This window comes from Ptychodera flava, unplaced genomic scaffold, assembly GCF_041260155.1.
Source record: "Ptychodera flava strain L36383 unplaced genomic scaffold, AS_Pfla_20210202 Scaffold_33__1_contigs__length_2856901_pilon, whole genome shotgun sequence".
NCBI classification, from domain to species: Eukaryota; Metazoa; Hemichordata; class Enteropneusta; family Ptychoderidae; genus Ptychodera; species Ptychodera flava.
This window is the reverse complement of record NW_027248355.1, coordinates 1,263,210-1,335,298: the sequence shown is the minus strand read 5'-3', so window position 1 is coordinate 1,335,298 and position 72,089 is coordinate 1,263,210. Positions and strand designations below refer to the sequence as shown.

The 72,089-nt window shown below is 37.8% G+C and overlaps 3 protein-coding genes and 1 long non-coding RNA gene across 4 annotated transcripts in view; 2 read left to right on the top strand and 2 right to left on the bottom strand.

Moving 5' to 3' along the window:
- LOC139127550 (serine-rich adhesin for platelets-like) overlaps window positions 1–5,403 on the bottom strand; it is a 17,256-nt gene extending 11,853 nt beyond the window's left edge. The window contains exon 1 of the mRNA XM_070693457.1: window positions 5,272–5,403. The gene's annotated coding sequence lies outside the window, so the exon portion shown is untranslated. The remainder of the gene's footprint in view (window positions 1–5,271) is intronic.
- Window positions 5,404–14,459: 9,056 nt separating this feature from the next.
- Window positions 14,460–41,159, bottom strand: LOC139127565 (uncharacterized). Its single transcript, XM_070693470.1, has 12 exons — window positions 40,796–41,159; window positions 40,003–40,114; window positions 38,704–38,809; window positions 35,663–35,820; window positions 27,165–27,264; window positions 22,644–22,794; window positions 21,692–21,900; window positions 19,445–20,330; window positions 18,338–18,572; window positions 17,686–17,867; window positions 16,234–16,454; window positions 14,460–15,789 (listed from the first exon to the last, which is right to left on the bottom strand). Exons 6-12 carry the CDS (start codon window positions 22,782–22,784, stop codon window positions 15,543–15,545), a joined length of 2,121 nt encoding a protein of 706 aa, XP_070549571.1. The 5' UTR covers window positions 22,785–22,794; window positions 27,165–27,264; window positions 35,663–35,820; window positions 38,704–38,809; window positions 40,003–40,114; window positions 40,796–41,159; the 3' UTR covers window positions 14,460–15,542.
- Window positions 41,160–41,190: 31 nt separating this feature from the next.
- Window positions 41,191–48,738, top strand: LOC139127566 (complex III assembly factor LYRM7-like). Its single transcript, XM_070693471.1, has 5 exons — window positions 41,191–41,320; window positions 44,612–44,684; window positions 45,320–45,390; window positions 45,612–45,693; window positions 46,782–48,738. Exons 1-5 carry the CDS (start codon window positions 41,309–41,311, stop codon window positions 46,871–46,873), a joined length of 330 nt encoding a protein of 109 aa, XP_070549572.1. The 5' UTR covers window positions 41,191–41,308; the 3' UTR covers window positions 46,874–48,738.
- A 12,852-nt stretch (window positions 48,739–61,590) lies between these two features.
- Window positions 61,591–70,697, top strand: LOC139127606 (uncharacterized). The gene is made up of 2 exons (XR_011551061.1): window positions 61,591–61,730; window positions 69,714–70,697. It is a non-coding gene; the product is annotated as an uncharacterized lncRNA (long non-coding RNA).
- The last annotated feature ends 1,392 nt before the right edge of the window (window positions 70,698–72,089 follow it).

Here is a 72,089-nt window from a genome sequence, read left to right as displayed (position 1 = left end):
TTGAACGAATCAAAGGAAAATTAGTATCATTAACATCATACTAAAGGTAAGGCTGCGTTTACAAATATTGGTAAGGGAGCTTGAGGAATATCGATTGAAATATTACAAGAAATATTACAAACATAAAATTCTGATACTTTTTAGTATTTTTGAAATTTGTCTTAACTCTAATCTCTTGTTTTAAATCTTAATATGTCGAAATAATAAGTTTTCATCCTATTAACATGATGTACATGTGTTATGTAATGCACTTAGTTTTGCTGTCAGTTGCATTTCATGTACATCGAAGTGTCAATATATCATAAGACTGCTGATACACAGGCTGTGTGAATAAGTTTAAGGCATATAATTTTAACATAATTTAACTAAAAAAAGATATTGAAACACGATTCGGTATTGAAAAACATCAAGTTTAATTACCTACTTATCATTCACATATTGCTGCCCTCTATTGACAATGTATTGATTGTAAAATGACAAATACACAGAGCCATAAACAGTCGAAGTAAACTGTACCATGACATTCAAGGACATGTAGATGTACTCTTTTGTGTACCATAGTCAGCACTATTTTGTGAACATTGTCCCTTTTGGGCCATTGTTTATTGATAATTGTCACTTCTCCTGGTCTCCCGTTTTTTACTCTCTGGCCTTATCTTGTGCACAAGTATGTATCATGAGAGTCATATGACTCAAACTCTTCTTCAATTACTTTAGAGTCAGAGCTACATATCTCTGTCACTGCTGGTGTGTAGTGAAAATGACACTGCCTTTAGGTAATAGCAGGGCAGGAGTTGTATTAACTTTTATAATATTTAGAATTTATCTGTTCAGCGCTCTTCTTCTATATAGTCCCTACAGCATATTGAACAGTTCAGTTTTCAGCTTGCCAACACAGCCTGTTTATGGGTGTTGTGCATTCGTATCGCTAACAGTTACATGGCTCTCAGTATGGTTTCTAGCTAAATAATCATCTATAGTGTATACATGCACAGGCTTTGTTGACAAACTGAATATTGTGTGTTTCAACATGCTGTTGGGAGACAGCAAGAAACTGTGTTTGATACATTGCACACTAATATTGAAAAACCCGAAAATTTTCAAATCCCCCTGAATTACCCCTACCATTAATTATGTGTGAATGCAGCCTACAAGAGAAAGGTCAACAAAAAGCTTAAAGAGAAGGATTGGAGTCAGATGACCTAGATCGGATTGCACGGCATTTTTTATTGCTATGACCTTTAAAGATGCTAAGATAAGAAGACACGTCAAAAGCTAATCGTTAGTATCGCATGTCATGACAACTCCCCCCGCCCAAGATAAACAATGCTGCCTGGTACTGTATGGTATATAACCTTTGGTCCGACCTCTCCGAACAAACAAAAAATAGCTAAAGGTTGAAAAATCTTTAGTTATAGTTTGCTATCACCCGGAATTCTCAGGTCAAGTGCAATACTTAGTCTAATGCGACCAGCAATATGTTGATCATATGATTTTTCATTCAGCCTGGCGTATCTAAATAGTAAAGGCTTGTTTCTCATACTGGGTCTCATTCAAAACGTGGCGACGCGTTTTTTTATTTTTGTTTACCTCATGAAATAGATGAGACAACCGACAGGAAAATCAAATCAGAAATGTTTAAATAAATGGTAATGTCGGTGTGATAACTTTTCAAAGTTCTACATTGTCCGTGTGTGATCCTACTATAAATAAATGTTACATTTTCTGCCATGTGTGACACGACACGCTCATATTTACATTTTTGTTAGAGTGAACATGAACAAATGGCTTACACAGCTAGTCTAGAAAGCGAGGATGAAAGACAAAATCTGTTCCCTTTTTGGACTGAGTATGTTTATGTGGGATCTCATATGAATACGGTATCAATGTGTGATATTTTTACCGGGTATTACATGATTTATATTACTTTTGCGACTACCACCTAATTTATCTAACCTCTCTGTCTACAACCATACGTTTCTATAACACCCACCTGACTCTTGACGAAGTACCAGCCGTTTGGAAAGTGTACGGCGTTTATAGTAGTTTCAAAACAACGTTTTACTCCCTTAGCCAATTCTGGAAGTATGATAACATTTATTGAATCGTTTGTTCGCAAATAGAATATTGGCGCAAGGCACGAAAATGTGACCATTTTGCTCGTTATCCTCTTCACCCCTTTTGAGTGCAATGACTTTTCCCGTAAGTTGAAAGCCGAATATTTTTGAGCTTCTTACAGTGTTCTCACCAGAAAAAAAATTTTGTGGGACATTTTGTCCCGCTGACCAAAAAAAAGCGGACAACGGATGATTTTAGTGAGACAATATATATGTTAAAAAAGTCAAACTGCAAATACGAACCTTATTCTATGCATGGAAAAAATAAAGGACTCAACAACTCATTCAACTTAACAACTTTTTTGTAAACATTCGGTGAACATATCAACTGATATTGAATATCAGTGCCTTTTAATGAAAAGTCTATGGGACTTTCGTTCTTTCCAGTGTGAAAGTCCATTTCGGGGCCCTCTACAATAACAGTAGTTGCTAGAGTGTCCAGCCGTTCAGCTCCCAGTTGATTCCTGTCATTAGTTACTTTTTTCGCACACTAAACCCCCTTTCACAACCAGCAGAAGGAACAGGCCAAGTCAGCATTTATTTAGATCAGGAAACATATCCCTATGATGTTTGTAAACAATCATCAACTTTTGACGTGAAATTTTGGTCGCCAGCCAAGGCTACAAATTTTGTCAATTGATTGAAGCATGGAAAAAAGACGTCCATGTTATCACGTATAAGTTCGCCTGGAATAATATATATACTTATCACATGCGCAAGCCAAGAATTGATAATTTTTTGCATAACAAGAGAACTTTCCTCCAACTATTCCACAGTTAAACCTCGGAACTACTTTTGGAATAATATTATCAATCGGCAGTGGGCCAGTTGTCGATCATTTCCAGTCGTTGGTACGAGTACTACTAGGTCGCATGGGCGAGGAACGGAGCAAATGCCTGATAACATCACACAACACTTATCTCCCGCGAAGTTTATACATGATTCCAAACATAGCAAAGACCTAAAAATTATCTCAGACAAAGTTGCGTTATTTTTCGAGAACAAAAATTCAATGAATCTCAACGGCGCGAACACAGTATAACGTCGTTCCCGTCAATACCCTGGTTGCCAAGCGGAAATCACAGTATAATGCTACCAGCTTCGAGTTCGTTGTTTTCGAAAAATGTTCATGTAATTCCTTAGGGATATACAAGCTTTACATTCTTGTGTTTTCGTAGTTCGGATTATTGTTGTCGTAGCCTATGAAAATATTTATCGTGCCCATGACGCCTCCAGCTTCCGCGAATTCCGTGGACATGTACCGGTATGCATGCAAGGCGAACACGTCCAGTGCGTCAGACTACCACAGTCTCGTGTGGTTCACGACGGCCGCTGTGTGGTATACGTAATGCATCCACACATCGGCCATCATGTATCGAATCACAAGTGACTGTGGCTTAAGTACGCCCTCTGACGGGTATTGCCTCCAGATTGCCTCGGTTTCAACCAGGAAGTGTAATTACTCGCGTCAATCATTTACGTCCATGGTGAAAAGTATTGGCTGTATGATACGGCCGGCCGGCCGTACGGCTGGCACCACGAAAGTTTATAATTTCAAAGGCGCGCCACTATTGGCGCGCACGCCCAAGAAATCCGCGACAAAACAGAAAAATACGCGAGAATGTCGCGGAATCGCGGCCTGGTGAGAACGCTGTTCTTACACAGGTATGGCCATATGGGTCATATTTGTACGGTGTTTTCAGCTTAAAGTCCATAACTCGTTGAATATCATATAGGGCAGAATTTGCGCGAAGTTGTAAACACCTTTGCGTCTAAAATATTTTGTTCAAATTTGAATTGTGTTATTTTCGTGCTCTCATTTCGGTATATACATTCAGTGGTGTAAAGCCCTTTCCGTAAAGTCTTTCAAATTTTTGTTTATGAATACAGTACATCACGTCCTCAATAGTGTCCTAAAAATGCCGTCAGCTTTTCTGTGGTATTTTGAAACTGGCAGGAAATTCTGAAGATATTCGTCCCTATACTGTGGGCATTCGAATGAACTTTTGCAACAAGGAAAACATCCAGCAAGATCACCTCATCAAATCTCCAGCAAAGAATCTTCTATGGCATATATTTAAAAGAGGGTGTCGGCTTAAACTCGTTTGTGAATGGATCTCTGATAGTTGCATATTTAACATTTGATAACAGCCAAATTTCATGTGGAAAATGTTTTGAATGTAGATTTTTCTGGTATTATAAATATTCTGAAAGCACAAAATGTGAAAGTAATTTTGCAATAGTTCTCGTTCTATTCCTGTTGCTGTGAAAACAGGTCGCTATTTACAGCTAAAAACTCAAGGAAGTCTTGAAATCCTATAAAATGTGGAACATGCAAATGGAAAATACGTCAAGATCTGTATTGCAAGTTAATTGTGACGATACCAAGGTACCTCTTAGCAATATAAATATTAGCAGAAGAATAATACCTCTGATCGATTGTCCTGTTTCAGTATAAAAATTTCACTTACATACATCTACAAGGGGTTTAAAGTCGTTAGTATGTGACATGAATACGACATAAACCCCTGGATCACAGCAAAGTATCGTAGGAATTCCCCTAACCTTAGTCGCGGTTGCTATGTGATAAAGGCTGCCCGATATTCCGCCCCTTTCAACTAGTCTGATACACTGTTTTTGTTCACAAAATTAACCCTAATTGTCTACATCTAAAGTAACATTACTGCATGTGTCAAACCTTGAAATTGTGTGCGCACTGGAGCACCTTTATTTGTATCCATCGATACAAGTATGAGCCAAGTCTTGTCCCTAGCGATGCCAGCTCTATAAATAGGTACAAGCCATTTTATAAACTGATCGACGCAGTCCACGCACACGGAAGAAAAATGCAGTTTCGTAAAACTATGTTCCTTTACACTAATTTGGTTGACGACAATCAAATGACGTAGAGTGCTTCTAAACATTCCAATAACATTCAATATACGATAAAGGGTGTTTTCGAATCCTATTTTAATGAGATTGACGACACTAAGTGCCGCAACTGTCTAATACGTCTGTATCTGTGTCTGATTCGAAGTATCGTATGGAATCTCCCTCATTCTAGTACGAAAAAAAATCCAATACAGATTACTAAGTTATACGTTTTTGGTTCTTTGCGAACTGTTACAAGGGCCAAGCAATGTCCCCAGCTTACCTTAACTACTCGCAATTCCGGAAATACTTATCGCAGCTTAAGAACGAATGTCTTCCGAGTCCCTTTCTTCTCTGCATTTATTGCGGTCTACGTGGTACTAGACTTCTTTTATTCTGTTACCCCTCTAATACCACTTCTTATACTACTATTGTTGGGGGTGTCAGCTTCTCTTCCTGTACTGACTTATGTGCGATAATTGTCCACTGCTATGGTTTCTGATTTTTTTTTCAAAAAAGCAATATAGTGTCTCTTACAGTTTTTCAGCTGGTAAACTGTCATGCTACGTTTTCTCCTTTTGTGTTATGAACTCTTAGAATTTTAAATCACAAAGTTCAAACTTCGACCATCATACACCCCTCAGTATGTCAACCTAGTAGTTTCGGTCGTTTGTTTGTTTGTTTGTTTGTATTTTAACCAGTTAAGATCTGAAATGTCTCTCTTCATGTGACATTAATGACCTTTTTCAATGGTGAAGCAATATTTCTTCCTCTTTATAGTTTATTAATTTTCAAATGAATAAACAGACATCCGCTTTTATCCAGGATTATAAAGCTATGTAAACCGAAAAATCCTTTCAAGGAATTTATAGACCTATTTGACTTGTATTGTTTACATTTTCTGTTTTAAAAGGAAAAACAATCCTGTTACGTAATTGAGTTCAAGTTCATATGTAAACATTCTTTAATACTTGAAAGTGATTTGTCAGTAGTTCTTTATGCAAGATTTATTAATGAGCGTTATTTCGATATGCAAATCCGGAGATAATAAGCAAGTATTATTATCAAATGAAAATATATGTGCCTCGGATTGCGCACAAGATAGTAAACTGAAACAATACTTTCTTAGTTTCTAGAATCACAATCTTCGGCCGATTATAGAGTTGTGTGATAATGAGTGACTCGTAGTTGCAATATATTATCGACTGCGGATCATGTTATTGTCATAAGGCGGTGTAGTGTTTTGGCATTAACTTTGTATTTGTAGATTAACGAAATCAAATGGTAAACAACACTAACAATAGATCCTGGTTTAACTGTTTAAGTGCTTTAATTAAAGACAATGGAATGGACTTTCTCCTTGATAAAAAGCTCCATCACTTAAACACCACAAAGTTATAACTGGATTAATGAAAACAAATTTAACAAACAATTATGAAGTCTTTTGGAAAAATTTGATCACTGATGAAAATAGTAAACTAAGAATGTATGCCAAAATAAAACGTAATTTTAGATTAGAACCCTACTTAACACAGTTACAAGGTGAGAAAAGAAAATTACTCACCAAACTTTGCATTAGCAATCATGATCTAGCAATTGAAAAAGGGAGACACACTGTTCCAAAAACCCCAATTACTGAAAGATACTGCAATCAGTGTAACACCCACAGTATTGAAGATTAAACACACTTTTTATTAGTCTGTCAGAAATACAAAGTCCAAAGGAAAGAACTTTTTCAGTAAAATAAATTTCCCAAACGACAATACTGAAAATCAGCTTATTTCTCTACTAACAAAACAGTAGTTATCTTTTAATAAACAACTTGCAGATTATATTTTTACTTTATATAAACAAAGAAATGCCTAGTTATATTTATTATTAGCTAATATTATTATACTGTAATACTTTATCTTTATTGAAGAAAATCTGAACTTAATTATTTTTGTATCACACTTTTATTGTCACAAATGTGATGTAAATCCTATATTAACAAGCAAGCAATAAAAATATTATTATTATTATTATTATTATTATTATTATTATTATTATTATTATTATTATATAGGGTTATTCACAAAATACGGCCCTGTATGGACGAGGGCTCAGTGAGTGACGTATTGGACGAGCCGAAGGCGAGTCCAATACGTCACTCACTGAACCCGAGTCCATACAGGGCCGTATTTTGTGTATAACCATACTATACACCTCCCTTTATTAATCGTCCGTATAAACTAATTCTATGGTAAATTGAGGGATGCGGAACACGCGATATGAGTGGAACACGCACGAATACTGCTCCGCGCCGTACAAGTCCCTTTCAATGGCACGAAGCCAATTAATTTTCAGTGCAGTACAAGCAAACTTCGCTGAATGTTTTATTAGTTTTTTAAAATAAAAATCAATTGCATTTAGACTCAGTTTTGTGTTTAGCGTGTTTCAAACCTTATGCTACGAATACATTTTGGTGGAAGTTGTTATTATGTCTATAACTCACCGTAAAATAGTTTGTTTACATCCGATAATCGCTAGGTCAAAGGTCAAACAGGCGCGTCTCCCGTATTCGGGACTCCGCGTACTATACAAAATACGGAAAGTTATTGGACGGTCAAACTCCCATAGGTTACGGCAGTAGGTGTATAATAATAATTATTATTATTAGGGGCCCAAGCCTACCGGCTGGGCCCCTATTGGTTTCGTAGGAATTCAACTTTCTTCTTCTACTTCTTCTTCTTCCGCTCTTTTTTTGTCGACCTAGAACTCAAAACACCGCTTACCGCAAACTTCTGAAACTTGCAGGGCTAATAGGTTCCTATGAGATCTCGTGCACCTGGGTATACAAATTTCGATTGGTCACGTGACCTGGCGGCCATATTGGATTTTCCAAAAATCTAAAATGGCTTCTCCAGAATACCTAGGGGTCTAGTCGATTTGAAATTTTTTGTATAGCAAGCATGGCCTAAGGTCTTAAAAATTTGCCAATAAAATCGCATGCGGTCACGTGACCTTGGCCGCCATATTGGATTTTTGAAAAATACCAATTTAATCTTTAAAAATCTTCTTCTCCAGAACCAAAACACCGATTCGACTAAATTTCACATGTAACATCTTAAGTGTGATCTCTTTCAAGTTTGCGAAAGGCGTTTTGATCGGTCACGTGGTTTGGCCGCAATATTGGATTTTGCGAAAATCGTGATTTAATCTTTAAAAATCTTCTTCTCCAGAACCAACACACTGATTCTACTGAAATTTGATATGTAACATCTTAAGTGTGATCTCTTTTAAGTTTGCGAAAGGCGTTTTGATCGGTCACGTGGTTTGGCCGCCATATTGGATTTTTGCGAAAATCATGATTTAATCTTTAAAAATCTTCTTCTCCACAACCAACACACCGATTCGACTAAAATTTGACATGTAACATCTTAAGTGTGATCTCTTTCAAGTTTGCGAAAGGCGTTTTGATCGGTCACGTGGTTTGGCCGCCATATTGGATTTTGTGAAAATCGTGATTAAATCTTTAAAAATCTTCTTCCCCAGAACTAACACACCGATTTGACTTAAATTTGACATGTAACATCTTAAGTGTGATCTCTTTCAAGTTTGCGAAAGGCGTTTTGATCGGTCACGTGGTTTGGCCGCCATATTGGATTTTTGCGAAAATCATGATTTAATCTTTAAAAATCTTCTTCTCCACAACCAACACACCGATTTGACTTAAATTTGACATGTAACATCTTAAGTGTGATCTCTTTCAAGTTTGCAAAAGGCGTTTTGATCGGTCACAAGTTTTGCCGCCATATTGGATTTTTGCGAAAATCATGATTTAATCTTTAAAAATCTTCTTCTCCACAACCAACACACCGATTTGACTTAAATTTGACATGTAACATCTTAAGTATGATCTCTTTCAAGTTTGCGAAAGGCGTTTTGATCGGTCACGTGGTTTGGCCGCCATATTGGATTTTTGCGAAAATCATGATTTAATCTTTAAAAATCTTCTTCTCCACAACCAACACACCGATTTGACTTAAATTTGACATGTAACATCTTAAGTGTGATCTCTTTCAAGTCTGCGAAAGGCGTTTTGATCGGTCACGTGGTTTGGCCGCCATATTGGATTTTGTGAAAATCGTGATTAAATCTTTAAAAATCTTCTTCTCCAGAACCAACACACCGATTGAGCTGAAATTTTATGTGTAACATCTTGAATGTGATCTCTTTCAAGTTTGCGAAAGGCATTTTGATCGGTCACATGGTTTTGCCGCCATATTGGATTTTCTTTAAAATATTAAATTCCAAGTGAAACGTACAGTAACTATTAGATGATGTTCAAAATCCTACTTTTGCAAGCTCGAATTTTGCACATAATATCATTAGTGCAAGATTTTTCAACCATGTTAACCGCTTGGGCCCCGCCAACGCTGCTTGCAGCTTTAATTATTATTATTATTAATGGGTGTATGCTCACGTTCTGAAGCTTGGTCATCCTCTGGGCATACACGTAATACCTAAAATTCCACTGCCAGCCCTTTTATCTGTGAATAGGATCCTATTGACGTACGAACATACTTTCTCTGGGCAGTAAAAAACTTAAAAGATGGAGAGCTAAACATGAAGTTAGTTTTTCAATTCGACATCTCGGTTTCGGTTATTTTTAGCACAGTCACTCGTGAGCTATTCAGCTCTGGGACTATTCGCCCCATGGACGTGTGTATATAGGCCTAAGCGAGAAAAAACCCTGTAGGCCTACACACGTCTATGGGGCGAATAGTCCCAGAGCTGAATAGCTCACGAGTGACTGTGTTTTTAGCCAACAAGGGCCTCGGAGAATTTATGTTTGTAGTATGCTTATTAGCACTCATTATCCGCTTAAGACGGTGTGTGACGGTGGTCATCGCTTTGATGAACGCATGCCAATTGTTGCATAGAGCGAAATCTGATCCCCGGATGTTTACATGGCAGCATGCCCGTATATCAATACACATTCTAAGGGAAGCCACTTATGAGCGTGATCGGATCGTCCAAGCGTGATCGCATAATTAGCCTATCGGTAACTAGCTGCAGTACAGTAGCTCGAGGTTTTGCCTGGGTATTCGGTCCCCCGTCGGACCCAAATACCCAGGCAAAACCTCGAGCTACTGTACTGCAGCTATAGAGGGACTGTGACCCAGGCAAAACATGGAGCTACTGTACTGCAGCTAAATCGGTAACGCACTATAATACTTGAAGTTGTTAGTCTAATCATGGAGGTAGCTACCTCCATGGTCTAATACTCTTAATCGAAAAAAATGGTGTCAAATAGGAACAAATAGTATTATTGAGGCAATGCTGTCGAGTGAATTCGTACTATTATTGTATTTACGTAGCACCATCACGATTGTCAATCGTCTGCTTTGTTCATTCGTTGCGATAAGTTGAACCACAGACTAATCAAGCCGCTTATCAAGATCCTGCAGAGAGTCAGGGAAAACCATACAAGGGTATTCCCATAAATGAATTGGTCAATGACCTACTAGGCCGATGATGTTGCATTTGATACAAATTGTCAGGCAAGTTCTCGCATGAGTCACACTTCAGAATAACTTTACTCTCGCGAAGGCAGGGGCAGGGCAGAGGTCGTACAGGGAGAAGCATTCCGTCTAGCAAACAAAGCAGAACAGACCAGACCCGCACGGTGGTATATCGTGCGTGATCTGTGGCGCATGGCCCAGTATTTGGGACGAAATTGATACCGGTAAAGACGCTGAACATCACTTTTAGAAAAGTTGTACCACAGTGGTTGTAATAAGCCCATTGGCAGATCGGGCTGGGTTAAAAAAAAAAAAAGTGAGTGCCGCACTACAAGTGCGGCGAGATGACCAGTACTTTCTGTGGATTGGCTGTGGTAGGGGAATTACAGTCAACTCGCAATTTTTCAAACCCGCCCAGAACCAACTCGCCCGATTTCAACTCGCCCGATTCCAACTCGCCTGATGCCAACTTGCCCGTTGTTTGAGATGTAGATTCCGTGTACGCCAGGCGTGTACGCTATTAAACCCGATGGCCCGAGGCCAGCTATTTTCATGCCGGGCCAGTAACTCGTGAAATACGGTCCTGCTGTTCCTAAAGACATGAGCCAGTACGCAGTAACTGTCCCTATACGTAAAGAAGCCGAACGAAATTTATTCAAGAGATTTGCAAAACGTGAAATTCGCAAATAAAAACTTTTCCGTGTTGGTACATATTTGTTGTTAGAAAAAAAAAAACGCTTTTATACGTACTAGGTACTCATAAAATTGCTAAATAATATCAGGCGAGTTGGCATCGGGCGAGTTGGAATTGAGCGAGTTGGTTTCGGGCGAGTTGGAATCGGGCGAGTTGGTTCTGGGCGAGTTGAAAAAGCGCGAGTTGACTGGTACCCGTGGTAGGGTTGCAATTAGCCCTGCGTACCGTGCTGCGTGTTCCCGGCGTTACACGGCCTCCCACCACAGGCTGTATAACTGGTTTAACGCCGGGAACACACAGCAACGTACGCAGGGCTAGGGTTGCAATTTGCCCTGCATGCGTACAATGCGTGTGTTCCCGGTGTTAAACGGTCTGGAAGCCGTTTATCACTGATAGAATGATAGGGCACACACAACATCGTTAAGTACTACAGGCCTCGAAATTAGCTGTAGTCCCCTGGTAGTCCTGCGTCAACAGACTTCAAACTTTTCTCTGGGGCTACCAATGTCCATGAAATGGTAGCCCACATGGACTACCAAAGCCTGGGACATGAAATTCAGTCAGTACTTGATGTGCCATGTCTGGTCTTTCACTTTGGATTAATTTTAGCTGGACACAGTAAGGCCAGACTTCACTTTGTTTTGCAAATTACAACGACGACCATGGATGCGGTGCAACTTTGCAACCAAGTTTCAAGATGACAGGCATAGAAAATGATGGCCAATGAAAACGTATTCTCATTGCATTTTGATCAAAATGTATCAATCACAAAGTCCTCCCAACTATAGAGAGCCAATTGTTTGTTTTAGCCCTGCTGAGAAGGTGGTAGTCATTGCCATGACGACTATCAAAATTGGCATGCAACTCTGAGAATGAAACAGGTTGTCAATACAATGATAGGTCACCAAACTTTTTAGTATCACTGGCGTCAATTATACCAGTTTCCTTTGGGTAATAAAGGTGTGCAAGTATTCATATCAAAGGACTTACAAAATCACTTCATTGGCAGAATCTTGAAAAATAGCGTTTTCTTCTCTCATTAATGAAAAAAATCCCTGCACTAAAATATGCATGGGCTACCAGCCATTGTCACTGGGCTACCAACTTCAGAAAATGGTAGCCCAAGTGGACTACCAGGGAAAAAAATTAAGTTCGAGCCCTGTCGTACAGGAGGCAATCCTGTCAGTGTATCCCGGTAGTGTATAAGAATAAGTCAGACAAACAGTCCGCCGCCAAGGGGATGCAAGATAAAACGCCCTATCTCTTTTTCGAAGGAATAACATTGAAAACAGCTTTAGAGGGTGACAATATCATCACTGACTAGGAAAATACGATTAATATATGGAAATGGTCCATCATAACAATTCAACATGATAACAGTTCATTCTCGTCAAAGAAAAGTTTGGCCATATATTATAGCGGGCATTGAGCAGGCAAATTTATTGACAGAAATGACAAGGAGTGACATACCGCGCCCTCTATAGTCTTAAAATGATATATAACTTCGCAACTTTTTAGTAGCCCTGAAAGACTTTTTGAAACTATATAATACAGCAAATGCATTTCTGTGCAATCCACAGCTCTTGTAAACAGAAACAAAAGCGATGTAGAAATGATTCCTTAACACCACTTTTGAAATAAATTGCTCTTTTGGCAGGATGGGTCACTTCATAACTGCTTTGGCATGAGTATAATATTCACAGATTATGTTTATAACAAATCACATATGTAATAAAAATCATGCAAACAATAATTGTCAATTTTGTAACCCTTGTGCAGTTATTATTTGTCCAAAACTAAGGCTGTTGAGAGTTGGTGATTAACATGTTCTCAAGGTAGCAATTCAATGAAGATCATAAATAAGCCAGTATTCTTTTTTACGGGGGGGGGGGGGGGGGGGGGGGGGGGGGGGGGGGGGAGGTGTCAGTGGAAGTTGAGCAACAAAAATGTAAAATGTAACCCCCATCCAAATCAAATTTCTAAAATTTAACCCCTCCCAAATTCATCATCTGTTAAATGTGACCACCCTCCACCCCCCGCAAATAGAATCATTGAGTTTTATTCATTAACCCTTTGCACCCTATGGCCCTGGATGAAAATATTGGGCTTTTTCAAAAGTGTTTGCAAGAAAAAGAGTGACCCACCCCAATTTTCATGCACGTAAAACAGCAACCCTCCCCTAGATGACAGAGTCCATAACAATAAAATCTTAATTGTCTTACAATTTCCCATTTGACCTTTGAACTTTCAAAGAATCCTTTTGAACTTTACAAATAATCACTTGGGTGAAATTCAAATTTGTTTTTTAGATCTGCTCTTTCAAACATAATATTCTCATCATGTACATTTATATCAATTGTCAAACATTTTAAATCACAGATTTAGCTAGTTTTGTATTGTGAAAAAATATTCTCTGTTTCCTCACAGACCACTATGTGTGAAATTCTGAAATCAAATTTCTTGCACACACATGAACTTGTAACCACCGTCGTCTAATCCAGTACACTAATATCAATAATCAAGGGAACATAAATACACAGATTTACGTAGTTTTGTATTGGAAAAATATTATTTATAGTGTCCTCATAGACCACCATGTATAGTGAATCAACATTTCAGTGAAATTCTAAAATTAAATTTCTTACACAAACATCCACTTGTTACCACCATACTCCAATCAAGTACATTAATATCAATAATCAACAGCCTGTAAATACACAGATTTAGCTAGGTTTGTATTTAAAAGAAATTATTCATAGGTTTTTCATAGACTGCAATGTATAGAGGATCAAGCAACATTGCTGTGAAATTTCAGAGTCAATTTTTTTTTCCATAACTCCATGCAAACCTTTGTAAAATTTGAACCCCCTCCTATCATTAATTGTAACATTTGACCCCCCAAAAAAGTTCCATAATAGTCAACCCCCTGATTTTCACCAACCAACCCCCAACCCCCTGTAAAAAAACGCTCCCTAATGCAGGATTTTAAACCAATGAACATTCCGCATTTATAGTGATTCATTAAGAGACTTTGCAGAAATGAATGCATTTATTCAGGAAATCAGACATTAGATGCAGGATCAATACTGAAAAATAAAGCAAGGATACCGCCTGTTTACACATTTCCAGCTAAGCAGCTACATCATGATTACAGCTCCATAATGACCACAGAATTTGTATTTCAACAATGATATATGAAAAGATTTGAGTTTAACTTATCATGTAATGATGACGGTATCAACAGATTTGAAATGCAAGAGATGATTATGATTCATTTTCATCAGAAATTTTATTTTAAAACTCCATGTACAAAATATCACCTAAAAAAATAGTGGTACAATGTATCTCCACAGTCATCTAGATGTGTATACAGGTAGATAAATGAAACATAACCTTTGTACAAAATAACTGTGAACACGATGACATGTACTTCTTGAAGAGGTTCAATTAACAAGCACTTTCAGTATTTACATTATTGGTCTCCTTTACATATATTTAAAAATGTAATGTACTTCATCATTATTGAGAAGTGCATGTGTAAAGTAATGTCAAACTCATTTGCATTTTCTTGAAAATTTCAGTTATTTGGTATTGGAATAGTTTATTGAAAATATCAGTCCAACACAGATCACAAAAATAATCTATATCACAATATGAGATACAAACTTATACCAGCTTTGAACAGCAATAATGCTAGAGGGGAAAAACTTTTCAGAAAAACTGGTGACAATGCAGGAAGTGTTTTGACATTGATCTGTGTCCAATGAATCAGTGTATAATGAAAAATGGTTGAGGAGAATGTCATCCTAAATGAGTAAATGTAATTATTGAAGTTGAAGACTCCTTATTCATATGTTGAAATTTCATGTCTGTGGACGGTTTCACTGCATTAGCCATGTTTCAATGACGTGAGAGTACGACACTTAATTGAGAGCCAAGGATGGATAAGACTTTCAGTTTGTATATTCATAAATCACAGGATGGCAATCTCTAATGACAGAAATAAAACAAGTTGGCAAGATGTTCTGTATAAGTGTGCTCTCAGGCAATATTTCACTCCAGACATCAGAGTTTGCCATATTACAACATCTAGGACGCTTGAGATTACACTAAAACAGACTCAAACATTTAGCAAATCTTGTTTGTTTGGAAAGTAAACCATTCCAGCCATTTAAAGATTGCTTATTTTATGAAAGTTTTCAAACTTATTTAAGAGGTATGTACAAGTTTTGTGATCACGAACAGATATCGGTATATTTACAGGCCATCATTGATAGCGACAAACAGAGCACAGTATTCATACACACAATTCGCAAATATTTACAAACTTGGCATAAAAGCAAAAATCTCAAATTATTTTGAAGATACAGGTTTCTTTTTCAGTTTCTCAATTCTCTTTGCATCAATCTCTTTTTGTCTTTCTTCCTCTCGTTGTTGTTTCTTCTCCAACTCCTTCTCGTTTTCTTTCTCCTCCTCCTCTAGTTTGTTCTGTAACTCTTTCCTCCACTGATCCTCCACGATTCTTTTCAGATCAAGAGATGTTCTCATGTTGTAGTTCACTTGGGGTTCATGCAGCGCCATCGACATCATGACCTCCTCCCTGCAATAGTACAATGAGAAATTAAAATGGTTTTAGGCAAGTCAATAATTGGTATGAATTATAGCTATAGCATAAAAGCATAAGTTTGTAATAATAGCAGTTATGATATTGAAGTGAAAATAACTTTTAAAATACTGAGTGATTTGGCTTGGAGAAAATTCCACTTCTTTTGAATATTACTTATATGACGAGAAATTCTAAATCACTTTGCGATGCAATAAAGGGAAAGCAACTCTATATGTACATCATCAATCTTGGTTGTTTGCATTTAGTAGTGTATGGTAGTGTGTATTTTTACTGTAAGTGTATTTTTTTGTTTCGCTGTTTTGTACAACTGAATAGCCATGGCCAAGTACTGTAATGCAGAGTAATTTTCACAAAAGTTGTAGTTATAACCTTTTTACACTGACATGACAAATCATTCAATTGTTTCAAATCCTTTACCTCAATGTAGGTCTCATTTTAGTTCTCCCTGTCGGTTTTACTGAAGGTATTGGTGACTTTCTTTGTTGTTTCCTAGTGGTCATTGGTTTGGGTGATTGTACTGGTGGTGGCAACGGTGGTAGGTAGATACTGGCCAAACCAGCTGCTAACTTGGCATTCAGGTTTTCAACAGGTGAGTCACTCTGGTTCTCTTTCCTCTTGGCTTCAAGTTCTGCTTCAACCTATTGCATGGTGAAACAACATTTGACGTCAAACTGAGTCAGATAACTGCTGAACCATGTACAGAGATTAAGATTGTACAAGCCTTGAAAGTGAAAGACGTATTGCTCAAACTTTTCTCCATAAAACTTTCAACTGTTCTCTGGCCAAGTCATGAATAAGAGTCAGGGGTCACCGTGTAAAGTTTGGTACTAGGAAAACAAACCTAACATTTACTGATATTTGAAATTCAAAATGGCTGCTATCCCTGTGTTAACTCTATAGGGAAAGATAAAATTTTCAATTTCAGAAAAACAAAGACAATGAAATTTTTTCCCACAACAAGACCTTTAAAATAAGAACCTAAACTAGGTAGATCAGAAAAGAATCGCCAAAATTTGAGAGTTGGAATGTCTGTCTCGAGGCACATTCTACCTTAAAAGAAACCAGCTACATCACTGGTACTGGCATGAAAGACTTGGACAAGACTGAACTTACACTGAACAATTCACAAATCAAGAATAATTATACCCGGTATGAAGTCCTCTTGTTTAAAGAAAGCTGTTTTAGATACTCCTAGGTAAACTGCATTTATTTTATGAGGAATATTGGGCCCAGTGGTTTTCAGATGAGTAGACGAGAGACAGTCATGAAACATATAAAATCATCTCCTTTTTTACGAATTCATGGTGTGTGTATTCTAGACTGACATCTGTCCTCCTGCAGTGAAACTAATGCTTGAAGCCAAAGGTAAATTTATATCTGCAATGATGATTACTCAGTATGTAATATTGATACCGGTATATCACAAATCAGTGTTCTCTCCACACATCCGAAAAATCACAAGGGTGGCCAATTTACATAACAATTCATAATTTACATAGTCTTGTGTTGTGATGATATATTCTTTTGTCAGGTTATTAACATACAATTAGATCATCCCCCAAAAAAGAGGGGTGGCCTAGCCCTAAAAATCCCCCTGTGGAGAGCCCTGCATAAAATGTACTCGATAATCTTAAAATTTCCCAATTCACTTGTACATTTTATATTCTCTCATATTCTCTACAGTTGGTGACTGTTTATGACTATAGCATATCAATGATTGGCCTAAAATCTTGGACAGTGAAAGGACAATGTTTGTAGAATGACACTCTTCTCAAGTGAACATGTATGCCAAGGCAGAAAATATCCAGTTGCATGTACATATGATCAACACTCACAGCTGACTGGGGTTCTTGAAATCTGATATCTTACCTGTCCAACTTTGAATGCTTCCAACACCCTGTCATCACGTTCTTTGGAATGACACCTCATCAGTGCATTCCACGCTACAGTACGTAAACCCTCACGACACTTGTCTCCCTGAACGCACCGACAAATTTTGACCAATCCCTGCACGGCTGCGTATCGTATCCTCCAGCTCCAATCACTCTGACCTGCAAATAGAATGGCAATGGTAATTCTATACACTTTTGCAATGAATGCCATGTTGGCTACTTCAGCAAACTATAATCATTATGGTTCCTGAACAATTATTGTCAGGATCATTCAAATTGTTCTAGGCAAGCATTTATTACAATAAATTATGTCTTTTGAGATTCAAAATTCAAAAAAATACTTTGTCATTTAGTTTTGTCTACAAGAAAACTGAAAATACAAATTTTTGCCATTTTTAATCTTGGAAAAATGTATATAATTCATATGCTTCAGTTCATAATTTACTATGATATCAACACTTGTAGTTTGCTTATACATTTACTCAGGAGCTTCAAAGAACAATAAATTCCATTATTTTATACAACACTTCTTTTGTTTCATATATAATTTGTTAATAGTCTGCTATTCAAACAGGTGTGTGGACAACTCTGGGTTTTTTCATACAATTAATAATTTCATTTGAATGTACCTTTTTCGCCAGTTTCAGTGGATGCATGGAATTCCACCATATCAAGTAATCCTGCACTTTCCAAAATCTTAGAATCATCATCTTTGTATTTCTTGACTTTCTGTTTACCGTTACCCAGCAGGGCTATTTTCTGAATGTTGGCTGTATTGCCATGTAAACACAATGCTGTCATCACCTCAGTGTAGTTGAAAACCACTTCCCATCTCCAGCCATGTATTCCAGGAACATCTGGAACCTGTTGGAAGCAAATCAAACAAAAAAAATTATATTGCCATTTGCCTTTTAACGTAGCAGGCGCCTCGAAAATGAAAGATTTAAAGTTTAGCTCAAACTTTCCTACATGATTTTTTCAGCCATTCTCTTTCAAAATCAAGAATACCAATTGGGGCCATCGAGCAAATTTTGGAACCAGAGAAACATATTACCCAAGATTTGCCAATATTTTAACTAAATTCAAAATGGCGGCTACCCCTGTGTTAACTCTAAGGATTAAAAAATTGAAACTATTGATTTTCAAAAAAACTATGACAGTGAATATTTTTCTTGCACCAAGAGCTTCAAAACAAACCACCACAACGTGGTAGATCACACAAGGATTGTAAAAGTCAGAGAGTCCAAATATCTGTCCCTGAAGTGCATTCTACCTTAACTCAATAATCATCTCATTATACACAAAATAAATAAATTGTTTTACAACCATGTCCCACACTAACTTACATCATTTTTGCAATGTCCCCACTGGGTTGCATCCAATGTGGTAACATGCTATAAGAGTGTATGATACTGCATGTACAAAACACACTACACTAAGAAGCACTCAGTACAATAACATTCCAAGTGGTTTTATTACATGTTCATGTAATAAATCCTGCATTATGAATGCTTATTTTACCTTTAGGAGAGTCTTCCATTAAGTATGATGACTGGTTTAGATAAGTTTGCATCTACATGTAAAACCAGCTCCCTAACCATTGTATTTTCACCATTTCTGTGTATACGCAGTTTTTCCACTAAGATATTGGAATATACATGCACACTTTGCCATTGTCTTAAACAACTATACAGAAAGCAGTATCAACAGTTACAGCTACTGGCCGTTTAACTTACCGGAATGTTGGTGTATGACGTCATTGATGTGGCTTGGGAAGCCCTCCCTCCACTTGGAAGACTTGTACCAATCTCAGCATAGTACGCAGTGTTTGGAACGGGATCTATCGTCACTGATTTAGGACTACGAGTACCACTACGCATGGAACTCCTGCTAGGGTTGTAACCCCCTGAATGACCCCTGGATGAACTCTTCTCAGTCAGATTCTCATCCCAAGTCACCTCTCGTTTCACCGTCGGCGTGGCCTTGAGTGATTTCATCTGCGTAACGTCCTCGCGCATGGCATCAGTTCCGCTGTTGTCACCCGGAGCTAAATCACTGTCATCCGTGGAGGTGACTTCCACGTTATTGGGATTAATGCCGCCGGCGGAGTCCAGGCTTTCCTCGCCAGTGCTGATGTCGGCAATACTGCCATGGCTGCTCTGTTCCGTGATACGTCCATCGATGCTCTCACCGCTCAAATCCTCTTCTTTCACCGCCTGCGGCGTACCGACTAAAGCTGTCATTGATGCATGACGTGAAGACTTACTATGCGTTCCTTCCTCCCCACTCTTCAAGTGTCTCGGCAGCAGTGCATCCGAACTCCAACTCCTCTTCTTTTCCTCCATCTCCTCTTCCGTATCTTCCTCTTCCTCCTCCAGTTCCGGGAATTCTTCCTCCTGGGCTGAGGAGTCCAGACTTATGTTACTGATTATGGAGTCTAACTCATTTGCCAGAGTGTGTTCCTTGGATTCACTGGAATCAAACTGGGAATCTTTCATGTCGGAATCATCAAGGTTTTGTACGGGGATGATTCCTTTGCCGAGGTTCTGTAATGTCCTCAGTACAGATAGGTTACTTTTGGCAGCTTCACCAATGACTTGAAGGGCTGTGGCAGCATCAACCCTGAGAATTCAAAAAAAAAAATATCAATATTAACATTAAACATATATCTGCATTCTACTAATACAGTAAAAAATGTATCTGCCTGACATGACTTGGCCATTCAGCAAAACAGACTCCTCCTCTGGGGTAGTATTTGACAAAATTACATTTTATATCTTTGTTACCCTCACACAGTATCGGCTTTACTTGAAGATACTCAAAGGAAATGCTACCATGCCAGCTATGGACACATGCAGTATGTATCATCCCAAGACTACATATTGCATGTATATTATACCTTGTACAGTAAAAACGTTAATGTTTTGCTGGGTTTTAATTCCAATATTTTCACTGATTGTTAAAATCTGCTAAATTAAATCCCAGTAAAAATGTAAAATTAAGGATAAAAATCATTGTTTCAAAGCCAAGTCCGTGAATTTAAATCAAAGTGAAAATACACTGAATATTAACAGCATGAAATCCCAGTGATAATACATGTATATGTTTTTACAGAACAGATGTAAACTGTATGTGAGGGCTTTCTCACGACATCTTTGGTTGACCTATTTCTCATGTACAATTACTTCAATGAATAAGAATATAAATAGCACACAGATTCTGATGATTGGACAGTGTTCAGTAATGGTATGACAATACCTTCATGATATTGAAATTTTTTTTTTTCAAAGAAAACACAATATTATCTTTGGTAAAGGTGGTTCTATCATGTTAAATCGGAGTTGAACCTACATAATCATTAGCTTAAATATTCCTTAATTTCAAAAGTATTTCATCTGGGATGAGGTATGTGACCAGCATCATCCCATTGGTTTGATGTGCTAGTGTGGACAAATGAACTTGTTTGATAAAACATGCAGTGACCAGGGTTGTGCACATCTACTGGCCAAAACTCATGGAGTAGTAGTGTTTGTGACTGGGCTACGGGTTTTGATGACCAGACGAATTCTATACATCCAGAATATATTATATTATGAGACAGAGTGTCTTTAAACCTCAATTAGAACACTGTATGCATATTAAAGAAGTATGTGCCTTACAAATGAAAGACCCAAACACTTTTGCCAAACTTTCCAAGGGAAACTTCACACTATTCCCTCAAGAATAAAAATAGGCACGCTGAGTGTATTACTCCTCTGTCAGTTCAACAGACGACTCATTATTCAGCTGGTAACTAAATGTTGACTGCTGGGCTGGTGGGCTAAGCTACTGATTTTGTTTAAGAACCAGCCCTAGGGCTACAGTGTCCAAAACTGACCTTCTCAACACAGGGTAAAGTAGAACATGTCAAGTAATCTCACAAGGCAGAAAAAGGAGGAATTTCTCCAAGCAAGATAAAATCACCACTCTGTCTGTTGACTTACCAATTCTCAGATGCTACACCACTGCCACACAGTGCCAGGGCATGAAGTCCTTCTTTAAGGCCCGTACTGAGATGTACACAACACCTCCACACATCCAGACCATGCCACAACGATGGACTCAAATCATGGATGCTACTCTCAAGTTCATGGCCACCAGACCTATGATTATGGTCTTCATCGCCATCGTCATCATCATCCATTTCTAATAACTACAGGAACAAAAACACATCAATCAATACATGCTAGGCTGTAACCCATGCTTTTTGGTTCAGCCTTGCAGTTTTACACTCATGGCCTGTTACATAGACACAAGTCAACAGGGGTGATACATAGCAATCAAGTTGGCACTGCACTAAAAACCTTTTCATGGTTCCACACATGTCGATATTTGACCAATAAAGGTACAGGTATTCACAGAAAAGGAGGCAAAACCTCTTGGGTTTTTTCTATTCTTAATGTATCTTGTGTAAGGTATGCTCTGAGTATCTTCTCAAAAAAGCCATGATGAAACATGTGTCGTCTACTTAGGAGATGTAGCCCCATGTAATAGCACAGACTAGTAATGTATATATTTACAGGTGTACATACATACCGGTACAAGTAAAGTTGGAAGCAAAATATTGATTAATTGAAACCACGTGTTTTCACTGGAATTTAATTTCACTATTATATTGATTGAGACATTTCACTTTGATTTCAATTCACTGATGTTGCTAACAAAACAACAGAATCTATTGTTATTTCATCAGAATTTATTTAGATGATTTCAAATTTGTATTAGTGAAAATAGTGCTATGAAGTCATAGTCAATAACTAATGCTTGTACAATGGTCAGAGACAGCCAGCAAACAACTACAACTTTACACTGTAGTATTATCATAAAAAATGTGAATGTGACAGTTCTTTCAATTTCATGTAGTACTTTTAGGTGAATAAGTAGTGTCCCACTCACCACTTTTTCATTGGCTATTTTATCAGCTTCTTTGATTTCACCAGGGTCAGTTTGATGATGACCAATTATCATTCTGCCAACCTCTGAGATGTAGCGGAGAGACAAGTGTGCCCTGGGTATGGACTGTACGCCTCCTGGCATTCAACAAAACCTGTAACAGCAATTAATCAAATAACAGTTGGGGATATGTATTTGGTTTTATAATAAGTACAATATCCAGAAAAACAAAACCTATGGCATACAGTCCATGTAGCCGACAATGAGATGCAAATGATATGCTGTTAAGGTCTCCTCGACTAACTGTCAGCTGGTTGCTCACTTTCTACTATTTTTATAGTATTATATACAAAGTCACAGACTTATTCTACCTGCAACTTAAAAGTGATAGTGATTTTGTAGCTCATTCTTTACTATTTTGCATAGTTTTTGGTCTCCAATAACAGACACTTCGCGTTAGTGTCGGCTACATTGACGATCTGCCAAACCTTTTGACTCAAGGTAATATGTGCTTCGAAAGTGAAAGTCTTGAACTTTTGCTCATCTTTCAGGAGATTTGTAAAAAATTTGTACTTTTATCAAATCAACAAAAAAGTCAGGGTCACCTTGCAAAGTTTGGTACATATACAAGAGAGACAAATTACCAAATATTTACAGAAATTAGCATTACAAAATGGCCACCATCCCTGCATGTGTTAACTCCATGGTAAAAACTACGAAGGTGAAAACTTTTCTTACTCTGAGAGCTTTAAAATAAGCCCCTACAAGTGGTACTGTAGATAATAAATTTTATGGAATTATTATATATGGATACCAGCACACCAACTACCCAAAGTTGGCACCCACCGAGATCTAGGGAAAAACTTTAGTTGAGTCCTTGACAACCAAACCAGCAGTTTGCTAAATAGACTCTGGAAGACCAGAGTCTGTGCCGTCAATGTTTAAGGTAGAATGCACCTCGGGGACAGATATTCGGACTCTCAAACTTTTACAATTCTGTTCTGATATACCACATGTGGGGGTTCATTTTAAAGCTCTTGGTGAAAGAAAACTTTTCACCGGCTTAGTTTTTCGAAATTCGAAAATTTTTATTTTTCTCCATAGAGTTTACACAGGGATGGCGGCCATTTTGAATTTCTAATATCGTTAAATCTTGGGTAATTTGTTTCTCTAGTACCAAAATTTGCACGGTGACCCCCTATTTTTATTCTTGATTTTGAAAGAGAATGATTAAAAGATTCCTTGAGGAAAGTTAGAGCAAAAGTTTAAGTCTTTCACTTTCGAGGTGCATACAATGTTAAGTTAAAATTCATCCCCATTTCCAATAGCCAAGTTTCACAACAACATTATACCAAAGATTGCTCATGACAGGGTACAAAACTGAAAGTTTCACTACAGCAATGTGTGTACATTCTAGGCTACTGCTCTTGTAGCAAACTACGCTATACAACTGAAACACACAGCTTTTCACACAACATTGAAAATAAGCATGATAAGGATTGCACACAGGGAAAATATGTTTGGAAAACGCCAGGAAGCAAACATATCAATGAATGATGTTTATAACTTGTAGAGTACAAGTACATGTAATGTATGGATGTATTTTGTCTGCATGGATCACAAAACACTTTACTGATGACATATTTTATTTCACTTGGTACACAACACACTCACCCAGTCAAATGTGACTGTAAGACACATTTTGTTCATAATCTTACCTTTGATAAGAACTGAATGCATGCAATGAAACAAAGATGTCAAATTTTAATCACAAGAAAATGATAAGGGATTTTTAGTGCATATTGGTAACATGCAAAAATATGGAACCTTAGGGTCAGGGTTAACTGATCCAGCTGTTGCCTTTACAAGCAAGTTTGCTCATAATATGCCGTGTGCACTATACCATGGACAATCCTTTTGCACACAGCAGACTCAATAATATTAAGTATTTTATAGATGCAACATTGTCCAAAGAGGGCGTCTGCTAATGATATACCGGTACAGTACATGTAGTAGTCAGTCAGCATGTGTTGTCTGCTAGTGCTACAGGAACACGAAACACCATGCTGATCACTGTCAGTGAAAGTTAAATGACAGCATTTCCCTCTGATTTGTTAATGTTCTTTTCATTTGCATAATAGTCTCTGAAAAATCAGAGACAGTGGTCAAGGTCAGACCAGGTGTTTTGATTGTGTACACAGATTAGAATGTCTCCAACATCACTTAATCATTTGTCTGAAAACCACAGCTGGAGGCAAGGCTAGGGTCAGCCTAACAAATTTAGACAGGCTACCGTTATTTGATACGATCATGAATTATTAGGCAAAAAAAAAATTGTGCTGTTCCGTTACATGGTTTTCAAAAATAGGGTAGGTAGGGAAATTTTTTTTTCATTTTTTTTTTATTTCTCAATGTGCATTTTGTACGCGTTCAAACAAACTACCAGTGAACAATTTCCTCATGAAACGCACTCAAATTGAATACCAATATATTAAAATAAATATTCACCAGTAGAATTGAAGTGTGTGGTTTATTAGACTGCCACGGAAATTGATATGGCTGAATTACAATTCTTTGACAGGAAAGTGAACTGTTTATCCATAGGTAAGTCTGACTTGTAAGAACTGACACAACACAATATTTACTGTCATCAATGCAGTGTTTCATCTAGGATACTATACCAGGGGGGATTGGTCCCCCTCTCCTGGAATTGTTGAGGGGGATTTTAAAATTTTGGGGGGATTTAACTGAAACATTTAATGACATCTTATATGTAAGTTTTAATGTTGCAGTGATGTCACTTGTGATATACATACTACAAGCCATAAATCACTTGCTTACACAATCCAAGCTGCTGGCTCCAAACACCATCCTCTATAAGATTTTTTCAAAAGTCAACAAATTTGGGTATCACTGTTGTGAATGTATAGGGCTTCCAAGAGTGGCGGACGGCTCATTAATATTCATAAGCTTTAATATCCCTAAAAATTGTAGCATATTCCCTCATGCTTAAATATTCTGTATGTTTGTTTGCACATATTCTGTAAGTTTGCTTTCATAGGGCTTAATGTACATTCAAACATCAAAATTAACAACAGCGAGCCATTCCCACTGTTACCTTGGAGAGATTTTTCCATTTTTTACTGAACTACACAAACCAAGAAAAAAGTCTATTGTAGTCATAAAAGAATGTTTTGTAGCTTCTGAAAAAAAATAATGTCCTTGTTTGTCACGTTTTTACTGTGCGTATATCATCCCTCACTACTGTAAGTTTGGATCAACATTGCCCTTTGCAAACCAGTGAGCTGTATTTTTCTAATGACCTAGCTGGTTATGTAGTTTTGTGCGCAGACTCAGTAGAGCTAAAACGAACAACTTAGAGGGTCAGATCCCTTGTTTTGAATTGAATGCGGAGTCGAGTTTTTCTCGATGTCAGATTTGCTCCAGTTGCTTTTTTTCAGTCATTTTAGAATGGGGAAAATAACAAACAGAAAGGTTGGTTGTCACCGACAGTTAATTTTAGGGTTTATTTGCTCCGAAAAATGAGTCAGTGTCTGTTCACTGAATTCAAAAACCGGGCCCATTGACACCACAGCTTGCATCAATGCTTGTGCAGTCTGCACTGAACACGTTTCTGTGACAGTAAAGTCCAATTTTTCGTGTCAATTTTGCTATCTGAATTATTTTCAGAGTGTTATGGACATTCATATCATGCACAAAACCTTCAGTTTGTCTCCTTTTCTCAATCGTACAGAGACAGTGTGGCACAGAAACTTTATCGGGCTAGCTAGGGCAAAGAACTTTTGTGAACGTAGCTCTCAACTGACTGACAGGCTTTCATATGCAAATTTAGCATACGGAAATTTACGCGTGGTATTGTTTCAACAATATTTTATTGAAGTAGTTCAAAAATGATCAAAATCGAACTAAAATTAGTTTCATGCGTTTCACGTTTTTTTCATATCATTATTTTTACTTCCGGGTTTACGAAGCTCTAAAAAGTCTAGGGTCGGGGGATAAAATTGAGGTAGGTCGGGTAATCTGAACAGCACATATTTTTTTTTTTGGCCTTATCAAGAAGAGTGTTTGCAGTTTTTCCTATCAGGGCACAAAAAAACTGATTTACTCAACAAGGCGCATAGATCTTCTAAACAAATTTGTGCATATTTTTGTGCAAATACCGTACAATCATTTGGTACCACTGCAGTTTACCAACACATATTTGATAGCTGAGGATTGAAATACTTTATCTATGGGAGTGCTCAGCGTTTGCACAAATATGTACAGTAATATTTTGATCTGACAAAGGCAGTGTCAAACACCAATCTTCCGTAACCTTTACATGACTCCGGCAATTGACCAGATTAGCATTTTGTGCCCACTCATCTGCAGACTAGCTGTAAACAGTTTATTGCACTAGGTGCACATTTGGTTTCTGACACATCACAGCCACGTGTATGATGATTGTAAAAATAGTTGTTTCCTATTGGATAACGTGGCATGATGACCTTTCTGTGACCTTACCTTCTAGATAGGTGACCAGTCGATTCTTGAACTCAGAATGACCATGGAGGTGACCAGACATGTGATGGAAGAACAACCTTGTGAAGACCAAATGACCCATCTGAAAGTAAACACATGGGAAATAATTGCTCTAAATCAACCATACATGTACCCTCACATCATGTGTCAAGTCTACAAGCAGCTGTCCAATACACTGGGGCTTGCAAGTTGTGAAGATAGCCTCTAGCTTCATACCTTGTATTACTTCTGCAATAATGTACACCTTCCCTGACCATCATGGACAAAAGGAAACTTTGCACAACATAATTTATGAGGTGACGCTGAGTACATTATGGAGTGCAAAGTTTGCTTGAGTCCATTATGGGCCGGAGGGGGTACATTATTGCTATTATTTTATAGTTTTGGCAAAACCAGTGAATTTGTAGATGTAGAAAACATCTAGGGCCACAATGCTACAATTAGGTATTCCAAGTGAAAATTTTAAAATCACTAAATTGCTTTTTTGATGCATTTTCCAAAGAGTGCTTTGGAAATGATGAAAAATACTTTTTATTTGGTCAAAATCGGTTCAGTCAGTCAAAAGTTATGAAGATTTTTGTGTATGTAAAACCTCGCGGCCGAAGGTCATAGTATTGGAAAAAAGTTAAAATTGATGAAATCATAGATTTTAATAGGCTTGTTTTCCCTGAAATACATGACTCTGTAACAAATGTGATGCTAAAAGTATTTAAAAGTAAATTCTTTTTACAAAATAATTTAATCTTTGACCAAAGGAAATTTACTTTTTGATGTAAACATATCCAAATATGGCAGTTTGTCCAATTCTGCATCGCGGAAAATTTATAAAATGACTGAAAAATACAAATTTTGGCAGATTTACAGTCATTCTGATGCAAATAATTGGTGAACTTACAAAGCATTCTTAATCTATATGCAGTGCTACTAAAGTGTAATTAAAAAAAGGGAAAGTTCATGCAGGAAAGGTAATCAGATAGTCAGAAATGCAGTGTTAAGTTTGACTTTACTGCAAAATTGTGCCTTTGCGGGCCACCAAAACAGGGTAAAATATGAAAATTAGCTATGTTTGGTAAAGTCTACCCAAGAGCATTGATGTTTAAAAAGTACAACCTAAGCATATCAGCAAAGAAAAACAATTTTTCAACAAGTTTCAAATATAAATATGGTAAACTTACTTCCCAGATCACTGTAATTTTGACCAAAAATGTCACTTTTGTACAAAAAATGACATTCACATCGGATGATGAAAATATGAAAAGTTACCATGTACAAATGTTTACGCAATGTCTGAGCAAGTATTTTATAGTGTCAAACCATCTTTTCTGGGTTATCTCTAGAAATCCCTTTGTTATGAGCACCAATGAACATTCAGCAACAAAACTACTCTAAATGATAAAAAATGAGTGACAGAAAAACCCATTTATGCAAATTTCTCGCTATGAATGAGTCGCCACTGGCCCTGAGATCGAGAGCCTGCATGAATGTACTTTTGTTGGTTAACCACCGGCTACGAAAATTTAGGAAATTTTTGAAATGTTCATGAAGTTCATAGCAAAATTTTGATGAAGGAATATCTACTTTATTGAAAATAACCTATACCAAGTGTTTCCATGGCAACCATTCTTTTAATTAAATTTTTAGTTATCAACAAATTCCTTCGGTATGCCAATACAGCTCGTCTCAGAACCAGACATACTTATATACACACATGATTTGGCAACACCCTGAAAATTAAATAATTTTCAACAGCTCTGATTTACATTTCATAATTTCCTAAACATTTCTTGTTTTTTATTAACGCCTCCAATTATGTAATTTGATATTACTGTACCTTTAGAATATGTGAGGTTTTAATCTTACCATGATCCACATATTTTTTGGTCGTTGGAAACATTCAAATTGAGAGTAAGTGGAATTTGAAAACTGTTGATGAAATGCTTTAATTATTCTATGTGAAGTACCAGTTTCGATTGCAGATACTACAACAGAAGAGTTCAACACTGCCAAGATATGAGTACAGCACACTGAATTTTGAACTTCAGAGTTATGAAAATGACTGAAGTGTGTCGCAATAAAGTTTCTTTTATAAATCAATCGTTTCATTCTTTTCTGAGATTGTAGAGACTAAGGACTATAAAAGGATATTAGTAAATTTCAACCAGGAAAAAATACCAATACATGGAAAGGATCAAAACAAATCAACTTATTTATTTCGTTACATATTACAAAACCGAAAGGAAACACATAATTCTCATTTAAGTGATGAGGGCTAATTTTATACTTGTCGATGTTTGATGATGGAAAGGAACAGAATCATTATAAAAAACTACGAATGAACCTCAAAAGCAACAAATTCCAAGCATAACATTACACTGTGGTTCAGAATGTTAATTTATAAAGTTCGCTCAAAATGTACTTTGAAAACGATAGTATTTTGACAGCCGTATCGGCAGCTACTTGTTGAAAAAGAGTACTAAATATCGTTGTTTTCAGGTCAACAAGTGATTGAATCGAAAAAATGGTTCATGAAACGGTAAAACAACCACTGATAAATAAGTAATTTTTCTCAAGAGTGACTTCAAACGCCTCGCCTGAAAGAAAATTTCATCCCGTTTCACAGAAACTGACCGTGTTTTCAAGCGCCGTAGCTATTAACGATAGGTCTGGGGAATCCCCTAGCTGCAATAATTGTAGCCCTTGGTTGGTGGGGATTGGGCTTCTGTCGTGCGGCTCGCGCCTTGCCCCAACCAGGGCTACAATTTCTTCCTATACCTGCTAGTGTAAAAGCTGCAGTGCGGATCTACACTGCATGGTCAAGGCACACACGGGGCCGCATTATTAGAGAATCTCGCCTTACCGTGTGCAAATTTCACTATAATCCTGCTCCCGGATAATGTTAGAGCCCTTGTAACTCCTATCGATGGTCAACTTTACTCCTTGCAGCTGAAAAATGACAGTTTAATGACTCTGGCGCGAAGTCAATTCGAACTGGACCGCCGTCGTTGAACTCTGTACCCAGCCGACTTGTACCATTACATTTTAGGGGTGGCCGATAGGTGTGAGGGACTAATGAAAACGGTGACACCAGCAGTACAGTAGCGCGCTAGTGGCAGTATAGTTGTTGTTATTTTAACGCTATCTTTTCGGAGGATTGAAAAAGGTCATAGGACTGTTTGCTCCTTTTCAATTACTGCTAGAATACCACTATCGCTGAAAGCAAAGAGAGACCAGTGACCATTGAAGAACTTGCCATCTTTATTTCCTGAGAAGTGAAAGAATATTCACGCCATGCAAAGTCTGTCGTCTCGTCTTTGCCATTTTATACAGATGCTCTGACAACAAGAGGACACCGCGATATAATTATAAAATATCCAATCGATATTTACGGCTAATATACTATACGATATGGATCTCTAAGGCTATAAAATCTTCGATATATATCGGATATTTACCCGCCTAATTAACAAACTCTAGTATCATCTAGTAGCGAAGTTCGAGCCAGACTAGCGCTTGGCCAGAGCTGTAAAGTGTGAAATGTCTGACAAATATTCGCAACTCTTTTTAATCTTGAAGCTTATAGTGGTACATTTTCCGACTGTTTCAAATGTGATGAAATAGTTCCGATTCATAAGGGAGGCTCTAAAAGTGATGTTAACAACTATAGGCCTATCTCCCTTCTACCAGTTCTATCTAAAATACTAGAAAAACATGTTTATATTAGTTTTTACAGTTTTATGCATTTAATCTTTTTTGTTACAACTCACAATCATCAGACAACATCACTCTTGTCACATTGCTTTAGTCAAGTTAACTGACCAGGGTCTATACTTTTACAGAATATAGATGAAGATAATTGTTTTTTAGATATACTTAAAGATTTTTTTCATCGTTGATCATAACATTTTGCTAAGCGAACTTTCTGTGTACATGTTTTCTGATTTGTCACTGAAGTGGTTTCGATCAGACCTTACAGGAAGAAGTCAATGTTAGCTATTTAGGTGTACACGCTCATGTTTTGTCGATTGGTGCGGTGTATCTCAGGAGTCCATTTTTGGTCCACTTCGGATCATGTTATGTATGTCATTTTCCCCCACACTCATCATGACATGAGTTTAATTAGTCTGGAACATTCTCAACTTTGTGTAAAAATGGGAAGCTTTAAATAGATACTACTACTACTGTGACTACTACTACTTCGGTGCTTCAAATTTTATCAGATTTATTCAAAAACTGCTGAGGTCAATATCAAAGCATGTATGTAAAACATGCTGATTACAAGGAATTGTTACAAAAAGAAAGATGTATCCATGAAAAAGCACAGATGTGAAAATGATGTAAAGAAATCCTCATACAACCCGGCCTACTTCATCATTAAGATGTATGTTGACAGACAAGAAAATGCCGAAATTTTAAATTGATAAACACTGCATTATTGAAGTAGTCATGAGCAAACGGATGGAGGAAGTCCATCTGATTAAAATCAGGTGTAGAGTACGGCGACGTCTTCTTATGCGTACGCGGTATTCTCTCCGAGTCGCTGTCGCCTCTCACTACGCGACAGCGAGAGAATACCGCGTACGCATAAGAAGACGTCGCCGTACTCTACTTCTGATTTTAATCAGATTGGAGGAAGTCGTTCCTATATTAGGCTATTTCCATACTGAGTTCATCATGCACACTGTAAAGTTCACTACGGTTCGAAGCGAGACTACATAAATGTCCTGTGAGAAAATTAACCAGGAATGTAATCCGCGTTTGTGTAATGAGTTAAGAATGCTACGACCCTACAAAAACAGTAAAATACCTACGTGTTGTATACAAATAGCAAAGTATTTGGCAAAGCTGCACTATAAGTAACTATAAATAAATATCGGCGATTTCACAGACCCGGCGTGCCGTGGCACAAGGCTAGTCATTGTAGTATCGTCTAGAGTCCGGAAATTGCCGATAAATATTCTGTAAGTATAGGCGATTTCACAGACGCAGAGTGCTGAGTCCAGTGTCGATCGGCGATTTCACAGTAATCCCGAAATCGTCGATATGTCAAACTTTGATACTAGATGGAAAATATCCGATTTAAAAAAAAAATGTTCAAAGTCACGCCGTCATGGACAAGAATGCCGTTTTGGCACCCCACTTCACACATTGTGACCTTTTTAGTCTAACAGATTTTGCTTGGAACCACTCTTTCCACATTGAACAACAGCGGCATCTGTAAATGTAGTTGTACCATGGAGGTGGATGGTTGAACTTAGTTGTGAAAGTTGAACTAGTTATATGGAGTTTAACTTAGGCGCACGCCTCTGAACAATGTACATGGACACAAAGTTCTATAACTGCTTCAAATGACCCGTTCCCGTGTAGGATTTATTGAACTAGTACGTAACATATTTGAGAAAGTTCGGAAGATAGAGCACAGGATTTATTGAACTAATTAAAATGCGTAGTTGAACTTCGGCAAAAGTATCTCTCTTTATTCACCAAGAGTTATATATTGTCATGAAAATTACCCACCCCTTTCAATCCCATAAACTAGTCCTACGAGTATGGCAAGAGTGTCCGGCTTTGGCTCCGGAGGCAGTGAAGGGCTACCCGTAAGCATGCTCATTCAGCTCCCTCACACCTGTCGGCCACCCCTAAAATGTAATGGTACAAGTCGGCTGGGTACAGAGTTCAACGACGGCGGTCCAGTTCGAATTGACTTCGCGCCAGAGTCATTAAACTGTCATTTTTCAGCTGCAAGGAGTAAAGTTGACCATCGATAGGAGTTACAAGGGCTCTAACATTATCCGGGAGCAGGATTATAGTGAAATTTGCACACGGTAAGGCGAGATTCTCTAATAATGCGGCCCCGTGTGTGCCTTGACCATGCAGTGTAGATCCGCACTGCAGCTTTTACACTAGCAGGTATAGGAAGAAATTGTAGCCCTGGTTGGGGCAAGGCGCGAGCCGCACGACAGAAGCCCAATCCCCACCAACCAAGGGCTACAATTATTGCAGCTAGGGAATCCCCGCGAAAATCGCTCACACTCGTCCAAAACATTGATCGTTCGCTTTTGAGCTGCATGATTCACCTTGTCAAAAATATTTTTATTTTGTAAATAATTAATTAAATTTCTTATTTTTTTCTTTCGTTTGATAATTAAAAGTCATTATAATGTTTTTAGATGCTTTAGAAAAATTCAAAACCCGCTAAAAAAGCGACTATTTGGCCAAAATTCAAACGAAAACACGAAATAAAGGTCGAATCATGGGCTATCTATCTATGAATACTTTCAGTGTCTTTACGCTCAGGCTCAACTGCGATAGAACGCTGTGTATGCATAGGCTCAGTGGGCTAAAAATAGCGAGTTGAAAAACATGGCCGCCGCTCTCGCTGATGCACGATTTTTGCATCAAAATTTTTCGCTCATTTTCATTCGTATGACTTTGAAACTCCAGGAAACAATTGAGAAGAAAGGGGTACCTTGAAGTATTGAGGTATTTGCTGATAATTTGCCAAATTAAACGAGAAAAAATGCTTCGAAAATTCCCACATGCTTACACACTGAGCGCTTTCAGAAGCTGTAGCATGTTCATGTGGTATACCTACTACAATGCTGGATAATCGGATACATTATCGGTAATGATCTGGGGAATGACATCACAAATTCACTGGTATAGACAAAGCTGCAGTATATTAATAAGTAATCACATCACTTTCATCATTCAGTGTTCTCCCCAGGATCAAGCAAAAGCGTAGCGGCTAATTTGCATAATCATTTGCATATCATTAATTTATATTTGCATATGGATATAAGCTTGCACATGCACCCAAGCATTCATGTACACTCACACAAAATGCAATGGTAACACACAAGTATGCAATTTGAACATAATGGAAACTCTTTATTACACTTAAATAAATCATCACAGTATAGTACAATTGCAATTAAAATAGAAGATTCAAACAGTAACAGCAAGTTCAGATTGAAAGCAGAAATGGTTCGTCTGATTGGAGTTTCATTAATACATATATTGCTAATAAAATTGTCAAAAATTGCCAGCAAAGAGGAAAATTCATAAGTTTAAGCTTTACACAATTCAAATGTAATTGAGTTTTATATCATTTTTGAACGACAAACACCGCGAATAATGTTTCATCACGGGGATCAATTTCAACCAGACCCCCCCCCCCCCCCCCCCCCCCCCCGTAACTACCACTGCCACTGAACATCGTCGTTCGATTCTTGATTTTAAAAATACCACCAAGATGATCACAAGACATGAACTAAGTATGACTAGAATCACTCGAAAATCAGGTGTAAAATCTTTCAGAGAACATGTCAGAGTGGAACCACACGCGACGCAAGGATCAATGTCAACACGTTATAAACACGTCGGCCAACATGGCCGCCGCCATATTGGAATTTATGCAATGTGAACTCGATCGCGATCGTGATTGTACTCGGACAAAAAAAAAGATCATCGTTGTAAAATCATAATCAACCTCACTAGTCAACTGCTTCTTTTGTTTCTTTTGCGGTCCATTTCGTTGATCAAAGCATGGGAATGTGATCAAACGCCCCGCTAGTGCTACACCGCCTAACTCTGTGAATACTTGTCCTCGATGTATACCGACGACTAAAGGTCTTTGTTGGTCGTAATAGTCGTTGTAGAATGAAAACTTGTGAACAACCCAGCGGATTCTTCTATTGTTTTAACGTTCCTCTCAACACTTACGGACAAGTTATCGGACGCATACCATACTTCACACCTTCCACTCTTTCACCAGGTTGAAAGTTGCAGTGAGCGCTAATGTGTAGACAATGCATGCAACAGCTGGTAGCTACGCAGAGCGCTAGCGTGTGAACTAAAGGATGGCGGGAATATTTTAAAGCGTAGCGGGGAGAATCAAAGCGTAGCGGGGAGAGGCGAAAGCGTAGCGGGACCGCTACGCTAAAATGGCCTGGGGTAAACACTGTCATTTATTGAAAGAGTATAAAGTAACTGCCCGGCCTCCTTCCCAACTTCCTGTGCTGTGGCTGGTAAATTTTTGACCTGATGGGTGAACATTTATGGTTACCTGCCAAATGGACACATGGACGTAATTTCTTAATTTTTGGTAATATGGCGAGGTATGTAAAAGACGTGCAGTATGCAATATGCAGGGCAGAATTGTCAAGGCAGGTATATATTTTGCTGGGACTGGTAACTTTTCAAATTACCTGCCTGAAGGTATGGTTTATTTTATGAATTTCCACTGTTATTCCACTGACTGGCGATGTTGAGGGTGTTTTACAAAATTATCTGTAGGTGTGGTTCAATTCATGGTTCTACCCAGGTGACTTCTTAAGTGTTCAATACACAATTCACAACAGCAATGTACAAGAGAAAGAAATGTTGTACCTTTCTGACCTGGAAAAGAGAGCAACATCTGCCACACAAACTTTACTGATGCACACTGAAAAGAAAATTTACATCTTGGATATTTTACCCACCTTCAGTAATTTAATTTCACCGCTACGTAAGTAGGGTTGATTCATGGCGTCTGTTCTCAGCCAGTAAAGTGTGGTCTCAGCCAGGAAAAACAGACTGGGTATGTGACTGCGGATCAATGGGGCCTGGTCTAGTGATATGATGAGTGCATCCAAGGCATCTGGAAAATGAACCAACAAATGGACAAATAAATTCATTGTGTGTTTATCTGTGTGTACTTGATAAGGGAGGAGTGAACAAGAGAAATATGTATGACTCTCTCATGCTCTAACACATTCTCTCTCTCTCTCTCTCTCTCTCTCTCTCTCTCTTTTCAGATACATAAATTTACATTAAGGTACTTGGGGACTAATCTAGAAAATCTGACATGTTTTCCCTTTCTTTAAATATTGTTCTATAAATACCAATCTATACAGTAGTTTATACTGTATATGTTGCTGGGATGTAAACATTTTGGTTACAGGTGGCAAAAGAAAAAATAGCGCCAATGGCACTTGATCACAACTGGCACATTGTGAAACTACTCTATCTCTGGGTACACCTGTACATGAAATACTGAATTGGTAGGTGCTGCGGTTTGGAGTTTGTCAGTAAATGCACACAGAAAACAAAGTCCCGAAGTAGCGAATTCCAGCCATTTTCAAACCACACTGTTTGTCAGTGGGGTAAGCAATATTCGCAAAATCACATTTCCAGGCTAATAGACTATGTTTTACGAAATCACACGTCCTTATTACAAAATAAAAAGATCTTTGTCTTTAAATCAATGCGCCAGTAAACAGGTCCAGCAGCTAGTTATGTCATCAAGTCTGTAATGTTAAGGGTCATAACAAATGTGAGAAATCTAAAACATTAAATATGTTGTTGTTTATCAATTTTATTACCAAAAGCGCATGAAAATCTCTGATACTTTGAATCAGCCATCCTGCATATTTGTAACATTCATCAAAACCTCATTTCTGTTCCACAACTCATTAAATAGTCCACAATGCAGGATTTGTGTACATTCCAAAACTACATATATGAAAGACCCCTAAAATCAATTAGTTAAACGGGGGTTAGAAATTTCCCAAAACTATCTAACCGCTGCTCCGTTTGGCTCCATTTTTCGAATCGGAACCTTGGAATTAGTCTGAATATCTCTACCAAATATCAATGCAGTCTGTTCAGCGGATTTTGACTTTTTGTCGTTTACGGAAAATGGACACTGTCCACCACTGTTTGAAGCTAACCCTATATCACAACTTCCAGATGTGATAATGACCTATGGTCATTATGTTAAAAAATACCGCCAATGGCGCTTGGACATAATGACCGCCTAGTATTATCGGCATTTATCAACAACCACACTCACTGTGAATTAGACAGACCATGAAGTCAATGAGCAACATATAGCTGAAAGACTATTTTTCACATTGTGATTTTAAGCTCATTTTTATGAGAAAAGAGACATGTATATGTATATGGAGAAAAAGCAGAAGACATATTTGTAAATTGTTTGTTAAGTGACAATCATATATGCATCTCTTGAAATTTTGTGGTTATAAGGTATAACAGTAGTGTAAGAATAATGAGGTTAGAGTAAGTTAGTAAAGCTAAGTTGACAGTAATTAAGATTACAAAATTATACACTATAAAGCTGAGGAAATCTGAATGAAATAAATGTTGAAAAGTAGCAAAGTCATGGTCATCTTTTGTCTAATACCTTGTGTAAGTTCATGAACTTTACATAAATCTTGCTGTAGATTTGTTGCTAATGGGCAATAACTGTGTTTCAGATCATTTCAGAGCAATCCATCCATGTCAGGTTTAAATTGTAATATACTTCTGTTTAAAGGAGAGAAACTTCTCAAATAATTTTTTTCCCTGTAATTTGCTGTGAGAACACATGGACAGATGCTCAGGACTCTATGCTGGTGCTACCTTGATAACTAACCTACAACTTGTAACGTCATTGTCTAACCTGTTCACCCCAATTTCCTGTAGACAAGTCCACACTCTCCATTGATAACAATGGGTTTGGGCCATACCATTGTAGTGAAAGACTGTAACATGTGAGGTTGTGGATACTTAATCTCTGGAATGTCAAGTCTGTATATTGACTCAAGGATGTTTACTTAACAAATGCCTAGGTCATCTCAAAAGTGAGAATCTAAACTATGAAATATGTTTTTTTTAATGCTTTTGATGCCCAAAAGACCATAGAAATCTCTTATACTTCGAATCAGCCATCCTGCATATTTCTAACATTCATCAAAACCTCATTTCTGTTCAACAACTCATAAAACAGTCCACAATGCAGGATTGGTGTACATTCCAAAACTACATATATGAAAGACCCCTAAAATCAATTAGATAAAAAGGGGGGGTTAGAAATTTCCCAAAACTATCTAACCGGCACTCCGTTTGGCTCCATTTTTCGGAATTGGAACCTTGGAACCAGTCTATGTATCGGTATGAAATATCAACGCAGTCTGTTCAGCAGTTTTTGACTTTTTGTCGTTTACGGAAATGGACGACATCAAACACCGGTTGAAACCACCTCTATATCACAACTTCCAGTTGTGATAAAAAGTACCGGTATAGGCAGTTACATTGTACAAGAAGTGTGTGAGCGCATTTTATAACCCTTTTTGTGCAATAGTCAATTTTTGTCCGCTTCATAAATATACCCGTCAGTTTTTACTTTAAGATTTTTTCAAAAATTTTGATAAAGAACCGAAGGCAATGAAATGTGATATCCATTTGGTCCAAAATTATATCAACAAAATTGCAGAAAAATTCACAAACATCGGTAAATTGTTGCACTAGTAAAATTTTGGTGGGGAAAATTACAGCACTCAATGGGATAAATTTTTGTAAAATGTCCCTGATTTTTAATTTAATTAATAACTTTCACAGCCGGTATATTCTAGCTGACAGCTGATTGTTTTTGTTTGCTATTTCCTACATCCCTAGGTTGAATCTTGTATGATTTTTTTCACCCAAGTTACAACATTTGTCATTACTTTCATGTACTAATAGTGATATATACAATGCTTACCTTCTTGTACCTGACCTTGGCACTGTGCCAAAATGGATAATTCTGACCAACCCCTGGGCAGATCCACATGGTTTCCACGACTGCCATCTCTGAGTCCAACTCTCCTCTGCAACACAATTATATCACTTATCAGTCATGTTTCAAAAGTTCTAAATATCTAGAGATTTCAATTAAGTGTAAACTATTGTTTGCCCACATATACTTGATAATGCATACAGCCCTTATGTGTACACTGTGTTTTAGATCTAAATAAACACATGTATTCTCTGAAAACAAGTGTTACTACACTCACATCTTTTTCACATATCAATGGCATTTAAACTGTTGAAAAAATCTGCTGTTAGTGAGTTGCATGACAGTTTAGCAAGTACAGTCAACTCACTAAAACAATACACGTTGCAGGTGCACTGTAATATATAGTTTACATACATGTATATGTAAGTGTATATATATTTGAGTCCTGTATACTTTTATTGTTCAAAAAAGAATTATGTGTATTATTGAAGGTAAAAGTTAAGATGCTCATGGTCTCCTTTATTTAAGAATGTTTATAGACAATTCAAGCTTAAGGTCGCAATTTTTGTTTACGATGTACTAAATGATAAACATCCCATGCATATAGAATTTTCTTCTTCAATTGATCGTAGCTACTGTATAGTACTCTGTTAAAAAAGTAATGTTTTCCATCCTATCAGAACCACTATCAAATTTACTGGTACGGTGGTGTGGAACAGAATTCAAGATGATATATAAAATATTTCCCCAAGATATAGATTTAAACAAGATTGTTTTTTGGGTTTTTTTACCATAACTTGCACTGGTAGTTTTCATTTCATTATAATTCATAATTTTCTAGGTCTATACGCATGATTTTTAACCAATTATTAGATTAGTGGTTTCTCTGCAAATTGGCGTCCCCTTTACATGTACATGTACAAATCATAGTTATATCTAGAACATCTCCATATGTGGTTTTATCATATGGTAATATACTCATACCTTATCAAAACTACTGACAGGTTTTTATTTAGCACATTAACACTGTATGCTCCAAACAATACACACATACCAGTACATGAGCTACAGGCAAGTCTTATGCAAGCTACAGTGATAATGAGTGTTGATAGCAAATCGACTTTTTATAGGTTTTCAAATTCAATTTGGGCGAAACCCAACTCAGCCTAAACCGATACATTGGTCTTGATTTTCCCAGTAATTTGACATTGGGATTTTTAGTTTCACTGCAACTTGGTTTTGGCAAAATGTTATCACTACATTAACAGGACTGTATCAACTAACCTTGGCTCGTGACAACATTTTTGTTGCTGTATCCTCCACTTTTTTCCTCTCTTCAAATGTTGATGCGGCATTGTACTGCGTAATGAAGTCATCATTGATATCCAGTGGGTTCCTGCACAGAATATGAAAACAGAGGCAATTGTGTTATGGTAAGTTACAGAAAGACCAATTTCAGATAGTGGGTTTTTTTTCCTTACGTTGAATTGGGCACTTCAAAGACAAAATAAATTCTAACTCATAAAGACGTTGCAATACCCAAACTGTAACACAATGTACAAACCGATGCAGAAGTATAGGGACTAGGTCTTAGATGTGTATACATACATAGAACCTAGCATGGCTGGCAAAGGAATGAAGAATGTATATGGGGCTGGGCAACTAGGTTACTATGTGCATAGGGTATATCTACGGATCTTGTGACCCAGCATGGTGAGGTAACCACCATCATAGACAGTCTTTCCCCCTCTACTGTCTCAGCCACCGCACCGTGCACTGAGGGAGCCCTTCTTAGTTGTCTATTTTTGTACACCCATGCACAGCAGTACAGCTGTAGAGCTGGAAGAAATTTTGCATGGTCCAAGACACTCGAAACTTTACAAAGGTTTGCAAAGATCACAGTTACTCCATCAAGATGGTGGGGGGGGATTGTAGCACACATGTAGCTGCCCTGTAACTCTAGGTTCGTTGTTGCAATAATCTTGAGTCCCTCTGGGGGCGTGCAATGAATGATACATGTACCGTAACTACAAATTCGCTGGCATAAACATTGCCAACCCAACACAGGTCAACCCACCTGGTTGCTGTCACTCGTTGTACACTGCTCACACCAGGTTTGTAAGCCTGTTTCATCAACCTTTCCTGAAGTTCTTCTCGCTGACTTTGGGAAATTATCCCAAACTTGTGAACGATTGGAACCTTGGTGATCGGCATTGTTATCGTTTCTTAGCACGTCTTCACACTTGAGCAGACAGGATGAAGTAATCGCGGACTTATTCAGAGAACCGTCACAAAATTTGGTTTCGGTGGGAAGCTCTTGTTTGGAATGACACTGAGAACTTAGCCATTGGTTTTCTTTGAAAAGAAAACATTTGTCACTGTGGAGAATCTTCTACGCCATCTTTGTTAGTGTATAGGGCGCCATGGAAATACTTGAAATCTCGCAACACGCGAGACTTGGCAATTGATTTGAACTTTGGGTCACGGGTCATGCTAGGTCACTGGCGTTTGTAAGCAGGCTTCACGTGAAGCTACAGACCGCTGTAAATCTATGGACCGCCGGTAATTCTGGCGACTTTTATCGGTACAAATGCGTTCAAAGGTAAGGTATTAGTCATAGCTCGTAGAGACTGTTAGAAGTTTGCCGAAATTTTTGTGCAATAAAGCGGAGATCACAATGTCCAATGACTAGCTTGAGGTTTCGTAACCCTGCGTCCGGTGCTGTGTGTTCCGCGTCCTCCCATCGCCTGTGGCTCCGGACATCATCAATATTTCGGTCAGGATCACCATCCCTTGTGTTGGCAGGCCACAAATCGTGATATTATTTAATTAGGGGTCCAGACACATCGCACCAAAACCACTTCGCCCCACGCCACCTCGTACCAAAACCACTTCGCACCAAAACCACCTCGTCCCAAGCACCACTTCGTCCCATGACACTTCGCCACAGGCGCTCCTTAGCTGGGTCGTCTGCTAAGTAGATCGATTTTCGGATCGATCTATTATTAAATACTCACAGTGAGTATTTAGGTTGCAGTGGCGGGCATATCGACTACGGGATCAATAGATCGATCCGAAAATCGATCTACTTAGCAGACGACCCAGCTAAGGAGCGCCTGTGCACTTCGCCCCAAAGACCACCTCGTCCCAAAACCACTTCGTCCCAAATACCACCTCGTCCCAAAACTAATTATAGCCCAAACATGGGACTACAGAGTGTATGTGCCGAGGGCAGGCGAGCCCTGCGTACAGGTCTTTGTGTTTCTGGCGTTATACGTGTGGTGGAGGCCATACTATAACGCCGGGAACACACAGACCTGTACGCTGGGCTAGCGACCATATGTGCATGCCCTTTATGTAAGGATGGCAAATGGCCCAGGCTTGAGGGTACATAGTCCCTTGTTGGGGCCATATTGACACCCGGGTGTCAATAGCATACAGGGCTTCTCCTGGCTATTGACACCCGGGTGTCAAAGGCCAAGTGGCCCTCTATTTGACACCCCTCCCATTTTTTCACCAGTTCGCCTCAAAATTCGACCAAACTTAGCTTAGATATTCTCACATATATTCTATCTAGAAATACAAAAAACGTCATTCGTAATAGCTTCCTAAGTCATCATTTTGCAGTCCCATAGTGCAGACAGTCGGTACATCAATGGGTGTCAATAGCCAACAGACCCTCTATTTGGCTACCCCCGATTTTTCGCTAGTTTGCCTCCAAATTCGTCTAAAGTTAGCTCAGTTATACTTAACAACACATACCCACCTTGAAATCCAAAAAACTTCTTTCGCAATACAGTCGATCGATGTCATGTCAAAGGTTCTGCAACTCAGGTCAAATGTTGCATTCGGTCAGACAAGCTTTGCCCACGGACAGAAATCATGTTTTATTGACCCCAAGCTGTCGATATGATTCTATTCTACAACATTACACAGTTACTTTACACCATTATAACTGAACCCACGACAAAAAAGTGCCCATCAACTTGTTTGAAACAAATGGACGACGTAGCTTAGCTTGATTTCGAAGGTATTCGAGTAGGGTCACCAGTTGAGGGTGTCAATGCCAAATAGTGTAGCTCCTGGCTATTGACACCCGGGTGTCAACAGCCACTCCGTTTTCTTTATTACATGCCACTCTTACATAGTTTTGAATGCAAATTTTAGGATGTATGTACAAATGACAACCATATGTTTAATTTATATCCATGTTAGCTTAAAATCCGTTGAAAAAAAATAGCATGATTTTCATCATTGAACGGCACATTATTACATTTCGATCTCTGTCATGTTGTTTATTAATTTTTTTTTCATAATTTTTGAGAACAGCATTTCCTGCGTAAAGCATGTGATTGATCATTTTTAAATCCTGACCTTGTCAAGTTGAAAATAGTTCCAGATCACTTTCGGTCAAATAATGAGTATGCAGCTCACTACGTCATCATACGTCATCAAGACGTTAGCATTGAATCATATGGAGTATGCAACGTCCAATATATTTAAGCAATAACCCCCGCCGCAGGAGGGTATACACGAGATTGTGGTACAATGCGCGACATATTTATTTATTTATGTATTTTATTTGGTCATTACTCCCAAAATTTCCCTGCAAGCTCAATGCCTCCCCCCTCATTGTTTCCCCGCATTAACCCTCTATGCTGGTTCAGGGCCTGTTTTACCACTGCTAATATAGTATTTTAGCATCAGTGGAATGAGCTCTCCTCCAATCAGAATGGTGCATGGTAGCATGATATAATATAATGTTCAATATACCGTTTGAGGCATGTAACAGATGTAATTTTGGACAGAGTCTAGGGGAGAAAATTGTTCTGATGAAGATTTGTATTCTCTCTATTGTTAGAAGTCTTCTGATCAGCAGATTTTGTCCTATGTGTGAAACATTTGTGTCAAGATAAGCTGACACCAAGTTTTGGTGGCTATGCTAGCATTGTTTCCTTAACAATGCTTTAACTTATTCTCATATTTCTTTTTGTTTTGGAGTCATCGATAATTGATAATTTACAGCCCCGATTTCTGCTAGAGTTCACGTTTCACTCTATAACAATTAATGTTACCTAAACAGAAGTTGGGAATTCAACTTCAAAAATGCATTTATTATACGTTTTGCGATACAACAGCTCTCCTAAACAAAAATGGAGAATATTAAAAAATCAAGGAAAATGATGAGTAATTGGGAAATAAGCCCAAAATTGTCATCATCAAATGTCAAGCATGCATTTGAATATGGACATTGCTTGGAACCTATCAGACCAATTTCAAAGATATCACATGGTCCTTTTCAGTTAATTCTCTACAGTTCTTCTATTCTACTGATTATATGCGTAGATTAAAGTCACACAATAGCCACAAGCATTCAAATATCTAAGTACTCTAACTTGGCAAAGGCCCTTGCTGCTATGCTGTACCCCAACTAGCTGCTATGGTTGACAAAGGCCCTTAAAAGGCAGGCTGAACAAAAATGATATCATTTAATTTGTGTGAGAGTATTGCAGAAAAATCAAGTTGTGCACGATCTTTTATTGGTTGAGAGATTCACTGTGTTAGGAAATGGCCTTCAACCCTTTGAGCGCCAAAGTCAATTATTGCTGCCTTTATGAAATGTAACCATGACAATTTTTTCAGATTTCCAAAATTTTGATCAAAAACTGTAGCCAATGAAAAGTAATGTCCATTTGGTCCAAAATTGTCAAAAAAACTACAAAAAATTCATAAAATTGGTAAAATTTGGCACTACAATTTTGATGGGAAAATTTACAGCACTCAAAGGGTTAACATGGACTTAGTAAGCAAGACTGGCTTACTACTGCTATGCTTCTATTTAACTAAAAAAGACAACAATTCCACTCTTATGTTTTCTGTGTACTTTTTGTAGGTATTGGCATGTTTTCGGTCTCTTCATCGGACGGCACGGAATGTATTTCGAGGTGACCAAGAGGCACTTGCAGGTAGGTATTCTGATTTTTTCAAAATTGCATTCGTATATTTATGAGTCGCTTGGATCATATCATTTTTTGGGGTCTATGCTTGGATACAGGATGTTTCTCACAGTGTGTGATGTGAAGAATGTAGAAACCAGCACACCAAAGTACAGTGCGCCCTCTATGTCAATATCACAGGACTTTGATGCAAGGGGGCATTGAGCTGCAGTTGTAAATGAAAATGAGTCTGCATTTCTGTTCAATGTCCATAACTGAAGTGTTTATTGCAAATAACTCAGAATTGAACAGATTTCCATGTGATTTGTGCTGTTTGAATCTGTTTGGTTGTCTTTTTGCATACTTGACAAGGTCCGCCTTTTTCCACCACCGCTGTACTCAAGACTACAGTACTTACTTCAGCAGGTACTGGTCACAGATGCAACTACAAACGGGTGGACAATGTATACTAAATTGCAGGGCAAAATTCCTGATAACTTGCTGGCTGGCCATTTACAGAGAAAAATGCAGTGCAGTGTCAGGAATAAGTTTAGTTAATTGCTAGTTTCTTATAAGTTAAGGATAAATCTGATCAAAACACTGCATTTCAGGACTTCCATGTTACAGAGTGATTCTTAATGTAATTAATTTATGATTATTTGCAGTCTGCAGAGCCAGGATAAACAATGAATTTCAAAAACATCGTCATGAGACGGATGAAACGAAAATACAAGAGGTAGGTCTGTGTTGATATACATCTAAACCTCGCTTGTAAAGAATACAATGTGAATTGTTTTGAATGTTTGAAATTCGAAGGGCATCATGTGGCAACATTGAGTGTAAGTAAATTCTAGTTTTGCATGATTTCTGACAATATTCTGTATTTCTTTGGTTGACCCGTATACAAGCGAACTGGAGTAAAAGGTTATATTCTTATACATGGTCTTTTTATTGCAGTTATTGAAGCTTGGAGCTCAAGTTGAACTGGTTTTGAAGAAAACTGTGGTACAAGCTGAACTTAATGAAAAAGGAAACTACAGTGAGTTGCTTTATTTTTTTCAAATCACATGAACTGGGGAGAGGAGTGTAATGAGACTCCATTCTCCATTAGGTGTGTTTGTTCGGCTGCACCCATCACCAAAAGGGCTGAAGCCCAATCACAGGATGAGATATAGCAATCAGTATTAAAAGGATTCAATTCGACAACACAGTCACGATAACTCCCAGATTGTTTGCAAAGGCTGCCAAAAATACCTGTTGATCATGAGTTTTGAATGCAGCTGAATACAGTATCTTTACCTCTTGATTTGTGTTTAAAGAAGTAAATAGAAAGAGATGAGGGAACCTGACATAACTTTTGAGTATTCCAGCAATCACATCAATACCACAGTGGGCAAATCTAATTTCAAACTGATATCAAAATAAATCAAAAATGGTCTTGCAACTCTTGTCTGGTGGGCCCGCTATGATTAATAATTTTACCCATTGTCCACTGGTCATTTGGACCTAAAACAGCAAAACAACTGAAAATGGCTCCGGACCTTGGACCACTGGATTTGCCCACTTCTTATATCCCATGAAACACTTCAATTTAGTAGATTTGCACTGTCAATACCAGTTGGTATCTGATTGCAATACAGGGAAACCTGCCCTTACGTGTACAGTACAGACACCTTTAGGTCTCCAAGTAGGACTCCGCCCTATGAAGGACAGCATAGAATTTAATCTGTCTGTAGTGTTAAGGACTCCTATTAACCCCTTACCTGCCAAGTTCATATTTCAACATCATGTCAAGTTCGTTAAAGCTAGTGAATCAGAATATTTCCCATTTGGTGCATTTTAACAAAATATTGAACATTTGAAGGCCCCTGAAATCACAGATACTGTAAACATGATTTTTACGGACTAAAGCTGTTGGAACAGACCAAGCCAAATGGGTGGAAATACGTATTGTTTTGGCTCAATACCACTTTTCACGGAGTTGGCTGATGGGAAGTGATACTGTCTGGCAGGTAAAGGGTTAAAGACACTTGCTTCCTTCAAAGGGTGTCCGTAGTGGACAGAGTTCACCATACTGCAATTCTCCATTATCTACATGTATCTGTCTTTCTTTTCTTGTCCTCACAGAACTGAACATCACCAAAGACACAGTATTGATGGACAATATCACCCCAGCAATGAAAGCTGCCATGGAAAAGAGAAAAGACAAAGACAGGTGACCATGAGGAGTTTTCCTCTGAATGCCGTACAAATCATGGTGTGGATGTATCTAGTAGTGTGCTTTCCGGTGCCACAGGGAAAGATTCTGGGATAGAAGGAATTGTATAGAGTGGTGAATTGTGTTGTCTTCCATGAACTTACACACTGTTAATGAAGAACAGTTGATTCTGTCATTCACAAAGATGCTGTGTTTTACTATTGTCCTGAGTTGAGATTCCAGATGTGTTCAAAGACGGGGACTGTCTATGTTAGCAATGCAGATTTTTAACCCCTGAACTACCACTGCAAATGTTATCATATATACCAAAGACAATAAAAACATGTGGAAGAGCTTACCAGAAATTTGTGATACTCAAGATGTTTGGTAATTTATTATTGCACCGGAAATTTCCAGCATTCAAGACAACAAAGAGTGTAGTCAGAGCTGCCTTGCCAGGAAAAGGTTTTTGTTAATTATTTGCAATACTGCAAACCAGGCCAGTGATCCAACCACAGACTTCAGACTTCTTGCCTTACATTCCCGCCACTTTTTAAAACCCTTTCACCCCCAATAGTCTGTCAATAGCTCCATCCACTCTGATGAACACAATGGGATGTACTAGAGACTGACAGTGAATTGGTAAAATTTGCCACTTTCAATGTCAGTCATTTCCATTTTGTATTCAGGGAACAAAAACCTGTTCACCCAAAGTCCAGGTAAACACAGGTCCACAATAACTATCGGTAAAATTAGATTTGGGCCAAACCATTGTGGTGAAAGAGTGAACCCTCCAAATTTCCCATGACCCTCACATGACCCTACATCCTGGTAATCCACCTCTTTGAACTGAAAGACTCTTATGTTCCAGCCTATCACATTCAGTCAGAGTAATACTGAAATTCCAGTATTATAATATCTTCAAAGAAAAGTCTACCTATTTTCTCTCAGCAATATGATGAATTTTGAGTACTGCATACTGCCCCACATGCAATGATGTACGCTGTAAGGCTCCATGGAAATATTTATGAATGGAGCTGTCAGTGTCATTGACATTTTCATTTTATGATACAGTTCAAGACCTGTTTTGAGAATCCTGTGTACTTGAACGAGTCATGTTGTTTCTAGAGTTACTTTTTTAAGTCAAGAATTCAAGTGACTCCTGTGAGCTGTACCATACGAAACATCATCTGTGAATCTTTTACTCACAATGCTGCATTTTCATAGTCAAAGTCACTACTCAATTTTAAATTCATGGTAAGGCAGCAACAGCGTGATTTGAGGCTGTGTGGCAGTGAGCCCTCTAACAAACGTGTCTATCTGGAAATTTTGCATAAATTTGGGGAATTGTGGGAAATCCTTGTGTTGGCTCTATATGTTTACATGTAAGACAACAAATTTGTTTGCATCACTGGCAATTTATTTACGCCATGTTGCATCATATTGACTTAGAGGGCGCACTGCTGCAGCATTGAGAGGTGAAACTCCTAACAGAAAATGAAAGTCTATATATCACCATTTATTGCATGACGACACTTGTACAAAGGAAAAGACTAGGAGAGAATATCTTTGACTCAGTTTGAACAACATTAAGGCATTTAGGTTCTATTTTTGAAGTGTTGATGATTCAGAATTCTCAGGAGAATATTGCATGGTGACCCCACTTAAATATTTGATGTGCACAAGTTAAAATAGTAGTACCTTTATTTCAACGCAAAGAGCCTTAAAACGTTTACCAGCAGACTGAGGTTTCCAGGATTACTATCACATTTGCAACCATGCTTTACCTTACAACTAACCAATTACAGATTTTCTTGTCTTTAAAATGTGTTGTTTTTTTATTTTGAATTTTGAAATAAACATTGGTATTACAATAATATCAAGTCATCTCATTAACAATTTGTCAATATCCCTGTCTTAGAGACTTGTGATGTTAAACATAAAGATTAATTTGCATGGCTTTTATTCGCAAATGAGTGGGTGTTGACTGCCTACATGTTCCTAGTTCATATTTTTACGAGAAGTTTGTAATGAAATAAAGAGGCTTGTTGGTGCTATTCAGTTATACTAGTCTGTACATTATGTTCCTGGGATATGGCGAAGATATAGCCATATGGATACTGAACCAAGTTTGAATGAACACAGACCCACCAGTAGATTATGAATCCATGCTAAAACAGCATTGTCAATATTAAATATTATTTTATTCTACAAACACTGTGGCCTCGGCCTGAATGCAGTCAATGACTTTGTTGTACAAATACATTTTACCCTGACTTGAAGTGGATGGTATATGTTTTTGAAAAAATAGACTTCCAGCTAATGTACTCCAATCATTTTCATAACCCTTCAGCCAGCAGATTTCTATGCTGGTACAGACTGGTAAACAAGAGAAAATTATGAATGGCCTGTGTACAATGTTGTACTAATAATAAACAGAGGTATCCCAGACAGAGTCATTCAAGTGTCAATCTAAGCAATATGGATGATTGTGAACAATTTTACATTTCACGGATGACAGTCATGTAGAAATCCAGCAAGATCACATCATTGGTGCAACCATAGATGAAATAAAATTATACTGGTGCAGCCACAAGGGATCTTTCATTAGAAGTATGCCAGCTGTTATGCATGTAATATTTGTGACATCAAGTGTTACAACACCGTACTCTTAAAATCGTGCAAGGCTAAAGGAAAGAATTTATATGTACCGTGTTGATGGTGTCAAACAAGACAAAACTCCAATGAAAGAGTGCATTTATTTGTTTGAATAAATGCTAGTGCTGTTGTGAAAACATTAATTGTTAAGTTGTTTGTTGATATTACTTACAAAACACCCGCCAGGTGTGAATTGAATTCGAAAGAGGCAATTCATATGGCTTTTGTTGACATAAAATCTGTTAATAGCATGACCATACTGTTTTGACATACAGTGCAATTTTTATCATAGTTTCTCTTCCATTGTCAGCATTATTGATTTAATGATCATTTATATCTCCCTGATGTACAGTCTGTCCCATCATGCTCTTATATATTTAAAAAGGTGAAACAGCTGTGTGCATCATCAAAGTGTTATTAAAGTCACACATTTGTCTTGAGCTTGAAATGCACAATGATTTCCAAAAAAATATTTTACTGTTAAAAAGGTCAGGCGAAACATTGGGGCTGATGTGCAGTGTCTCGGAAGCTGTTATGGTTTGCTGAATTTTACCAATATAAGTAAATAATACAAATATACTCCCTAAGTTACCATGAATAGTGACATAGTGACAATCAACCAATCAGATATAACCAAGGCTTCCGAGGACGCTGCACATCTGCACAGAAACATTGAGGTGGAACAGCTTCACAGCACCGCAGTGAAATGAGATTTTCAACAATTGTTTCCATGTCATTTACAGTACACAGCCAGCCAAGTAAAAACATTTTATTTTGTGCTGTTGTGTTAGAGAGTGACTTCAAATTTAACCCCTTGAGTGCTGCAATTTTTTCCACCAAAATTTTAGTGCAACATTTTACCACATTTTATGAATTTTTCTGCTATTCTTTTAATAATTTTGGATCAAATTGACATTACATTCCATTGGCTACAGATTTTCACCAAAATTTTGGCAAAAATCTGAAAAAACAGCAAGGGTATATTTTATAAAGGCAAGAAAAATTGACTTTGGTGCTCAAAGGGTTAAAGCAAGATGTCTCCCTATTACCTTGTTGTACAACAGGTGTTGCTTTTTGAACAATAACTGTGTAATGCATTACTGAATTATTAATAATTGTTTATCCATATTTTGTAAATAATAGAATAGTACAGTCTTTTGATTCAAAATGCCCTCAGACATGAATTATTGTCAAAGTTTTTCTATTTTAGAAGGCTTGTAGATAAAAAAATGAGAAAAATTTAAAATATTGTTGCTTTAAACAGTTTTACCAGTACCTCACTCAGTTCTAGGCGAGAAATGAACCAGCAAAAAGCATTTCAACATTATTTATATATTACTGTCACGTAACTAACATATCAAAAGAAGTTATCATTACTCAAGATGAACATTTTGTTCATAGTGGCAAATCATACATTATAGTTTTAGATATACAACTAAAGAAGTCTGTATTTTTTGACAAGTATACATTGAAAATATGGTTGAATTGGACATCAGTTCTGGGGCCACTAGTTCAAACGTTATATTCAGAGGAAAGAAATTTATCATCATTTATTTATTTATTTATTTATTTATTTATTTATTTATTTATTTATTTATTCATTCATTCATTCATTCATTCATTCATTCATTCATTCAGTCATTTGAAAATCCTATAGGATCAAGTCCCATTTACAGATTCCTTAAAATCTAAAAGAAAAGAAAAGAAGACACAACATATACATAAAAGGTGACAAGACAAAAACAAAACAAAGAGGAACAAAACAAAACATGCTAATTACAAAACTAAAATCAAATGTAGCGTAACTACAAAGTTAACAGACCATAAACAACAAATAAAGTTAATTTCTTCCTTACATTCAAGGTATTTCATTGAAATACAAGGACTTGTGTAAAGGCCACATATTATTACCTTCCACAGAACATGTATCTCAAAATATTTCCGGGTTTACTTTGGGTTTTTTCTTTATGGGGGTGTGGGTTTTATTGTTATTATTTCTTTTTTTTATTTATTGGTGTTTTTGAAAACACTTCCATATTACCATTCATTTGGTATTTTGATAAAATAAAGTGTTTATTGTAATTTCACAGTTTTTTTTAAACACAAAGACGTGGCTATGTACATTAATAGGTACCAAACATTGTATGTTATACAAGTGAAAGCTTTGTAAATTCTTCTCTTACAAAACCAAATACATGTAGCAATATAAGGCTTATGTATTCAGTAGCATGGTTCGTGTAAGACCGTATTAAAAAAGTGTAAAAATTGCCGATGAAGTACCACAATCCACAATGACTGACAATGACATACACTCAGACTCGGTACAGGGGGTACACCACGGCAATACAATCCATCGACCCAAAAAGGCAGTCACAGGACATCATTATAATGAGTAAAAACTGTCTGAAATAGCGCACTTTCTGCTTTGCCTGTATCCGCCCAAAAAGTGTAATAACAATATCAGTGTCTAATGTGATTTTCAAAGTCTTACTAAGTGCAAAAGAAATTGAAACACCTCAGATTGCACCCTTGTACGCATCAATGTCTCAAAATTTTCGATGCGAGAGGGAGCACTCAGGGTGTCCTATGTCATTTTCAAATAGTTTTATCTAGTGCAAGCAAATTGAAATCGCCTCTCAGATTGCACCAGATTGCATCATTGCACACATCAAGGTTTCAACATTTTCTGTGACACGGGAGGGGGGCATCTTGAGCTCTCCCCTCGGCTTCTTGCACCTCCACACGATGCTCTGGTAGGTTTTTTCAAGTATTTTTATTATTCAATTTCAATAAAGAATTCATTAGAGACAATTCTTTGTTTTACACAATCTCTGTCCTCTAATTAATGTCATCTGTCCTGTACTCACACAGAATACTAAATTTTATTTTACCCGTGATACGTAATCAACCGTGACTCAAGAACCACGTATTAAAATCACGCAATCACTAAAAAAAATCATTGCTTCCACTTGTGGAAAAATATTGATGCAGGACAGACAAAAGAAAAAAAAAATTGCTGCTATTATAGTCACCCGTGGCGGGACAAAAATGTGCTGCCATACCAATTTCCTGCAGCCCCCCCCCCCCCCCGCGAAATCCATATAGTGAGTCTTGAGAACGAAAACATGTTTTTAAATACGCAATTTCTCTCCTCCTCTGTGCAGTGGTTGAATTCTGTCAGTTTCAAAAGTGAATCTTAGTTTTTTCACTGATGCAAGCGCCAGAAAAATATTTATGTTTTTCATCAATTTTATATCTATGTCAAAAATGGTTTCTAAATGCTAATAACTGGTGACCCGTATTTGATCACCTTTGTTATTCTTGAAACCATGGACCCTTGAGAAAAACGAGGGTCTGTGACTTCCAACAAGTAAGCTGGGTTAGAAGCTTTACTATTCAATTTAAGAACGATGCAAAAAGCTTGATGTGTTCCCGTTTAAGTTTATGCCAAAGTATGTATAAACACGTTTTCCAACACCTCACGTTATGCGAATCCGAATTCGTTGATTTTTTTAGCTGCTTTTCAAAGATGGTGATGAATACTTATCCCAAGTTTCCACCGAGTGCAATAATGTGAAACAGAGTTGACTGTTTGAAACCCGGTACTGGATTCAGAAAGCAAAAGGAGATCATAACAGACGTGATAATAAACTACTCAAAAAATGGGGGTCATTTTGGGGTGACTACTGCATTGTTTATATTTATCTGTGTATATTATACTTCAATGCTATGCCTGGAATGCAGTCTCCGTTACATATTGCAGTGTTTAATACACATCAGAAACAGCAAGGCATGAAAGTGTTTGGCGGCCGGGCTTTTTAAGTCCACGAAATCAGCACTGCTATTGAACGTATGTTGATTGTTGTAACTGTAATGGCAAAACGATGGTGTGCGCATGCTCAATTATGCGGTTAATTGACTTTCACTACAACCGGTGCCAAAGAAGTGCAGTTGTCTGAGTTTAAGAGGATTGACCCAAGGTAACACTGAACGCAGGTGAGCCTTTTGATTGATTGTTTGAAATTCTTGCGGGTTCTCGATCAGTTTTGCTCTTTAGACATACAAAGATTTCTTAACTGGATTTCCCAGGTTTTAAACATCTGGTCTCTTGGGAAAATATAAATAGACTACATTCAGTTCAGGGAATATGCCATGATGGTGGATTTCTGAATTTCCGTAGCCCACAGCTTTCTCCAAATATTGCCGGGGAAAGTTGTGGACTATGCCACTGCATCAAGTAAGACGTTTCGAGCTCCGTTGACGGCTTTACGCCCGCTGTGTGGCAACACCTGTGTTGTTGAGGTCGGATTGGAGATGTGGTCAATTTTTGACGAAGTGTGCCGTAATCTGGCAGCTAGAAAAGTAACAGTGGCTACAGTGGCCTTAACTCAAAGCATGGATCTAATTTTTACGTCCATGAACAAACGTACAAGACCAGACTCATCAAAAACTCCCAAGATCTCCATGTCACAGGCGGCGATATTTGTTTAACCACCGACAAGGTCACTTGCTTGCGGTTACGTAAACGGCAGACAGCCCTGTGACATCATACAGTACGTCACAGGGACTGCACGCCGTTTTTATAACCACAAGCGACTGCGCCGACAAGTAATCAATTATTAATTAACCTATAGGTAAGGAACCGGATAAGTTTCGACTCAACGTTTTGCAGTGTTCCAACCAGTCTATTTCAAGAAATTGAATAAAAGGGTGTTTTTACTGTTTTGAGTGTAAATACAACATTTAAAAGAATTTGAGGCAAAACTATTTTGAAGGGAAAGTAAAATCATTCCGTCGACTGCCCTCCCACAACGTCACCACAAGAACTCTCCACTCCCTATAACAAAAGTTCCCCACTGCCTTCTCATCAACGTATGATTTTGTCCTCCCCTCTAAAGTGTGCTATCTTATAGGTTCCTTAAGAATTCTTTCTACGTTCGCTCGAAAAATCTCATTCAATTTAATTTGACTGGCGCCGTGTTTTGGTGAGAGCTGTTTTTGTGAGAGTTAAGTTGTTGAAATGTTCATCGATTGGCAATTAGACATCGCCATAGCAAAAATCAATAGGCCAAACCCGGAATTCGAATCGACCACGGTACAAACAAAGCCATGTGCGCAAACGCGCATAGACGTACGTGTATTTCCATACGCGTTAGTACACATGTGGGCTTGATTGTACCGGCATCACGTGATTATTTGGGCGTACTGAGTCTGTAGAACGCATCGCGTCCTTTTTATTCCGGAGTAGAACCATTAGGGTAGAACGCGTCTCGAGGACAGATATTTGGACTCTCAAACTTTCAGAAATATTTTTTTCTGATCTACCAATCATGGGGGTTCATTTTAAAGTTCTTGGTGTAAGAAACTCGCTATTAACCGTCTTACTTTTTCAAAAATCGAAAATTGTATTTCTCTACATAGAGTTAGCACAGGGATGGCGCTCATTTTGAATTTGCAACATTGGTAAATCTTGGGTAATTGTTTTTCTAGTACCAGAAATTTGCAAGGTGACCCTTTATTTTCATTCTTGATATTGAAAGAGAATGGTTGAAATATTCCGTGAAAGTTTGAACAAAAGTTTAAGTCTTTTACTCTGGGGGAGCATACTATCTTAAGTCTGATTCACCTGCACCCGATGATGATTGCTTTTCAAGATGCCTACCGTTAAATCATAGACAGTAGAGAAACTCCTGTTTCTCTACTGTCTATGGTTAAGTTAAACCAAAAGTTGATGTCATTTACCCCGCCAACTATATGCCCTCCCGTCCGGAACCACTTACGAGCCACGCCTTTTTGATGAACAGCTTGTTGAACAGATTGTTATGGTAATTTTGAACTGGCGACAAGCGAAGTCAGTAGATGCCCCTGCAGCCATGTTTTGCTCAGGCGAAGTTCAAAATCGAGGCCAGTTTAGGGGAACAAATAGTCCAAAATGGTCACCTTATTATCTGGCCTAATCAATGAGGCACCCTTTCATAACTGTCGTCGTTGCTTTACTGTGGAATGAAAGCTGTAACAGCAAAACACGTACCCTTTCATGTTTGATAGTGGACAACGACAAGTATTATTATGGGGAAAATTGAAATTATTCAGCTCTGAACAACCCCACAATGTTAAACCATCCACTCTCCCTCCATCACCATCTTGAATCGCGACTGGTTTCTTTCTGACAGCGCTTGGCGTGGGAACACAATGTAATTAACATCTGAGTGAATACTGTTCATGTTATTAGTATGTCATTTTTACGGTTACTTTCAACAAACCTCAACCTGTATTTTAATATCAAGTTTTTTGTATACTGATTCGTACTTGTAACATGTGTAAAGCATGATAAAATCTGTAAGTTAAAATAAATGCAGTGTACGCCTCGAAAGTGAAAGACTTTTTGAACATTTGCTAAAACTTTCCTTATTTTATTATTATTATTATACTTTATTTCAAGAGGGTAATCTGATTACAATAGATAAATATTGTAATTTACATCAGAGCCCTCAAGAGCTGTACAAAAGCTCAAGAAGATGCGAGAAAAATACAGTTCGTATAAATAATAAATACAAATTTAAATGATCTAATCCAGATCAGAACCTTCGTTACAAAATTTCATGAAGAGATAACTGTGCAAAGCAGATTTAAATGACAACAAACTTTCACAATTACGAATAGACACAGGAATAGAATTCCAAATTTTCGTAGCTCGAAAAGCAAACGACCTTTGACCCATGGAAGTCCTGAACCTTGGTGGGTAAAGGTCACCAGCGCTAACACTTCTAGTATTTAAACGATTCATTTCAGAAAGAGGTCGGAAAAGATCTCTGATATAGCCGGGTGCAAGGTCATTAAGAGCTTTGAAAGACATAATAGCCGTGAAGTACACAATGCGAAGATCAACTGGTAACCAATGCAAAGTGATAAGCAGAGTTCGAGAGGAAAATGTCATGTCCACACCAAGAATGACTCTGCCAGCTCTTTTCTGAAGTTTATACAAACGTTGCAGATTTGTCTTAGACGTATTACCCCATACAATACAGCAGTAATCAATCAAAGAAAGAAACAGAGCATTATAAACCAATAAAAGTACATTTCTTTGGCAAGTAGCGCGAAGTCGTCTAAGAACACCTATTCTGGTCGAAAGCTTTTTACAAAGATCATTTATGTGGTCGTCCCAACTTAAAGTGTTGTCTATTTGTACACCAAGTAGTTTGTGGCTAGTAACATCGTCTATTCTAGTGTCATTAATATGAATATAAAACACAATGTCAGAGTCAAAAAAAACTTTGATTTTGGGGGAAGATGCAACAACCATACACTTTGTTTTTGTAGTATTGATAGCCATGTTATTGTTATGGACCCAATTTGAAACTGGAAGAAGATCTCCGTTCATACGATTTTCAATGTGATTAATATCAATACCTGAAACACACATGGTCTGGTCATCAGCAAACATATTCAAACTTCCCGAATTGAGACAAAGCGGAAGATCATTAATAAACATTAGGAATAAGAGGGGGCCTAAAATAGAACCTTGAGGAACTCCACTTGCCATCGGCATAACATCAGAGTGTGCTCCCATGTACGTGACAAATTATCTACGCCCTGAAAGGTAGGAACGGAACCACTTTAGTGACATTTCGGAAAGCCTGTACATAGAAAGTTTTGTAAGCAATATTTCATGGTCAACGAGATCGAAGGCTTTACATAAATCTAAATACATGGGCTTTAAGGAATCTCTCAATCATTCTCTTTCAAAACCAAAATAAAAATCGGGGGTCATCGAGCAAATTTTGGTACTAGAGAAACAAATAACCCAAGACTTACCGATATTTAAAATTCAAAATGGCTGCCATCCCTGTACTAACCCTATGGAGAAAAATAAAATTTTCGAATATCGAAAAAGAAGGCGGTGAAAAGTGTTCTTACACCAAGAGCTTTACAATGAACCCCAATTGGTATATTAGAAAAAGAATTGTGAAAATTAGTCCGAATATCTGTCCAAGGGGTGCGTTCTACCTTAAACAGAAAATGAGAGAGTTCATATGTTTCCCTGTTTTAAAGTTAGTTTTTTTACTCGACACATTGAAGAATACTTCATTATATTTTCAAACCTATGAATCGCCAATTTGATTAAAGGGACAAAGTCGCCCATTTTATATGAATTCTGTTTGATACTATAGATACAACTTACATTGTTTGACATGTTGAAAGATGCCGAATGAATGGGTGACCATGCATATATTCGACCCTGGTTTTATACAAATTAAATGAAGCCAGCATGAAAATGAATTAATGGTCATGACCATTAATTCATTTCCGTGCTGGTTTCATGTATCGTGTCTAAAATTGGGGTCGAATAAATGCATGGTCACCCATTCATTCAGTGTCTTTCAAAATGTCAAACAATATAAGTTGTATCTATAGTATCAAACAGAATTCATGAAAAATGGGCGACTTTGTCCCTTTAAGTGAAGCAACTTTCCACCGTTCGAACGAAAGAAAGGTGGCGACTTCAAAATATCAAGCACTGACCACGCAGAAGGGAAAATTCACGCTTTACGATGGGTGTTTCAAGACCGGTGGTAGAGGGACTCCAAACCATGAATGCATGCTCTCAAAATTGCCGTTTAACTGTCTTTTTTTTCAAAATATATGAATTGCAGATTATTTAGATCGAATGATCTTCCATATTATAGCAGAAAATGCTGTGTGGGCTAACTCTTTGAAGGCCTATCTTGCTCGTTTGTCCAACATTTCTCACAATCAAAGGCAACAAGTGACAGTGAAATTAAACATATGACCTCCAGGGTCAACAGAAGTGGTCATTTACGTTTCGCTTGACGGCATTTCATTTGCTAATTGAGGTAAGCTAGGAATAGTGGACAGATACTCGACAACTCAATTTTTTACAATATGTTTGGTGATCAGCTGCTTGCATTGAGTTCTGTCATTCCTTTTTTCTGAAAATCGGAAACTAAGGTTTCCTCGTATGGATTTTAGGAAAACTCTTTCCCGAGTCTTAAAATTTGATCGATACCCCCTCCCACCGATATTTATTCATGATTATGCAAAAGAATGGTATAATTTAGTTTCCTTAATGAAAGATACAACATAGCTTTACAATTTCTTTCTCAAGACACGCTGTAAATTACCAGCCTGTTGCTCTTTTCGTTCACTAAACAGTCACTCAAAAGCATGGCGCCTTGACTTATACCATACGGAGTAAAGCCTGAGAGGGGAAGGCGGATCTCCCTACTGTCTATGATTAAACGAAACATTGTACCCCTATTAACTTGAATATATTTGTCTAATGTAAACTTTCATTCATAAATAAAACAGTGACTTCTCTTATAATAAGCCAAACTTATGTTCAATTCCCAGGCCCTGACACAAGAACTGAAGAAATGGATTTTGTAAAATTGGATGAATCAAACAGAACTGCTGCCATCGCTTTGATGACGCAAATACTCCTGAACAAGGAACCACTACTCAGTTTCCGCCAGGCGCCATCCGACATTGCACGAGACCACAGTGAAATTGTTGTCAACCGTGCCATACACGATGAGGTGTCTGTTGTTGCCATGGATATTGCAGCTAACAAAGTTGTTGGCGTTATGGCAAACTTTCTCGTCTCCAATGGGAGAGAAGTGGAAGAAGTCTATTCCAAATGTAAACCTGATGAATGGCGTCGACCTATTTTTCTTCTCTTAGATGAACTTGGGGCGAGATTTTACCAGCTTAAAGAAGTCCAAGATGTTATAGCAAGAGGACAAAAGTTTATGAGTGTGCGCGTTATTGTTGTGTCTGATGGTTACCATGGTCGCGGGATTGCCAGGCGGCTGCTGCAAGATAGTATAGAAATGGCAAAATTAAAAGAGGCAAAATTGGTCTACTCAATACTGACTAGTCCTATCAGCCAGCATATCTTCAAAACTACACCAGGCTTTGTCCAGGTAGGAGAGCTTGTCGAATACGGGGAATTCCAAAGTGATGGTGTCAAACCGTTTGCCGGTATGCCTCCTGAATGTAAGGGGGCGATGTTATCCATGAAAAGACTGTAAACCCTTCACAAGCGATAAATGTGTTTTTCAGTCTTGGAGTTTATAGCTACACGGTACTCTATGCACAGCTCTTCCTAAATATGACTGATAATACTCGTAAGAAACGATGATGCAACTAATAGAATATGAATTAGTCTGAAGTGAAAATAGTCTTATGTGTAACCTAAAGTCACCAATGAATTCGGTTCCTTGACCGATCCTGTTACCAAGGATACAAGATAAGTATGGATGTATTCATGATTTTGTAAATACTTGAACATTTTACTGATTGAAATAAAAAAACTCAGTTTTCGTAATTGTGAAGTGTTTTTATCCAGATTGAGCGATTGTACGAATTCCAACCTATTTAAACAAAGCCACCCCTAAAAACAAGTACATACGCGAGACATGTCGCCATTCTACAATGAGATTTGAGATTATGGTGTACACATACAGTATTTATAGCAGCATTCCACGTCATGATTACTGTTAATGATGTTAGATCACATAGTTGATTAATCCACTATCTGTAGCAACTGTAAAGTGATACAAGCATACTATCTTAAGGATGTCATTAAGCTATATTTGCCTCCAGATTACAAACACTGTTTTCGAACTGAAATGAATGAAGTGTGAATGATGTGTGTAGCTCTCTAATTTATTGTAAGGTAGTCAAATTATATCACTGTATGAAAGTAGGAAACAGGAAGATCTTTTATTTGATATTTGAACAGTATTATGACCTTAATTTGCTAATACCTTGTACCATAATTTCAATATGTGTAATTTATCATAGTCCCCTGAATCAAAACCAAATCTCCCGGATTCTCAAGCAGAGGGCGAAATTCCCCCAACCATGTAACAGAAACCAAGAGAAAACCATGTAATTTATTGCCATGCAGAGTAAATCTTTATGCTGATGCAGAAGGTTTGAATCTCTAATACCAAATAATGAAGAGATGATTTGACTGTCACGTCGACGTTTTTCGCTGTTATTCAATTATACTAGTCTGTATATTGTAGTCAACCGGAAGAAGTCAAACAAACAACCATATGGATACCAAACCCAGTTTAAATGAAAGTAGTCGCACCAGTGGATTGTGAATCAACACTTAAATAAAATATTACAAATACTCAATATCGTTGTTGTACAAAGATCTGTGGCCCCCCAGCCCTAATGAACATAATGTTGTGCAAAGTTTCCATTCGTAAATATGGTCATGGGAGAAGGGACAGTATTGCGTAAACATAACTCTGTGACATGCTCGTTTCAACTCCACATGTAATAAAGCGGTAGTCCTATTATATCAAGATTTCAAAATAGCAGAAAGTAGCTCACTTAAAAGAGCCCTCGTACGAAAAGTTTTTTTGTGTGTGTGTTTATTTTGATGTGAATGTGACCAAAGGAAAAACAGAAACATTTGCAAAAATCATGCTTGATTTTTGAAAAGCAAAAGAAATAAGGGCCGGAGGGCTTTAAATAGGATTGGAAATAACTAATTGTAGGGGCCTGATTAGCATGTGAGCCTATTAATGATACACGCCTACTTGCAAAACTTCATACTGAAATGAAAGTACTGAACAAAGCCAAATCACTTATGATAACACACAGCCCTGTCACGCAGCTCAGAGCTAGTGTAAGACCACACTCGGCAAAGACTCTTAGTTCACATGTTGGAAGTTCGAATCTCTGATACTGCAAATGGAGCTGAGATGGCGATGTTTGGTTTACACTCAGAGCTTTCGGTTGTGCTCTAATATCCTTGCGGAAGTACACGATATAGAGCAGAGACAAGCGCCATGTATACCTAAGTACAGGCATGGACGTATTACTGTGGCAACAAGTAACCAACGAGCGAGGAATAAGGTAAAGTTTTGGCGAATGTATCCCAGTGTTTATCAGATGTGCGCCGAATATAAAAATCGATTTCGCTATCGCTACAAAGTGCTTTTGTCGCTCTGTCTGGCACCATATGAGAAACAACCTGGTTGCAGATAGCACCTCAGGAGGTAGGTTGTGCAACCTCGCTCATACTTAAAATGGAGCGAACTGACCCCCACGAATATAGGTCATTCTTGTCACTTTACATATGCGGTCAGGGTCACGCTGTTGATCTCTCGGACGAAAGGCGCCTTTCAAATTCTCAGGGTAATTCCTTCCAGTCACAAACGTTGGACCCAGAGACCAAGGTATTGTAAAACGTATTTCAACCTTACAGATACTTCTTACAAAACAGGCACATAAAGATTAGGAGAAAACATATCATACCTTTCTGCGTCCAATTTCTAATTGTGCTTGCAAATCTCGCCTGGCCGGAGAGCCAATATCTGAAATTTTTCAAAGCATAAAGATTGTTCATTGTCTGAAAATTCAACTTCAGTGTGATTGTATATTCGCCATTCACCTGCTCAAAACAGGCCAAAATTGGTCGACAGTTTACCTGAACCCTCCCTAGGGCTTCAATAACTGATAACTTGTTATCGTCAGTATCGTGTTAAGCAAACATTGCTGAGTTTGAACTGCCGACGTGTAGACGCATGGGTCTTTGTTGAGATTCTATTTGTCCTTTGGACTAGATTGCATACCCAAAATTTAAACCTAATTTTTCCGACAGGTGTCGAACATTTTCAAGGGGCTAGTTGTTAAGGACACGTCATCCAAGCGATCGCGCTATATTGCGTACTGCTTAAGACACCACTTATCTGGGCGATTCAATAAGAAAGCTGTCATTATTTATGGCCTGGGGGTAGGAAGAATGTGAGGGGGTCACTCAAAATATTGAAAACTTCAAGGGGAGTGCTCAAAATGTGGAGAGGAAGAAGGGGGGTTACTCAATTTTTTTGTGAGAAATAAATTGAAACATCTCTCAGATTCCACCATTGTACACATCTATTTCTCAAATTTTTCATAGGAGCTAGGACAAAACTGAACTGTTGTGAATTCATCCTTTATATATTTTAATTGGCTTAAGTAGAATAACCATTTTGACCACTAACCATACCGTATTTTTCATTTGAAATTGGCAGCTGGAGAAATGACAAAGGAAGGTCACATATTTTTCTTTCCTGCATATTCTTTGGTCACTTGCAAATAAGGACGGTTTTCACAAAATGTATTGTCATTATTTGGTTGTTGAATATTATGACTCACACGCCGATCATGCAAAATATGTAATGCAAATATCAGTTTCCACTGTCATTTTGAAAAAAAATTACCGTGTGCAAAATAAAGTGAAACACCTCTCAGATTATACCATTACACACATCAATTTCTCAAAAAATTCGATACGAGCGGGGAACCCCTCCCATGCTCTCCCCTTGGGTGTTCTAACAGTTTTACTTAGTTAAAAAACAAATAAAAATACCTTTCAAATTGCCCCGAGTGCACCATGGACACATTAATTTCTCAAAATTTTCCATGCAAAATAGGGGACAGCCTGCTTTGACGCTTTTCCCGGACAACTTCTCGCGTGTTCTTCCCCTGTACTTTCAAATTCTGCTCAGTCAGATATATCCTAGTGAAACCCTGTCATGACACCCATCCAAATTAAACAATACTATATGGTTGGATACTGGTTGTAGTATGAGCTTTAATATCTGTATTTCGTTGTCACTTTGAAATTCATTTTGTTGGTTTCATCGGACGATAATCTGGCAGGGTACGGCAGGATTTGAAAGGTCTTTACTATTGCTGTATTTTTGTAAATTTTACAAATACATGTATTGGTATTTGACTTTCCTAAGTTGGGGGCGTCAGTCAAAATTTCTGAGTAAGAGAGGGGTTACTAAAATTCATCACAGTTGGCAGGGAGGGTTGCTCGAAATTGCGGAGTTTCCGATGAAATTCCTCCGACCGACCCACCCCAGGCCATAAATAATGACGGCTCCCTGACACAGCTTTGGCGACTGTCAGCGTTGACGTACCCTAGACAAAAGCTGTAAATTGTGACAACATAACTGCTCTTTCAGGTTAGTTCACGATCACTTCGCATGCAACGTATTACTATGGCGAAAACTTAAATTGTTCTAATGTAAATAGTTTACAAGGTTAAACCATATGAAATCTTTTCTCAAAATCACTCTGACGGGATTTTCAAACTAGTGAAAAAACCGGAACATTTATATACCTACTTCAAGAACAAATGGATGAATTCCGATGAGGCAAAGTACGTCGTCTCGGCAATTCTTAGTAACGCGGATTTTGACCATTTATTCAACAGGCATCTTACAAAACTAGGCAACACTTGACAGTCGAAATTAGCTTATAAAGAACTGGGTCAATCGAAGTGACCCCTCGGGGTCCAGACACTTCGCACCAAACCACTTCGCCCCACGCCACCTCGTACCAAAACCACTTCGCACCAAAACCACCTCGTCCCAAGCACCACTTCGTCCCATGACACTTCGCCCCAAAGACCACCTCGTCCCAAAACCACTTCGTCCCAAATACCACCTCGTCCCAAAACCACTTCGCCCCAAATACCAGTTCCCGGCGTTATACGGCCTCCAACGTCGGGAACACACAGACCTGTACGGAGGGCTACACTTCGCCCCAATTTACCACCCGTCCCCAAACCACTTCTCCCAAGTACTAAGTTAGCCGTGGTGCTGATCAGTCAGTTACGTCTATAACTTTGCGTTAAATACCAGTCAAGATTCATTTTCGCAGAGTTCTTTCGTGCGTGGGTAACCTTCTGACATCCGTATACACAGACAGAGCACAACTTATACTGGCTTTGTATTTGTATGAGAGGGTAACTTGGGCAATAAAACATGTAGGCCTATCAAGGATCAGAAAGCCTCTTCTAGTATCTCTATAATTTTGAATTGTATGCCTTTATATACCTCTTCATTGTCATTCTTCGCATTTCCGTTACGTACTATTCACGCGCATGAACTGACTCTGAAAACGTTTATGCTTAATTTATATGACATAAGAACGAACGAGATAAGATAAAGATCAGAATCTTAGAATGTGATCATTGCAGCGTGTTTTATCTGGGGCATCTGACTGAACAGACGAACAAACAAACATCGTCCGCCAGCACGGCTCATTAGCAGTAGTCTCCCACTTCCTGATTTCGGGAAGCGTCCGGCTGCCCGAATTCGAACAACACGACTTGGCGAGCGAAGGTGACAAACAAATGACACAACTAAAATGATATTCTGCATACTATACCGGGTCATGAAATTTGTGACATGGGTCTATGACAGACTTAAAATATATTTTTCCAAAGAAATGTCGGATGAACAATAATATAACAGAATAAATGTAATATGAAGAAGTCGGATGGCATCTTCTCTGAATCAACTGATATCAGGAAACCAAGCAGTTATAGTATGCATGCTCATAAAAACGTAATTAGTCGACATCTGGCTTATTGAAAATATAATATTTATGGGGTAATGACAGATAAAAAACTAAATGTGCATGCTTGAGGAAAATATGCCGGGATCGACGATAGTTAAATCGGGGAACGAACTCAGAAACTAGCACAGTCCCTCCACAACTAGTTTCGATTATTCAGAGGTTATATTTGTGTCTTTGTGTATTATATCAAAGCTGAAAAACATGCCCGCAATTTGTCGAGGTCAGAAGACGATAATTTCGAACTGGAAAAATATCGGCTACGCAGAATACAAAAAGAAATGTAAACGTAGACATCGTAATTCGTCGATGTTAATCGGTAGAGATTGCAAGCTTATTATCTTTCTACACCACGAAAAGGCTACCAGGAATCTGAATATCCGACGTTATAAACTTACGCATCTTATGCACTTGTGAGCTTTCATCGACCCTCGCTTTCTCTAATTTTTGCAATCTCTTATTTTGTATCTACTGTTCATATTTGATACGCTCGATACTGTTTGTCATGGACAATAACCAACTAGCTGTAAAAGACTGAAAGAGTCGCTTCTTCTTTCATCATGCCGATAATGATATCATTTGTTCTCGTGGCAGGCTTCTAGGTAAGATGTAATGAATAATGGAGATAAAACAGTTATGAAAAAAAGGCTTATCCTCGGAATGCGACAAGAATTGATAACTTTTGTTGCCGACACCCTAAAGAGACGATTCTTTGGTGTACAGTTATAGTGTCCTGTTTCTTCTAAAGGATTCGATTCCGGATCCTATCTTAAATGTTCCCGTTTTTTTATTTCGTTCGTCGTGATATTTCTCCAACATACCATTAATCAAAATGACCCAATCGATTATGTAGTGAATAAATATATATCTCAAAATTACAAAATTGCAGATTTCATCATTATTTCCATAAATATCATTTAGTTCATCTGTAGGAACCTGTATACTAAATTTCAAAGCTATCAGATGAGTAGTTTTGGAAATACACATTTTTTGACCAAAAATGGCAAAAATTGCCCCAAAAATACAAAATTACAGATTTCATCAGAAATTCAATATATATTACTTAGTTCGTCTATAGAAACCTGTATACCAAATTTCAAAACTATCAGACCAGTACTTTTTGAGAAATACATTTTTTGACCAAAAATGGCAAAATTGCCTTAAAAATGCAAATTTGCATATTTCTGCACAAATTGAACAAATCTGAAATAGATCATCCCTAGGGACATATGTACCAATTATAAAAGCTATCTGACCAGTAGTTTTGAAGAAGAAGATTTTAAAGATTTTTTTACCAAAAATGACAAAATGGCCTTACAAATACAAATATGCAAATTTCACCACCATTTTTACAAATCTGGTTTCAGTCACCCTAAGCAAACTGCATATCAAATTTCAAAGAAATCGGACAAGCGGTTTCAGAGAAGAAGATTTTTCTACCAAAAACACCAAAAAATGCCCCCAAAATACAAATATGCAAATTTCACCATGATTTGAACAAACTGAAGTGAGGTCACCCCAAGTGAACTGCATATAAAATTTCAAAGCGTCGCTGACAGCGGAGCTAAAAAGTAGCCATGGACAAACCGATAATGTGACATCATTAACACCTATAGTATTTACTGGTAACACAGACGCATGTCACTGATCGATCTATTCTAAGTTTTCTGAAGCATAGAGGTAGAAACCAATAACTGGCTCCTCACAGTAAACATGGATGTACAAAAAGAACCTCGGCATGAAGCACGAACGTATATGCACACAATCCTACGGAAACAAATTATCGACTTCCCGCAAATAGAGCCCAACTTGAAATTACGATAATATAAATGGCGAGGCAATCAGCACTTAGGGCAAATATTTTTTTAGAGTTCACACCTTTAACCTCCTAATAAAGAAAAAGAAACCAGACTCCTCGGCCAGATACTTTGTAAGTGAGAGTTTTTTTAGAACCAGGGGACTATGTACGAATCACTTCAAGAGAATAGTCATAATTTGATCGGATATGCCTCGATTTCCTTTTGTTCTGTCAGGGCATTCAACACAAGTAATTTCACAAATTTGAAAGTTTATATATGAATTTTGCTACTATTTCGATGTATACAAATTTGTGAGTGTTAAAGGTGTTTCCTGATCGCAGCAACCGTGCTACAACTGGAAAGTCCAGCGTATGTAGACGAAAAGAACAATGCATGTGTGAAAGGGCTAATCGAGCTGTCCTGTATCCTTTTCCTTTTTACATCTATGCTCGATAAACGAAGGAATTAGTTTGTCACCTTTGTATCATAGATAGATTTTTCCATGTTTTCCCATCAATGGTTTGAAACTCGTTTATGCTAGTTTCGACGGAATATGGATTTGAAGAGAAAACGACAAATATATTGTAAATATGCAAATAGTGGAGAAAACGAATGTTTTACTAGATTTTCATTCCACGTAGAAAGAATATGTATTGTGTACGGGTATGTGTGAATTTGTGTTACGTGAATAACTTAAATAAAGGGACAGTCCTCAATCCCTGGTTCTCTTAAGCTGATTAGTCCTTGTTGACATTTGTAGTTTCCATGGTCTTAACCTATCGTTTTTCAATTCGTTCGCTAAACTCAGATATCAACGCAACACAACAGAGCCACAGCGCGTCGGTTTCTCAAATATGGCCGCCAGCTCGATTATTTATTTATTTATTTATTTATTTATTTCGAGAGCCAGCTCATACACCAAAAATGTACAGAAAAAAGATGGGACACAAACTATTAAAAAAAACTAATTCATGATGGAAATTAATTATAAGACAGAGAAAAATTTAAAAGCAATCAGAAAACAGTCTTTTCCAGAATAGGCTACCACGCATAATATATGTATTGATAGCAGTACTAATAAGATAATTTTCACTATTCATCAACCTCATATAAAATTTCGAGCGTAAAGTGCGCTGTTTACTTTCAAAAGTCAAAATGTTGCTCTGAACAAAAGTGTTCGAGATACTTAATCTTCTGTCAATACCAAACAAATTCTAAAACCGTTGTTATAAGCAACGCGAACAATACTGATACACTGATTACTTACTCCAAAGATGTGAGCAATACATAGAAGTACAATATGTTATAAAAAGTCTCGTTTTGACAGAGTACGAACAGTTCCAAAACTCACGAATTAACATGTTAGCTCTGGCATAAAACAACCTCATTTGACGCTTAATATCATTATCATCGCCGTTGCAGTTGAAAATAACACCAAGATAAGAATGCTTATCTACAAAAGAAAGCTCCTTGTCATACAAGTACACATGCGGAATCTGACAAATATTTAACATATTAGGCAAAATGGCAAGACACTTAGATTTAAAAGTATTAAAGACGATATCATGGTCATGTGCATAAATGAGTACAAATATTCAAGAGGTTGTTGATACCCTTTACACTTGGACAAATCAGTACTATATCATCAGCATATAACAGGTGATTTATGCACTTTCCACCAAGAAAGCAGCCGATATTTTTCTTTACAAGTAACTGACTAAGTTCATCAACATAAACTGAAAAAAGACGTGGAGAAAGTATACCTCCTTGTCTCACACCATTACATGTTTTAAACTGTTTAGATAAAACTGAACCCAATCTTACAGCAAATTCTTGATGCCTATACCAATAAACCAACATACGAACTATAAAATTCGGAATATTTCTATCAATCAATTTGCGAAATAGTGTCCAATGGTTCACTTTATCGAAGGCTTTTGTCGCATCAAGAAAACAAAGGAAAACAGGGGCTTATGACGCTTATAAAAATCAATTATTTCTTTTACTAAAAATACACACATATCAGTTGAGTGACTTTCTTTAAAACCAAATTGATGATCACTTGTGTAGAGAAGACTATCACACTTATTGGGGAATATATTCGTGAGCATTATTTATGCAGCTCTACAGGTTGGTGCCCAGCGGTAGAGTAAGGAAAGCAGTGAATCGTAATTTGGATGAAATGGTATAAGGGACGAAGTGATTTTTGGGACGAAGTGGTTTTGGGGCGAAGTGACTCTTGGGACGAGGTGGTTTTTGGACGAAGTGACTCTGGGACGAAATGGTTTTGGTACGAGGTGGTTTTGGTGCGAAGTGGTGTTGGTGCGAAATGGTATGGGACGAGGTGGAGAGGTGCGAACTGGTTTTGGTGCGAAGTGTCTGGGAAGCGACCCCTCATATCTCACTGTAGGGCATTTCATCATTGGCCACTCGGCGTCAGGTTTTCGGCTTATCAAACATTTACTGTAACAGTATTTTGATGATCTGTTACTCGCATGGATGCTCTCTTAAACTGAAGGTCTAGCCGCCTTATTTTTCTGTAAAAGCGGAAATTGAATTTTTCCTCACAGAGTGTACGGATAGCCGCCATTTCCAATTACACAAATTTATGAATTTTAGGTAATTTGTTTCTCGAATCTTAAAGTCTTCATACCCCAATAAGTTACTCTTGAATTTGGAAGACAATGCCATAAAGGTTTAAACAACATAACAACAGCAGTCTGGTTGACAGTGTATCGTAAGATTGAAATCTACGTTCACAATTCATATCCAAAGGAAACTTTATGGCATTGTCTTTCAATCTTTGTTTCTCGCGATACACTATCAACCAGACTGTTGTTGTTATGCTGTTTAAAAAGTTGCTCAAATGCAAGGCACATTGACTCAAACTTTTAATATGGAAACGTTTTTGACAAGACTACATTAGTTTGTCCAAACAAAAATTTCATTTGTAAATAAAACCGTGACTTCTTTTTATAATAGGCTAACCCAGTGTTCCATTCACAGGCTCTAACACGAGGACTCAAGAAATGGAGTTTGTCAAATTAGATGAAGCAAATAGTACTGCTGCCATCTCCTTGATGACGCAAATACTCATGAATAAGGAACCAGTATTCAGTTGCATTAAGGTGCCTTTTGATATTGTGCGGGACCACAGCGAAGTTGTTGTCAGCCGAGCCATACACGATGAGGTGTCTGTTGTTGCCATGGATACTGCAGCTAACAAAGTTGTTGGCGTTATGGCAAACTTTCTCGTCTCCAATGGAAGAGAAGTGGAGGATATTTATGCTAAATGTAAACCTGATGAATGGCGTCGACCTATTTTTCTTCTCTTAGGTGAACTTGGGGCGAGATTTTACCAGCTTGAAGAAGTCCAAGATGTTATAGCAAGAAGGCAAATGTTTATGAGTGTGCGTGTTGTTGTTGTGTCTGATGGTTACCATGGTCGCGGGATTGCCAGACGGCTGCTGCAAGATAGTATAGAAATGGCAAAATCAAAAAGTGCACAATTGGTCTACTCAATACTGACTAGCCCTATAAGCCAGCACATCTTCAAAACTACACCAGGCTTTGTGCAGGTGGGAGAGCTTGTCGAATACAGGGAATTCCAAAATGATGGTGTCAAACCGTTTGCCGGTATGCCTCCTGAATGTAAGGGGGCGATGTTATCCATGAAAAGACTGTAAACACTTGACAAGCGATAAATGTGCTGTGTAGTCTTGGAGTTTATAGCTACACGGTACTCTATGCACAGCTCTTCCTAAATATGACTGATAATACTCGTAAGAAACGATGATGCAACTAATAGAATATGAATTAGTCTGAAGTGAAAATAGTCTTATGTGTAACCTAAAGTCACCATGAATTCGGTTCCTTAACCGATTCTGTTTTCCAGGATACAAGATGAAGTATGGATGCATTTATGATTTTAAATAAAACTACTTGAACATTTTACTGATTGGAATAAAAAACTCAGTTTTGTCAAGTGAATTTATCCAGATTTGGCGATTGTAGGAATTCCAACCTATTTAAACAAATCCACCCCTGGAAACAAGTACACACACGAGTCATGTCGCCATTCTACAATGAGACTTGAGATTCTGGTGTACACACGCAGTATTATACAGCATTCCGCGTCATGATTACTGTCTATGATGTAAGTTCACATAGTTTGTTAATCCAATATCTGTAATGGTAATGGGTTACAGGTTTTCTATCTGAAGGATTTCATTAAGCTAGAAGACTATCAGCGTTTTGAAGACTATCAGAGTTTGCCTGCAGATTACAAAACTGCGTTTGTAATGAATGAAGAGTCAATGATTTGTGTAGGTTTCTAATTTATTCCACATTGACTGGATGGAAAAAGAAGGAAATAGGCGGGTCCTAACCACTGCTATGACCTCAATTTGCTAATACCTTGAAAACTCTTCATTTCCAAAAACTAAAATGTGCATGATTCATTCTAGGACGGGGCGAAATTTGCCCAACATGTGAGAGAACCCAGGGGAGAACACTGTTACTCATTGCAATACATAGTAAATCGTAATGCTGATGGGGAAAGATATAATGATGTAAAGATTTGACCGTAAGATAGAGATTTTCGCATTTTCGCGGAAATATGCAAACAAACCGCCATATTAATGCTAAACCAAGTGTTAATGAATGTAGTAGCACTAGTAGATTATGAATTGACACTCCAAATATTAGAAATACCTAGTATTGTTGTTGTGCAAAGATCTGTGGCTCCAGGCTGCATGAACTAAATGGCCTTACCGTACAAATACATGCAACTCTGGTTTGTAGTGGATAGTGTTTTGTTTCAAAATAGATTATCAACAGGTAGTGTAAAATATGGTTAACGTGTACAAAAATCATTTTCATAACCTTTCAGCCAGCAGATGTCTGCGTTAGTGCATACTGGTAAACAAGAGAAAAAATATGAATGGTTGGCGTACAATAGTGTACTATTAATAAACGCAGGTATCCTAGACAGAGTCGGTCTATTATTGAACCAAGCAATATAGATGATTGTATGGTGGAAGTGTTTCATGGAACAATTTTACATTCCGAGCATTTAAATACAGTGTATTATGTTTTAGTCCCTCGGAATCAGCAAATAAGCATATGGATGCTGAACCAAGTTTGAATGACAGCAGTCCAGCTAGCAGACTAAATCCACACTGAAACATAATATTGCAATTACATCGTTGCTGTTGTTGTTGTTGTTGTTGTTGTCGGCGCCTTTGCCGTCGTCCTCGTGTTTTTTTAGCTCCGCTGTCAGCGACGCGGAGCTTATCAAATAGGTTGATTTTCCGTCGTCGTCTGTCGTCCGTCGTCGTCCGTCGTCGTCGTCGTCCGTCGTCCGTCGTCCGTCGTCGTCCG

What these genes read in the sequence shown, in the direction of transcription:
- LOC139127565 (XM_070693470.1), bottom strand. Translation starts at nt 22,784, where the DNA reads ATGCCAGGAGGCGTACAGTCCATACCCAGGGCACACTTGTCTCTCCGC. An exon ending in CACTGAAACTGGCGAAAAAG is followed by an intron (nt 17,868 to 18,337) that starts GTACATTCAAAT and finishes TTCTATTTGCAG; the next exon opens with GTCAGAGTGATTGGAGCTGG. An exon ending in AAGCATTCAAAGTTGGACAG is followed by an intron (nt 16,455 to 17,685) that starts GTAAGATATCAG and finishes ACCATGCAATAG; the next exon opens with GTTGAAGCAGAACTTGAAGC.
- LOC139127566 (XM_070693471.1), top strand. An exon ending in TGACCAAGAGGCACTTGCAG is followed by an intron (nt 44,685 to 45,319) that starts GTAGGTATTCTG and finishes GATTATTTGCAG; the next exon opens with TCTGCAGAGCCAGGATAAAC. An exon ending in ATGAAACGAAAATACAAGAG is followed by an intron (nt 45,391 to 45,611) that starts GTAGGTCTGTGT and finishes TTTTTATTGCAG; the next exon opens with TTATTGAAGCTTGGAGCTCA.